Below are 72,089 nucleotides of genomic sequence, written 5' to 3'. Positions count from 1 at the left end.
AATCCTTGCTAAGACAGTCCAGGAAGATGCCTCATGTCTGTTTGTAGATAATAATATATTTTTAGTGCTTTCTAGTCCTCCACTGAGACTTCTTAGTCAGGTTTAATTTTAAGGTACAAATAGAATAGAATTCCTTGGGTTGAGTACACAGAACCAAGACAATTTGTTATACCCTAATTGTTTAGTGACATAAGCCAAATCGATGGACCTGGCAGAGACATTATCCTGAATGCCACCAATCCGTACCAATCAACAATGTCCACATGTCCTAAAATTCAGTCTAGTTTTGGAGAGTCTCTCTCAATTTTTGGAAATGCTGCAAGCCTGCAGAGGGAACTGTCAACTCTCAGGGAAGGTCAGAAGCCTTAGAGAGTGTCTGAGGCAAGTAATATATCTCTTGACTACCGGAAAGGCACACAAATTGCTCAGATATTTCTGTAGCAGAAAGTTCTGAGGGAGAAATGCTTCCGCAGAGACTCACCTTTTCTAGACAGAATAAGAGTCCCAGCGTATGCTCATATTTAACGAATATTTTATGAGACTGTTATTTCTATGCACTTGATCTGATGTCAAGTTTCCTTTAAATTTCTTGCAGTTTCTCATTTTGTATTACCCTGAGTTCTGATGTCAAAAATAGAGTACCTTAGATGTGTAAGATGTGTCTTAGAAAGGCATGGTCATAAAGCTTGTTGAAAGTTTAGTGGCAGAGATGTGGGAAGTGGTGGAAACCTGAAATGGAATCAATGAGACCAGGAGTCTGAGAACCTCTCACTACAGGGCCTGAGCTGTATTATTCTTCATACCGCCACTCTCAAAGCACAAGATAGCAATTAATACAGATTGACACTTTCAATATCCTTGTAAACTGGATAGATGGATGCACCATACCTAATTAATTTATCTGTCTCCCCCCTCAATAGCCTGGAAGCTCTTTGCGAGAATCTTTGTATATTCAGCATGGAGTAAAGGAGGGCTAGATTCAAACTGAGGGGCACTGAGAGGAAGCAATCCTGGGAGTTTGGCAGATGCTGTTATTGTTGAGATGGAAGGTTTGGATTTGACCTTCTGGGTATAGGGTGGTCAGGGTTAGAGAAAGACTGTCTCTTTGGGTAGATGCGGTGGAAACTAAATGGTGACTTAGTAACAAAGACAAATTCCAGTCATCTGATTCATCACTAAAGTTTTTATTTAATAAATTCTTGACTTGTACATGTGCAATTTAAGGAGTTGTCAGTCAACTGAAAATGGTAGCAGCTACCCAAGTCAAACTCTAATACCACCCACGCCCTACAACCTGCTGCCCCTGAGGTAGCCACTCTTCCGACTTGAATCACCATAATTTTGTAAGGATTATTGTTGAATTTAATATAAATGGAATTAATCATCATGCATTCATTTGCATCTGACTTCTTTTGCTCAACATACTATCTGCGAGATTCAAATAAGTCACTTTCTATAGAGGTAATTCATTCTTTTTCATTGGTGGGTTTATTGCTCACAGTTCTGGAGGCTAGGAAGTTTCTGATCATGGCACCAGTGGATTCGGTGTCTGCTTTGTTCTTCATGGATGACGACGCCTGTGTGTCCTCAAATGGAGGAAGAGACAGACAGGTGCCCCTAAGCATCTTTGATAAAGTCACTCATCCCATTCAGGAGGGTAGAACCCTCAGGACCTAATTACCTCCTAAAGGCTCCTCCTCTTAGTGCTATTACATTGAAGATTAGGTTCCGACATAGGAATTTTGGAGGGATTCAAACAAAACCTTCAGATCATAGCAGCAGGTAAACCAGGAATTCCAGAGTGCCCTATGAGGGGATATTTGGGCATCTAAGGAAATGAAAGCATCTTCTAGGAAACTGAGATCAAGACAAAAAGGCAGCCACAGGTGGAGATGTTGAAGAGGGGACAATTTGCTGTAACCCTGGGCTCCAACAGTGGATAACAGTACATTCATGCCTAAGGCCACACTTCAGAGGCCACCCACAATTCTAGGTTGCAAACCATTCTAGCCAGTCGGCATCAGAGACCAGCAAAGTTGTAGACAGCAACTCACTTCCTTCTGTGATTCTCTAAGATCACTTATGCTATACCTCTCCATTTATACCATCTAGATTCTTGCTATGCTCTGAATGTTTGTGTTCCCCCAACTAGTAAATACATCTGTTGAAACTAATCCCCAATGTGATGGTATTAAGAAGTGAAGACTTTGGGAGGTGACTAGGTATCATGAGGGTGGAGCCCTCATGAAAAGGATTAGTGTCCTCATAAAAGAAGCCTGGGTTAGCTTATTTGACCCTTATACCATGTGAGAATTTAGAAAGAAGGCATCATTTATGAGGAACAGGCCCTCCCCTCGCCAGACCCTGAATCTGCTGGTGCCTTGATTTTAGACTTCACAGCCTCCAGAACTTGGAGAAATAAATATTTGTTTTTGTTTATAAGCTACTGAGTCTATGGTATTTTGTTATTGTAGCCTGAATGGACTAAGACAGTGTCTGTTAAGACCATTTTATCTAGGGTGTGCTTTAAGTTCGTTGTTCCTTTGTTGACTTTCTGTCTTGATAATCTGTCTAGTGCTGTCAATATTGAAATCCTCCACTATTATTTTGTTGCTTTCTAGTTGTAATTGTGGTAGAAAAGTACAAATCTGGGATATCCAGCATTAGGTGCATATAAATTTAGGATTATAATATCTTCTTCTTGGACAGATCCTTTTACCATTATATGTGCTTTTTGTCTTTTACAAATATTATTGCTTTAAAGTATGACATTTCCTAGGGAAGCTGCTTTGTGAAACAGCCTGGCCAATTAATGCACTTATGTATAAATTGGTAGAAAAGAAATCTATATCTTTAAATTGGACTGGTATTCCAAAGTTAATGTGGCCCAGATCCTTGACCTTAAACTTGTCTAGCTCCAGATCATAAGAGAAAAGCTTTCAGTTTTTTTTTTTTTTTCCTATTCACTGTGATACTGGCTATAACTCTGTCATATATGGCTTTTATTATGTTGAGGTATGTTCTGCTTCAATACCCAGTTATTTGAGAATTTTTATCATGAAGGGATGCCTACTTATTTTTAACACTTGTAGATGGGAAATCTGATGTCCATACAAGTAAAGTGACATGTTCAAGATAAAACAGTCAATTGATCTTTACAGCCAGAACCTAAAATCAGGGACAGTCCAATTTAAATTATGGAATGGTCTCAGATTACTAGATTGAGTTTAATCTAGCTCCCCCACCTAGTCAGCATGTGGAGATGGTAAGGCCTCATTAGGGAAATCAGAGCAGTTTCAGGGAAATAAAGTATATATTTTTCTGACATAAGAATAGCTACACCTGCTCACTTTTTGTTTCCATTCGTGTCAAATAGCTTTTTCTAGTCCTTTGCCTTAAATGTATATGGAGTTTATGTGTTAGATGAATCTTTAAGACAGCGGATAATTAGTTTGTGTTTTTTTTTTTTTTTTTTTTTTTTTTTTTTTATCCATTCTGCCACTTTGTATCTTTTAAGTGGAGCACTTAGGCTGTTTACAGTCAACGTTAATATGAGATGTGGGGTGCTGTTCTATTTATCATGTTAGTTGTTATGTAAGTACTTTTTTCCCCCTTGTCTTATTGTTTTACAGGCCTTGTGAATTTTATGCTTTAAGGAGATTCTATTTTGGTGTATATCGAGGTTTTGTTTGAAGATTTAGAACTCCTTTTAGCCTTTCTTACAGTGCTGGTTTGGTAGTGGCAAATTCCCTCAGAATGTGTTTGCCTGAAGAAGATTTTATCTCTCCTTCATGTGTAAAGGTTAGGTTTTCTGGATACAAAATTCTTGACTGACATTTATTCTATTTAAGGAGTCTAAAGAGGACCACAGTTCCTTCTGTCTTGTAAGGTATCTGTTGAGAAGTCTTCTGTTAATCTGATAGGTTTTCCTTTATAGGTTACTTGATGCTTTTGTCTCACAGCCCTTAGAATTCTTTCTTTCATCTTGACTTTACATAGACAGATGACTATTTGCCTTGGTGATGATCTTTTTGCATTGAATTTCCCAGGATTTCTTTGAGCTTCTTGTATCTGGAAATCTAAATCTCTAGCAACGCTGGGGAAGTTTTCCTCAATTATTTTCTCAAATAAGTTTTCCAAACTTTTAGCCTTCTCTTCTCCCTTAGGAACACCAATTACTTTTAGGTTTGGCAATCTTACATAATCCCATATTTCCCAGAGACTTTGCTCATTTCTTTTGATTCTTTGTTCTTTATGTTTATCTGATTGGGTTAATTCAAAAGCCTTGTCTTCAAGCTCTGAAATTCTTTCTTCTACTTGTTTGAGTCTATTATTGAAACTTTCCACTGCATTTTGTATTTCCCTAAATGTGTCTTTACAGGAGTTCTGATTGTTTTTTCTTTATGATATCTATCTCTCTGGAAAATTTTTCATTCATATCCTCTCTTGCTCTTTTTAAATTTATTTGTATATCGAGGTTTTGTTTGAAGATTTAGAACTCCTTTTAGGCTTTCTTAGAGTGTTGGTTTTCTCCTTTCTGTGATATCTCTTTGAGTAGTTTAATAGTCAACCTCCTGAATTCTTTATTTGGTATTTCAAAGATATCTTCTTGGTTTGGATCCATTGCTAGGGAACTAGTATGATCTTTCGGGGGTGTCATAAAACCTTGTTTTGTCATATTACCAGAATTACTTTTCTGATTTCTCCTTATTTGGATAGACTATTTCTTAAAATTGGTCTTGAATTTATTTTTGATTTGACTGTGTTTTAAAAATGTTTTTCCCTCTTATGGATGTGACTTTAATGTTTATAGTTTATTATTGCCTAATTTGACTTTTGGTGCTTTTAGAGGTGAAGGCTCTGTATGAATTCCTTGTTTATAGCAAGTCTTTGTGCGCTGGCTTTCTTAGATGCTGACTATAGCAGTTACATACTTGATGTGTGGGCAAGTTCACTGTCTCCTATCTGATTGAAATGGCAAGGATCATTGAAACATATCTCATTCACCTATGTTGTGTACTTCTTTATGTAATTGTTTCCCAATATTTTATTTACTAAGTTGATGGCTCAGGCTTCAGATCAGTATAGGAGATATCCCTGGGTAAGCAACAGTTGTAATAAAAGCAGGTGGGTAGATACAATACCCAATGGTAGACACAAGTCTCAGCCTTGATGAACATGCCTGGGGGAGCTGTCAGTTAGATGCACTGAGGTGGGTGTCATCAGGGTGAAGGATGGGAGCTACCTCAGCCCCCGTGCCTGGCCAGCAGGAAAGGTATCCACCTCCCAGCCTCACTCTTGTCCCAGTGTTCTGTTTATTCAGATCAGAGAGGCACCTCTTTTCATCTGAAAAATGATTGATCTTCTGAGTAGAAAGGAATTGTGACTCTGCCTCTCATACAAGCATGAACCTGGGCAGGCCTCCTCCTATGGTGATGCAATCAGCCTAAATTTTTCCAGGAAAGCTGTCTATAGGTGTATCCATGCTGAGCTCCCATGGGAAAAGCCCCAGTTGTGTCTGCAGTGGTGGGCAAGAGGGGAAAAAGGACCCCTTCTCCAAGACCATTTATAAGCAGAAAGGCTGCCTGACGGTTGGGGTAGAGGTGCAGACTGCGTGCTACACCCAATACTACAATTGTGTCTCTGCTGTAAGAAACTTCCCACCAGTGAATAGATCTAGGACTCAATGCCTGCTGTCCAGATTCTTTTCTTCCATGGTTTGTTCCCTTGATGTTGTGCTCTTTCCCTTCCCCTAGAAGTAGGAGTTTCTGAGAGCCAGACTACACTGATTGCTATTGCTCTTCCGGGTCTAGCCATAAAGTGGGGCTGCCACAATCTGGGCTGGTGCTGGGGAATGTCTGCAAGGGATCCTGTGATGTGACCTGTCTTCAAGTTGCCCAGCAGTGAGTACTTGCGTAGTTCTCATGACTGATGTAGACTCTGTGAGAATCCTCGGTTGTAGATAAGCTTAGTGTGGTGGCTTTTCTTGAATGCTGGTGATAATTGTAGTGAACTTGCCACACGGGCAGATTCAGGACCCTGGTTTACTAGGATGTTACAAGCAGTACTGATAGCTGAGGTCATGCAGCCATTTTCTTTTTCCTGAGTGCAGTGTTCCTCTACCTAGAGATCTGTAATGAACTGTGTTGGTTGGCCTGCAGCCAGAAGGCGGTGCTTGCAAAAGAGCACCGGCTGTGGTAGTGTTAATAGCAGTGGGATTTGAGCTTGCCCTAAGTTGCCCAGGGGGAGTATTCTGGTTTCTCTGAAAATGGGCTGTGCTATAAAGCTCCTAGGTTTCTGACCTTTGTGTTAAGCTACTAGGGAAGGTAGAGAGACACAGCCAGGTGGGGCAGGGTAAGGTGGGTCTGCTCTTTGACTCTTGTTGAGAGGGGCAAGCTGTGGACCTTGGGACAGGAGTGGTTTCCAGGCTGCTGAGGTCATGTTCTGGAGGGGGGTACAACTGCCTCTGCTGCACAGGAGTTTGCACAGGGAGTGGGAAGTAGCAAGTGGCAATGAGCCTCACCCAGCTCCCATGCAGTTGGCAGGGCAGATAGCACTCCTGCATTGCTCTGCTAACAGCACTGGATTAAGATCCAGGCAGTCTGCACATAGAATTCAGACCTGCCCCGTGCCATAAGCTTTCCCAGCATAGACAACAGCCACGACTTTCAGGCCATGGCCTTCCCCATCTGCCTGCAAGGCCGCAAGGCCGGGTCCCCAGCTCCTGTGCATGTGTCTGCCACACACTTCCTACCTGCACCCCCCTTCGCATCCTCCACCCCAGTTCTGGTCAAAGGAGTTTATCTCCACTTGAAGTTATATCACGAAATTCAGTTGGGAGCTTCTTTCACCCTATGACCCCTGCCTGCGCTAGCTGGCTGACTTCCCCAAGGTCCCCTGTGAGATATAATAAGAAATGACTTCACTTGGTCCACCCTGGTGACTGAGAATGCCTGCAAGGCACTTCCCACTGCTGCTTCTACTTTTATATTTTTCGTTGCTCCCTGAGTCAGTTCCAGTTCTGGGTAGGGTTAAGGCCTTCTCCCATGGCCTGGATTTTCAGATTCCCCAGTGGGGATGTGTATTCTGGAGGCAGACTCTTCCCCTCTTATACTCTGGGCACTTACAGTTTTTTGCCTGTCTCACAGAGTAAGCTGCAGGCTGCCACTTCTTTCAAAGGGTCTGTGAATTCTTTCAGTTTTCCTGTTAAGTTCCTGTGTTGCTTCTTGGAAAAAAGTTCACAGGGTGAATCTCTGCACAGTATCCTGTCCTTCTAAGTTGGAGAGGTATGCCAATACTGCTTCCAATTCACCATCTTGAAAGAAAAATACGTGGGTGATTTTTAATTACTCATAATTTAGAGGCTAAAGGATATCTTCTTGAACTTTAGAAAAGTCAATCAAAGCATTAGAATAGAAGCTAGAAAGGTTATCCAAACTCTACATTCTCAGAAACTAGTGTCTAATAACAACAGTGTAGGTTACCCAGAACTACTTCTTGCAAAATCTTTTGAAGTCCAGAGTCCAAGCTATGTCCCAAGAGAAAATGATGGTGTTTCTCAGCTTCATATTTTCTTTTTACATGACTGAAATGCTCTAAACACTGGTCTCCTTTGGGGAAAAATCTTTCTGTTTATCTCAATCCTCATCCCACAGAAGTTCTATCAAGTATAGGTGGGCTCTGGCAATATTTCTCATCTTGAAAAAATACAGAACCATCCATTTTGGAAGCTTATTCTTAACTCTCCTGTATATTCTCAGCTTGAGTTTATTTTAATTTTTTACCATGTAATAGTTTTTTTATATTTGAAAATATATGAAATATAGCTGTAAGCAGAGCTACAAATCCTAACTGAATTGGATTACCATTATTTTAAGAAACTTTAAGTTTCTAGTCTATTCCTCTGATTTTCTAGATGAGACAAGTATAGGAAAATTATTTGCTTAGATTACAGAAGTAATTGACAACAAGTTCTAGACTCTCATCTTAACAATTCTGCAGCTCTAGAGCAATCTGATGTTAGGAAATGGGAGGAAAAGGACTCATTGCTAAATCTCTGCACTGTCATCTCCAGCTGACCAGAACCAGAAATGGCATGGGCCACAGCAAATCTGAAAAGAGAGTGATTAATTGAAAGATTATGAATGGATGAATAATCTCTTCATTCCCCTTTCCTACCTTTATACAGTTTGTGGCCAGGCATTTGCCTCCAAGCAAGTCTTTTGACAGAAACTTTCCTAAAACCTTGGAACTAATGGTAAAGGAAGAACTAAGGCAGGTAGTTTAGGGATTATATCTCCACATAAAGCTCTCTTCATTTTGGAATTGGGAACCAATCAGTTCTCTGATTATTCACCCTAAAACCTACCAGTCCCAAATCCACCCACATGCAAGCCCAGTCAACCCTCACATTTTCTCATTATGTTATTTAAAGGAACAACTAAGATTTTCTGTATATTTGAAGAAAGCCTGCAGCATGGCCAAGAAAGGTACTTACTCAGAAAGAAACAGAGAGAATTTAGAGATCATGAAAGAGCCTAAAAAAGCAAACTAATTAGCATCCTAGAGAATATGTTTTGAAAATATGTCCACAGAATTTTTGATACTCTTCCCATTAATTTCTCTCACTTTGAATGTGTCCTGGACTTAGTGAATTATCTCCAGTGAGCAAATAGAAAATGGCAGAAGTAACAGGATGTCCCTCGGAATATTAGATTGTAAAAATGCTAAGAGACTAGAGCTTCAATCTTGGGTTCTATTTCTCTCTCCTTTCCTCCTTTTCCTCTCTCCTTCTTAATGCTGACTCTTCTAGGGGAAGCCACCTGCCACATCTTGAGGCATCCTTGGAAAGGAAAAAGCCAGCATCTATGTGTTGAGAAGGGCTCCATGTGGAGAGGACTGGGACTTGTCAGCAGTCACATGAGTGAGCTTGGAAGCACAGCTTCTGAATCTTGCCAATAATCATGTGTGAGCTTGGAACTGATTTTCAATGAGATGACTGCAGCTTTGGTGGACATCTTAATTGCATTTTTGTGAGAGACCCTGAGCCAGAACCACCCAGCTAAGTGGCTCCTGGATGTCTGGCACATGAACATTTGGAGATAATAAATGTTTGTTGTTTTAAACCACTAGGTTTGGGATATTAATATATATTTGTAGTGTTAAATCGAGTTTGTCTTAAAGCTGCCTCCTTACATACTTAAGTTCAGCCCAAAGATTTCCCTGTACATCATGAACTATAACAAGTGGAGTTGTAAACTGACCATAGCCCACCCCTGTACCAATGACTGAGTTTTGGCCAATCAAACGTAGCCAACTGTTTGAACCATGTTCGAGTAAGGTAAATGCCAAGCTGTAACCAATCCAGTTGTTTCTGTACCTCACTTCCATTTTCTGTGCATCACTTTACTTTTGTTGTCAGTAAATCTTCTTTCACCATGTGGCTGCACTGGAGACTCTGTGAATCTGCTGTGATTCTGGGGGCTGTCCCATTGTGAATCATTCATTACTCAATTAAACTCCTTTAAATTTAATTTGACTGAAGTTTTTCTCTTAACAGTAGAAAACAAATGCGGAGTGGTTCAAGATGAAATTGCATAATTACACGAAAAGAGGATACTGCAAACAATTAGGGAATACAAAAGAAGAACTCTTGGAAATTAGAAAATGATTGTCATGTTTAGAATTCAGTGGAAGGATTGGACATAGAAAAACTGTAGAAAGGTGAATTATGAAAGAAGTATGAAGCTCAGAGGCTCAAATCAGGAGGTCTAGCATCTAGCTAGTAGAAAAAGGATCTTTTCAGAAACAGCAGACAAAATAAAGAGGAAGAAGTGAGCTTAAAAATCAAACAAGAATCTCATAGCTGAATGGAGAGGTGAGTTTGAAAATTGCAAGAGCCTACCAAGTGCAAATCAGAAAGAATGACAAAAAGATCTACTGTGAATTTCAGAGCCTCTGATAACTTCCTTTGATCTCTGATAGCAAACAAACAAACAAACAAAAAAACAAAAACAAGAATGAAAAGCAGGCTATATATAAAGAATGAAAACAGTTTTTTATATCCACAACACTGGATAGTAGAAATCAGGAGAATAATGCTTTGTGTATACTTTGTGAAAATTATTTCACCACAGGTTTCTATACCCAACCTGTTTTACCTGAAATTACCTGTAGTTTTGGGAGAAACCCCAGAATAACATTGGCGTGAATAAGTCCAAAGTTTCTTTCTTATGCAAAAGTTCTGGTAAGCATTCCAGAGCTACTGTGGCATTCAGCTTAGAGACCCAAGCTTAATTATGTTATGAAGATAGTGACATTCATGTTCCAGGCCCCATCTAAAGTATTGACACAGAAGAGTTTAAATGGATCGCATGAGGTGTCTCTTATGGATAATTGTGGGAAGCTACCACTTTATACTGCTTCTCATATTTTATTGGCCACACATACTTACTTACAAGGGAAGCTGGGCAATGTCTTTATTTTGGACAGACCTGTGACCAGCTAAGCATTTTATTACTATTGAAGAAGGGAGAATAGATACTAGGAGACTGCTAATAGTCTCTACCATCCCAGTCAAGGTTTTAATTAAGTGTGAGGGAAGAACGTAGGCATTTCTCATATATGCATGGACTCAGAAAAATTCACTTCACCTGCCCTCTTTCTTAGGAAAATTATTTAGGGTTTTAAGCCATAAAATCAAGAAGGTAAACAAAGAAAGGGAATGAGTACACAAAAACAATGTCTCTAATTCTTGAGAAGAATGAATTGTAGTCCCAAGATTTGAGATGTGCAGTAGGCCTTCAGAGCATCAGTCCAGACAGAATCAGGAAAATAGAGCGCTTTGGGAGGAAGGGCTTCACAGAAAATAAGGATTTCTCAGAATAGAGGGAGATGATGCAAGAATATGAGTATGTGATTAAGGCAAAAACAAAAATCAAAAAGACAAAAAGCAAAACAACAACAAACCAGAATAGAAATAGAAAACTCCAAACTTCAGAATAAAGAAAAGTTGTGTAAGAAGCATGTTCTGAATATAAAACAAGCAATTCAGGAGATTAGAGGGATTCAAGAAAAAAGATAAATAAATTCCAAACCAATAGAAAGAATGAGTAACAAATTGGAAGGCATTAGGGATGTGGTGAAGAAGGTATTGTATGTAACTTCCTCTCCCAACAAGAAATAAGGAAAGGAAGTCTCAAGGTCCCAAAAATATACAAACAAAAAATGTAAAGACATGTTAGTCCAATATGAAACTAGCTAACCTATGACACGACTTTGGATGTAAGAAAGGAAAATCTGTGTAAATGTTCTTTGTTTGTTTAAAAATGGACTTCTACTGTTTGTTAGAATTGATGAACTTACATATTATCATCACCCAAAGTCCATGGTTTTTATTAGGGTTCACTTTTGATATGACTACTTGAGTATCACAATGGATAAGAGGTTGGAATCACAGAGAAGAAGATGGAATCATAGCTAATGACTTGACTCTGCACCTTATGATACTGACTTATAATAACACAAATGCTGCTAATTAATCTTTGAGTGTCACCCTTGTGTCAAAGCACAGAGAAATGATGTTAACAAAATTGAATATCAATAGTGTCAACCTATATAATGTATAAATAAAATTATAGTGGTTAGAAGTTGGCAGGTGGCAAGGGGAAGGAAGTGAGGCAGGAGACTTTCAAAGTTGGAAGTCAAGGGAATTTCTATCATTAATTAAAAAAATGGAATTTTACATCCACAATCAAATGATACAAAACATTAAATGTTGTGAATTAGATAATATTGGTCCTAAGTATCTGAAATATAAATGATATTATGATAAAAAATACTTCAAGTTGTACCTTTTTATAGATCAGATTTTGGGGAATATGTTGGTGGAGGTATGGTCTTCTGGCTTTCCATTGGAAAAGTAATTGTGTGAGCTTGAGCAGAAGAGGACAGCTAACTTGAGTCTAAGTTCTGCTTCATTCTAAGATTCAGGCGTATCTTTTGTAATAAGGAGGCTGATTCCATTTTTGATGTTTGGTTGCTGATGAGTTTCAAATCCCAGTATGCCCCATTTCCCTCATAAGAAAGCCTGAGTGCTCCCTCTTTTGGTGCCAGTGAGAAGTTAAAACCACACAAACTTAAGCCAGTCTCCTTTTCCTGTTTTCCCAAGCCGTTTCCAGAACACCTTAGGCATCTACTCTGCTCTATTTAAAGTAGTATGAGTAATAAACCTTTTCATACCCTCTTGGGGTGTGTGTGTGCGTGTGTGTGTGTGTTTGTGTTTGTGTGTGGCTTCCTCAGTCTCAACATTAAAGCCAAATTTTAGGATGATGGGAGGCCCATTTTGCTTCTAGAGGTGGCCGTAGCACCTGTACTGTCTGGAGTGTGATTATGGGGGATTCACAAGGAAGTATTTATAGGAAGCTTGAGAGGCTCTCTGGGAGAAAACTCCCCTTTGGACAAGTAAGATTTGAGGGAAGGTAGTTGGTTCGAAAGCAATAGACCAGCGGCTCAAGAGAACGGTGTCTACCATTCCATCCTCTGACACAGCTCCTATAAATTAATACCTTATTCTTCTGGAAATATGGGGTATCCAGAAATCTAATATGTTAAAAAGAGATCTATAAAAAGTCAATGTTTTGCTTTAATGAAGGACATTGGGAGGGATTCATTCAGCTTGGTTATGGTGATAATAGCAGTATTTCTTTATACCCAACAGTGACATCAACAGTGGTAGTCAGGATGTTACTGCCTTCAGTACATAACATCAAGCAGCAGGGCTCTTGGTACAAACGTTAGCACCAGTAACCTTTATGATTCACCTCTGTGTAGTACCAAAAGCACCTAGTGAGAGCATAATGTTTGCTGTGGATTTAGACCTTCTGAATTAGAATCTTGGCTCCACCACTTTTTATTCTGGGTAAGATTACTTCTTATAGCTTCAATTTCCTTATATGGAAATAGGAGAAAATAGTAGTGTCTATTTCAGAGGGTTGTTTTAAACACTAAATAAGCTCTAAATTTATAATCAAATGTAAATCAGTTAGGACAGTGTTTGGCACATAGTACATACTTATTAACTGTTGGTTATTATTCTTATTATTAATGTTATTATAACTTTTGGTGTTGTCAGACCAGAAGCATTACTTATTAATGCTGGAGAACCAAATGGAAAAAGTGGCCTTTTCATAGTCGAAGTATTTGTAAGAGAGTGAGAGTCTTCCTTAGGAACACTGTAATTGTTTGGTAGGAAAGAGAAGTGGTCCAGAACCAGAGAAAGAACATTCTGAGACTGTCACTTTGCCCTGTAGGCAGAAGAGATCGGAGAAGTACTGGTCACAGTAAATGCGTTGATGAGGTCACTAGCCTTGGGGGTATTTTCCTTTGGCAACTTGAAAGGTAGAGGAAGTTACCTTTTTGTGTGTTTGTCCAAGGGTTGTTGTATTTAGTTGATGTCAAATGGAACCTAATAGACCTAATGGTTTCGAATAGCATTGGTTTGGTTCTTTATTAAATTGAAGTGCCAATCTTCAGAGGTTCAACATTTGATAAGTGTCTCCTTTTTCTTTCTGGGCAGCTTTTTCTTTTTGTTCTCTGAATCTATGGTCCTGCATTTCACTCTTTCTAGGCAGCATGTCTGCTCAAGTGGAGGTACCCCACTTTATTCCTTTTTGTAACTTCAGAATCTAGCCCAGTGCCACACTTTTGACATTTAATTAATTGTTTGTTAGATAAATGAATGAATCCACAGAGTATTAGATTATTTATGTATTTATTTAGTGACGGAGTCTCGCTCTGTCACCCAGGCTGGAGTGCAATGGTGTGATCTTGGCTCACTGCAACCTCTGCCTCCTGGGTTCACGTGATTCTCCTGCTCAGTCTCCCAAGTAGCTGGCATTACAGACACCTGCCACCACACCCAGCTAATTTTTGTGTTTTTAGTAGAGATGGGGTTTCACCATATTTGCCAGGCTGGTCTCAAACTCCTGAACTCCAGCTATCCACCTGCCTCAGCCTCCCAAAGTGCTAGGATTACAGGCATGAGCCACCACACCCGGCCAAAATTGGATTTAGATCAACAGACAATGCCATGGAAAATATGGAAAAAATAGAAATCATTCAATGTGTTCAGTGTTTAGTGATTGCATACGTAGACACCCATATATTGATTGTTATGTTATTCTCATCAAATTCATCATTTCAAATGAGAACATTAACTTGTTGTAGTGGTTTTATTTCACTAGATCTGTGAATGTGGGCAGGGACCAACAGGCCATTCATTGGCTATGAATGTTCTATTTCTCCCACATGATGTGGAAAATGCATTTTTGAGAAGGAATGAAAAACATTTCCCTACCTGCATAGACTTCTTGTTTCAACCTCTGGTAGAGATTGACTCACTAGTTTGGACATGAGTGTTTACCCTCATCATTCTCTCAAACGTGATCAAGAAAATGCAAGGCAACTTTCATCACTCTTCCCTTTCTAGGTGTGTAACTGGTGCTGGAGGATGCAGTGCTTTTCCTCAAACTGCTCTCTTTCTTTTTGAGTTCAGAGGAAGTCCACTGTGGGCTCACTCTACTGATGCACCAGAAAATGCCAGAAGGGCATCTAGGGCAGTGTTTCTCTCTGGTCTCACTCCGGAGACTGGTACATATCTACATTTCCAACCAAGGCTCAAAGGGGAATGGGAGAGAGAAGACCCAAGCAGCTCCAACTTAGGCGATGGGTGGAAGCAAACAAGAAGAGAGAAACGTGAATGTGTTGCAGTTGAGCAGCACTGATCTGATCCAGAGAATCCCCATCTTCGAGATCGCAGTTAATTGAATATTAACGACAGTATAAGGACCTCCTGCTTCTGTTTAAGTAAGCATTGTAGGTTATCTGCTTCTCAAATTACTTTGGAAACAAACTCAAGGAGAAAGCATCATCATAGCTTGGGTCTAACATAGTGCATTAGCTTTGCTATTGCCCTGCTGATTTAATTGGCCCAGTAAGCATGCTTGAGGTGTTTGGGGTTGTAATTAAAGTTGTGGCGCCTGGAAAATCCTCCTTCTGTTATTATATTTTTTTCTAAAATAAACTATCCTAGCTCACCGAATTTGTGGGGCTAATTAGAGCCTAATTAAAGTTACTTGTTTCTATTTTAAAATCCGCCCACTGAGAGAGCCGCAAGGCAGGAGGGAACATATTTTTAAAGTGACAGTTCTAAAAATGCTTCTTACCCTAGTCCCTGAGCTGCACTGTTCTAATTCATGCATTGATTTATTTCCAATGAGAATAACAGCCTGCCTCCATCTTCATTGAAACTTTGCTCCTCAGGCCCCATCCCATTTAGCTGTGTGAAAGGATTTGCTTAATGGACAAAAGACCTTTCTTTGTCATGCATCTTTCTGTTGGAGGAACTGACCATTGCATACAGAGGAGAAGGAATCCAGAAAAGGGCTCATGAAAATATCTGAAGCACAAAGACCAGGAATCAGTACAGTGCTGGATCTGAAGAGGAAAAGAGCATAGCGTTTGTTGAGGACTTACCATGTGCTAGATGTGTTTCTGAACAGCTATAGATAAGGAAATAGGAAGCAAGAAAGGGTGAAATTAGCTGCCTAAGGCCCTACAGCTAATAGTGGTGGATCCCGAATCCAAAACAAGGTCTGATTCAAACTCTTACCACGTTTCCGTGATCCCTCCTGAGAAGCTGCATTTTCCCCAGCCGGGCTTTGGCTGTTACCAAGGCGGTAACCCACTCTCTGCCTCCACGGTTCTTCTTTTGTAAAATGGAGATAATAGTGCTGATTTCCCTGACTTAGGAGGTTAAACTTTACAATGGTGCAAAAGCGATATTCATTCAGTAGAAAATATACTTGAAATTTAGAATTTTGATCTTTTCCTGGGCCAGTGATATGCAATGTGATATTCTCCCAAGATTTGGGCAGAGGCAGCAAGCCACTGCTCCCAGTCAGCCATGCAGTCACAAAAGTAAACAACCCACACTCTCCAGTGTACTGGTTGCCAGCATTTTTTTGCTATTGTATTTTGTAGTTTTGCATTTCATCATATCTACAAAATGCCCATTGTCAACTTACTATACTTTCAACTTATGCCGCGTTGATCGGGACATGTCCTTATCAAAAGCAAGGGAGCATCTGTACCTAGGTTTCCACTTATCTGAGTTGTGAAGAATATCAAGATACTGAATTTGAAAGTTCTTTATAAAACGTAACACTCACAGATTAGTCTTAGCAGAGCTGTGAATATTTTAAGACCTCTTAATTATTAACCTCTTTAGGGGTATTACTTTAATAATCTTTATGGCCAGAGGCAACTAAAATACATGTCTTAGCCTATTTCCTTTGGTACAGGTACTTCTGCCAAAAGACGGATCTTCCTTCAAGATAACCGATCCTCTTTACATGAGAACACTGTTATATGTTACTAAAAGATGTTTAACACAGTAGTGGGCCAGCATGATTTGCAGCCTTTCTCTTCCGTAATTGTTCCCTGGCTCCACTTTTTCCTGTGACCACTAACACCTCAAGCCAAGGTGTTCTCTTGGTGGCTGGTGTGACTCCCCAGGCAACTTCACATGGTACACCACACTCTCTCTCACTCCCTCCAAAAGGAGAGGAAAAGGAGACAGAAGTCAGACAGGGCCTAGACTAGAGAGATGTAAGTGGAGTCCAGGGCATGCCATTTAAGGAAGCACCCATTCTCAGGATAATGCATATGCAGGATTGACCCACAAAAGTGAGTGCCTCCTTAAATTTTGTGCCTGGATGCATCCCTTGCTTTGCTCTAGTCCAGGGCCTGATCACTAGCGTCACAAATATCTTAGAAGGTTTGCAAACATTTACTGAGGGTCTGTTTCTCATTACGGACTCTGGTGGTTGTGGCTTTAATTAAGTCTGGATATTTGTTCCTTGTTGAGACTGTGCCAGTTTTTCATAGTGTATGCCATGCTAGTACAGGATATAGACTATAAGCAAAATAAAATTAGTTACAGTGTATTGATTGCCTACTGAAAACCAGGTCTGTGATTAGCAACTCTGCATACATCATTTCTACTAATCACAACTTTTTCCTACATAATGAAACTGAAGCTCAGAGAGGTTCAATTCTGTTTGGCAAACTCTGTATTTGTTGCAGAACTAGAAAAGATAGTTCGATTGGCTCTAGTAGGAGAGAGGTTGGCTAAATTCCCTTCATTTTCTCTGGCTTATTGTCTGTGGTCATTTGAATCATCATTTGGGAATGCTTTAAATAAAGAGGAAGATGAAGGACAGGGAAGGCTGTCTGATGCCTGATGAGGAATGATAATGAAGTTCTTGAGTGATTTTATACTTAACCAGAAGTACATTAAGCAGCTGTGTTAGGAATATGATATAAAACGTATTGGTATGACTACTCAACCTTTCTTTTCTAACTAGACTAAACAGTCACTATTTAAAGGCATTTTACCGGAGTTACAACATTGTATAGATAGTATCAGGTATCAAATTCCATAATCAATCCATTACAACCTGTTACATTATTGCCATGACTAGAATCCTAAGAAAATGTGACAAGGTTTTGATGGACAAGGGGGATGTTGAAATATATATAATTTTTAGGTGCTACCAAGAAAACACGTAAGACGCATAAGGTGAGGGCTCTGAAGACATATTATTTAAGCTTTGCCCTTGGCTGAGGTTAAGCTTTGGGCTTTATCAGCAATTAACTCCTGTATATTTCTTTCTTTCATTCATTCTGTGTTTCTACAGCAAAAAGAAATTGAATAGTCATGCAATGGTCATGGATGGAGCTTTTAGAGTTTCCTAACAGACTGTGGCATGTGGAGTTACAGTGCTAACAACCTGACTGCACACAACATTCCAGATAGTATTTCTCAGAAGTAAATTCATATAAGGATATTTGCCCTGACATCATGGGGCAAAAATAGAAATTGCATAATATTTAAATTGTTTCATTCAGAAAATAATATGGTAAACTTATGAAAAACATTTAAATGTATACAACCACCATCCTACAACTAGATAAAACCTTTATCTTTAGTATGATCTAGGCTTTGGTCATAGGCATTCTATTGTTTTATTTGTTTTTTGTTTTTTTGAAACGGAGTCTCACTCCGTCTCCAGGCTGGAGTGCAGTGGCGCGATCTTGCCTCACTGCAACCTCTGACTCCTGGGTTCAAGCGACTCTCCTGCCTCAACCTCCTGAGTAGCTGTGATTACAGGCACATGCCACCACGCCCAGCTAATTTTTGTATGTTTAGTAGAGATAGAGTTTCACCATGTTGGCCAGGATGGTCTTGGTCTCCTGACCTCATGATCCTCCTGCCTCAGCCTCCCAAAGTGCTGGGATTACAGGCGTCAGCCACCGTGTCTGGCGCTATTTTTTTTTAAGGCAAATTATATATTTCAGTGAAACAGATAAAGGGCAATGTTGGGTGTAGAACAAGATCAACAGTGACTGAGGAGCTTTGGGTTGAGTGGCAGTGGGCAGAGGAACTGATCTTTCTGATTTTTGCAGCACTGACTTCAGCAGTGATGCAAAGGCAATAGTTTTCAGAGGAGAGCAGAAGTTTGCACACACCTCCAGTGGACATTTCCCAGAATGAAATGAGCAAGAGTCATTCATATATATCTCTTACTGGGAAAGTGGGAAGCTCTGGAGTGGGAAATCTTTGTGTTAGATACCATCCAGTTCCTCAAGTCTGGTTGTCACAGCAACTGAGAGCATCTCTGGCAGGTGAAACTTCTTGTCTTCTCACCTTCTGTGCCAGTCACTGCACAGATTTAATTTAATTACCTATATGAACAGCCTTCCAGAGTCTGACTGCAAGCCTTGCTCATAAGGCAGCATTAGAGAAAATCTGGATTCACTAAAAATCTCTGAAAACCATTTTGTTTTTTTGTACAAAATATTGCTGCCTTGCCTTTGTGTAATTGTAAGAAAAGTGCTTTCTCTATTTATGTCAAATTGCCTAATTAATACTAATAAAATTGTGGCAGCTACATAGACTTTACAAAAATGTTGGGGTCACAAAACATAAAATATATAATTATATTTTCCCTATTTTATAGACATGTACATACAGGATTTACCAGTTTGTACATTATATTAGGGTGAGCTATAGTATTAGCCTAAGATCAAAGAGGGGGAGATTCCCTTTGTTATATTATTCTCATAATCTCTAATACCAGTAGAAAAGGAGCTATATGAGGTTGAGCTATATATAGTCCATAACATGCATACATACACACACTTGTATGCATTCTCTAGGAGAAGTGGCTAAGTAAGTATAAATTAGAACAAAAACTACCATGACGTTGAGATATTGGCTCCTTCCTGCTTCTTCCTGCATCTTGATATGAGCAGACTCAAGCATAGGTAAATTAAATATTGGTACAACTCATGGTGGATATTTTTGCCATTTGTTAATATATGCTAATTGCATTCTGGGAAATGTATGATGGGAAAAACATATGTGTTAAGATTTAGATCACCAGAGGGAAGACTTGCCCATGCCATAGCATGTATGGGCAACCTAATCAGCGGAACAAAATTTTACACATGTGTCAATTATAGTGAGGACAAAAAGGCCTGTTTAAAAAAACACTTTATTAAGATATGATTGACATGTAAGCAGCTGTACATATTTAATTTATACAACCCCATACGTTTGGGGACAAGTACAAACTCATGAAATCATCGCCACGATAAAGGCCATAGGTATATCCATCACCTCCCAAAGATTCCTCCCACCTCCTGTGTTATAATTATTTTTTGTGGTAAGAACACTTAACATCAGATATACTCACTTAGAAAATTCTAAGTATATAATAGAGTACTGGTAGCTATATACACTATGCTTCATAGTAGGTCTACAGAACTGATTCATCTCGTACAACTGAAACGTTGTACACTTTGATCATCATCTTCTGATTTCCCCCTCCCCTAGTCCCTGACAACCACTCTTCTATTCTTTGTTTCTATGAGTTGGATTAGTCTAGATTCCACATATAAGTGAGATCATGCAGTATTTGTATTTCTGTGCCTAGCTTATTTCACTTAACATTCTTTCTCAAGGTCCATCATATTGTGGCAAATGTCAAGATTACCTCTGCATTTTTAAGGCTGAAAAATATTCCATTTATGTATAGAACATATTTTAAACATCTATTCACCTGTCAAGAGATATTTAGGTTGTTTTCACATCTTGGCTATTGTGAATAATGCCATGGTGAACATGGGAATGCAGATATCTCTTTGAGATTTCTGTTTCAATTCCTTTGAATAAATATCTAGATGTGGGATAGTTGGGTCATAATTAGTTCTATTTTAAAGTTTTTGAGGCATCATCATACTGTTTTCCACAATGGCTGTACCAATTTACATTGCCAAGACCAGTGTACCAGGATCACATTTCTCTGAATTATCACCAACATTTATATTTTGTTGTTCTAATAATAGTTATCCTAACAGGTGTGAGGTGATGTCTCCTTGTGGTTTTAATTTGCATTTGCTTGATTGTTAGTGATATTGAGCATCGTTTTATATACCTTGGCCATTTGTATGTCTTCTTTGGAGAAATGTTTATTCAGAACTTTGCACATTTGCATTTTAAAAATTGTTATTCTTATTCTTATTCTTTTTCTTATGCCTTTGAGTTGTAGGAGTTCCTTGTATATTTTGGAAATTAACCCCTTATCAGATATATGGTGTTTTAGCTCAAGCTTCTATAACAAAATACCATAAACTGAGTAGCTTATAAACAATAAAAATTTATTTTTTAATTATCTGGGGGCTGGAAGATAAAGACCAGGGTGAAAACATGATTGAGGTCTTATGACGGCCCTCTTCTGGATTGTAGACTGTCTATTTCTCCTTGTATCCTCACATGGCAAAGAACATAGACAGGAAGCAAGCTTTCCTGTGACTCTTAAGGGCACTAATCCCATTCATGAGGGCTTTGCCCACATAATCTCATCTAATTCTAATTACTTTTCAAAGCCTCCATCTCCTAATACCATCACTTTGTGGGATAGGGCTTTAATATATGAATTTAGGAGGGATACAAACATTCAGTCTATATCATATGAGTTGCAAATAATTCTCCCATTACGTAGGTTGTCTTTTCATTTTGTGGATTGTTTATTTTGCTGTTCCTAAGCTTTTCGTCACTTATTGTCTTTCCATTTTTATATTTGCTTTTGTTGCTTGTACGTTTGGTGTCACTTTCAAAAAATCATTGCCAAGACCAATGTCAAAGAACTTTTCTACTATGTTTTCTTCTAAAAGTTTTATGGTTTCAGGTTTTACCTTTTTAAGTCTTCAAATTCATTTTGAGTTAATTTCTGTGTGTGTGTATGTGTGTTGTAAGATATGGGATCAATTTCATTATTTTGCCTGTGGATATCCAGTTTTCCCAGCACCATTTATTGAAGGGAGTATCATTTTCCCATTGTGTATTCTTGGCCACCTTGTCAAAGATTAGTTGACTGTATATAGGTGGTTTATTTCTGAGTTCTCGAATCTGTTCCATTGGTGTACGTGTCTATTTTCATTCATGTACCATGAATGATTACTATAACTTTGATTTTGATTACTATAACTTTGTTTTAGTTTTGATTGTTTTGATTACTATAACTTTGTGATATAATTTGAAAGGGGGAAGTATAATGCCTCCACCTTTGTCCTTTTTGTTGAAAATTGCTTTGGCTATTCTTGGTCCCTTGTTGTTTTATAAGATTTTAGGATTGCTTTTTTCCTATGTCTATGAAAAATGCCACTGGAATTTTGAAAGGGATTTTATTGAATCTGTAGATTGTTTTTGGTAATATAGACATTTAACAGTACTAATTATTCAAATCCATGAACACAGGAAATCTTTCCATCCATATGTGTCATTTTTAATTTCTTTTGTCAATATTTTATTGTTTTAAGCATATAGATCCCTTGTTAATTTTATTCCTAAGTATTCTTTTTGAGGCTATTGTACATGGGATTATTTACTTGATATCTTTTTTGGATAATTCATTGGTAATGTATGGAACACAACTAATTTTTCTTTGTTGAGTTCATATCCTTCAATCTTACTGAATTCATTTGCTAATTTTAACAGTGTTTTGGTGGAGTTTTTGGAGTTTTTCTTCTATAAGATCCTCTCATCTGTAAACGAAGACAATTTTACTTCTTCCTTCCCAATTTGGATCTCTTTTATTTCTTTTGCTTGCATAATTGTTCTGGCTATCACTTCCAGTATAATGTTAAATAAAGTGGTGACCATGAGCATCTGGGTCTTGTTCCTGATCTTAGAGGAAAAGCTTTTAGCTTTTCACCATTGAATATGACTTTAGATGTGGGCTTGTTATATACGGACTATATATCATGTTGAAGTAAGTCCCTGCTATAAAAAATTTGTTGAGAGTTGTTTTTATTAAAATATTTTAAATTTTACAAAATGCTTTTTCTGTATTGAGATGATCATTTATATTTATCTTTTTTCCATAAATGCGGTATATCACATTTATAGATTTGCATATGTTGAGCCATCTTTGCATCCCTGGGATAAATCCCACTTGATCATGATGTGTAATCCTTTTAAGGTGCTATTGAATTCGGTATACTAGTATTTTACTTAAGATTTTGTTATTGATGCATAATAGATGTACATAGTTTTGGGGTTCATATAATAATTTAATGCATTCATATATTTGAAAATATTAAGTAAATGTACTTGGGATACCCATCACCTTAAATATTTGTCTTTTTATGCTAGAACCATTTCAGTTCTTCTCTTATAGCTATTTGGAAATATATTATAGATTATTGTAAACTATAATTACCCTACTGAACTATGTAACGCTAGGACTTATTTTGCATCTATGTTCATCTGAGTTATTGGCCTGTAATTTTATTTTCTTATAGTGTCTTTGTCTGACTTTGGTAATAGAGTAATTCTGGCCTCATAATGGTGCCCTCTTGCATGGGGAAGGCATAGGGTTGTGTGCCTTCCATCAGCCCTGCTAAGCCAGGTTGGGGGCCGAGAGACTTTCTTTTGTTTTCTGTAGAGCAATGCCCTGAAGTGTTCAAGGTTGTACACCTTCTTCCAATCCAGCAGAGTTGAGCCAACTGCTGATATCTGTTTGCTGTGTATGGGGACTTCATGAACCTCCTGATGAGGTTTGCATATGCTATCTGTGAAGGAATGTGTGTGTGTGATCTGTGGTGGAATTCGGGGCATTGCCTATGGGGATGCTGGAGTGCTAGAGACATGTATCAGTTATTGGAGTAAATGTGCAGGTGTGGCACCCCACATGGCTCATGGGTGAGGCTCCTAGTGGAGCGTGCAAGCTGGTCAGTAGGATCTTTAGCTAGTTGTTGAGACCCATGTGCAGGGTTCTGTCATCCCCTGGCCCCTTTTCTCTGTTCCTAGCTGTCCCCAGATAATACAATCATGCCAATACCCTCAGTGTTTTGCGTACTGTGGGACAGTTTTGTGTCTCCTGGTCCACATCTGTGGCCAGGGGAGCTGGGCGCTCGCTATGCTCTCTTTTTTCTGCGTGGGAGACATCGTGGGCTGAGGGGTACCTCTCTTGTCACTGAGCTGGGCCACCTTGGGATGGGGTGATGCAGGTACAGTGAAACTGTTTTTCTAATACTCCTCAATGCAACTATTCTCAGATTTTTCATTCCAATGGTATGCTGGGACCTCTCAGCTGAACCTCAGGCTTCCATAAATGTATTCCTGTCTGTACGTAGTTCTGAAAATTGGTGTTCTGGTGGAGGTCTGGGGACTGGAACCTTGCTAATGTCCAAGAAGGCCTATTGTAAATAATTAACTGTTGTTAAACTCATGTAGAGATTATGGACTGGAAAAGGATAGAAATCCTCCAGAGGATTAGTTAGGATTATTATAACCACTCAAAGGATCCCTTTTTGCTTTTCTGGACATCACTAGCAATGTATTTAACACGCATTTACTGAGTACTTACTATCAGTGTAAGACACTAGAGTTATGGTAATTAGAGACAGTCAAACCCTTTGCTGAATTTATGGCCTAATAGTGGAGATAGACATCATTCAAATATTTTCACAGTTAAAATTTATAACAATGAAATGGTAGCACTGAGAAAATACAATTGGAAGCACAAAAAACGATAGCAGGCAGATAGTATCTTGTTTGGGAGCTTAAAAAGGCCTTTCTGAGACCATGACATTTAGATTGCAATTTGATACATGATTAGGTGAGAGATAGGCTAAGGGTGGTGTGGAGGAGGATTTCTCACAGAGAGTATAGCCCAGATCAGGAGCTTGAAACATTCCAGGAAGGAAGAGAATCCAGTGTAGTTGAGGTAGCTAAGGGAAGAATGGTACAATGTGAATACAGAATGGCAGCCAGGGGCCATATAATACAGGGTCTTACACACTTTGAGATTTTTTTCTTGGAGCAACTAGTAGCAATGGGAAGTCCTCAAAAAGTTTAAAGCAGGGGAGTGACATCAGATTTACAAATGAGAAGACTTACTCTGGCCACTATGTGGAGAATGGAGGAAAGACAAGAGTGCAAACAAAAGGATGGTAGTAGTGTAGATGAACAGACTTGCCATGTGCTTCAAGGGATAATCTACAGTACCTCATGAGTAATTGAAGGTGCAGAAAGAGACACAGAGAAGTCAGGGATGATTCCAAGGCTTCTTGCTGTAGCATTTGTGTGAATAGATGTGCTATTGACTGAAATAGAAGTGACCTTGAGGAAGAAGTTGTTAGTTCTATTTTGGACATTAATTTTAAGATACTCAAGAAACATCCAGATGGAGATATGTAAAACACAGTTGGAGTATGGTATTCAAGGGCAAGGTTTGGTCTTAAAGTTATGAAAATAGAAGAATCTCTTAAAAGGAGAGTTTAGTTAGGAAAAGTAGAAAGGGACAAGCAACAGAACATTGAACCAATAATGAAGAGAAAAACAGTGGTCATTAAGAGAGGGGGATAATCATGAGAGTATCAAATCATAAAAGCTTAGTGAGAAGGATGTTCCACACAGAAGGGAATGGATTAACTTTATCGAATAGTGCTAAGTCAAGTAAAATGATAAACATACAACATGAAAGTTACTGATATCCTTAGTGAAAGCAGATTTTATGGAGTGATGGGACAGAACAGAGTGGAGTATGTTGAGGAAAAAAATGTGAGGTGAGAATATAAACATAGCATGAGTAGAAATTTGGGAAACTGCTATGAAGGGAAGCAAAGATTTTGGTTAGAAGCTGGAGGGAGATACTGTATCAAGGAAAGATGTTTAAGATGAAACGGATAATTAAAGTATGTTTGTATGTTATTGAGAATCATTCTCAAAAAGAGATATGGATGATATAGATGAGGGAAGGTATATTTGTTTAGCAGTTCTTGCCTCAATTTATTTTTCCTCTTGCATTTTACTATAAGAAGCCAGAAGAAACTAGCCTGCACCTTTAACATTTTGCTTGGAAATGTCTTCAGCTAAATATTCAAGTTGACCATTTTACAACTTCTATTTTCCACAAGACTGTAGTACATAATTCAGCTAAGCTTTCCACCACTGTATAAAAAGATTTCCACTTTCTCCAGTTACCGATAATGTCTTCCTCAGTTTCTTCTGAGCCCTCCCTAAAGTCCATATTTCTACTAATAATCTGTTCAAGGTGATTTAGGATTTCTCAGTTAGGTTTTTTTTTTTTTTTTTTAACATTCTTCATGACTTTTCAGCTGTCTAATTCCAAAGCTGCTCCCACAAGATAGGTGTTTGTTACAACAGCACCTCACTTTCAGGTATCAAAATCTGTATTCGTTTTCTATTAATACTCAATAAATGATCACAAACTTAGCAGCTTAAAAAAGCACAGTTTGTCATTTTGTAGTTTCTGTGGGTCAGGAATCCAGACGTAGGTTTGATGGATTCCCTGCTTCCGGTTTCAACAACCTAAAATCCAGGTGTTGGCCTGGAGCTGCAATGTTGTCTGCATCATAACTCCCTTAGGTTGCTAGCAGAAATCAGGTCTTAGCAATTGTAGAACTGAGGTCCTCATTTTCATACTGGGTGTCAACAAGGGGTAATTCTTAGCTTCTAGAGACTACTCTCAGATGCTAGTCATTTGGATCTTGCACAACATAGAAACTTACATCTTCAAGGTTAAGTGGAGGATATCTCTCCAGTCTGCTACAATAGAGTCTTGTATCTTATAAGATAATCAGAAGGAGTGGCTATCCCTTCACTCTTTACCATATTCACAGATGTTACCCCCATACTCAAGGGGTGGAAATTATGCAAAGGATGTAAACCAAGTGGGCAGGAATCTTGGGGACCATTTAACATTCTGTCTACCACAGAAAGAAAGAGAAAGTTCTTGTAAAGGAGAAACATGATATGCAGAAGGATTAGCTTTTGACAAAAGTATGGATGTTTATTCTTTTGCAATAGAAGGAAAGGAAGGATACGTGGTTATGTAGACAATGAAGATATTAGGTTAGGGAATGATGAGGTGAAGATACAGGAGTTCTCATGTGTGGCTTATATATCCTCTCTAAAGTAACAGAACTAGTCACCACTGGGAGAACAGGCCTTTTCTGACTTGTTAGAGAGCTTCAGGAATGGCCAGAGGACAGACAACCTCACTTGGGAATGGGAACCTTAGGATACTTGCTTGGTTGTGCATTTCTTTCACTTACATTGGATACTAAAAATTGGATCTTGGTTCTCCTGATATTCCAGTTTTCTACCCATTAAAGCATTTCCCCAAATAAGACTGTGGTGTCAAATTCTGCTTTCATTTTGGGTTCTGCTTCCACCTAAATTCTCCTGCCTGCTATGGATTTTTGTAGTCTAACCCTGATCCACCAATGTAGACTTGGTACATTGCCTATTACTTCTGCTCTGGCCACTGGATTTAAAGTATGTGAAATACCTGGCTTACTTCACCTAGCATCCAGCATCTTATGCCATTTTCTTCACTGTTTCATTTGCCAAGTTATTTTTTATATCTCCTCCTCAGCCCTCTGATTTATCATTATTTTGGAGTGGGGGGGGGACTCATGCCCTCTGCCTTGATATCTGACTCCCAATTTTATTTGTATGGATTCTATAAGGAAATTTCCAGGTAGCATGTCTCTAAGGTCTCTCAGACCTTCCAAACACATCTGCCCTGGTATGTGACCATATTTTGGTCACTTTTGTTTTTCATCTTAATACATCAGGTTTCTTCAGTGTTAATCCTATGTGCTTAATCCAGGTCTTTAAACAGTATCTATTCACTGATGAATGTATGTATACATTCATCAATTCAACAAATACTTAGCGAATACGTTTTATGTCCTAGGTGTGAGATATAGCAGTAAAAATATCTCCGTCCCCATAGAGCCGATACTCAAATAGGGAGAAATATAATAAGTAAATGAACAAGTAAATAATGTAACATCATGTAGTGATAAGTGCTTTGGAAAATAATATAATGGAAAAGGGGATAGGGAGTGTTAGATCTGTGTTGTTATTTCACATAGAAAGGTTTCAGTAATTACAGAAAGCCTCACTGATAAGGTGTCAATTTACCAGAGACCTGAAGCACATAAGAAATTGGACCATGTAGATATGTGGAGGACTGTTCCAAGCAAAGAAAGATTAAGTGTGAATACTATGAGCATGACTATGTTTGCCATGATTGAGGAACAGGAGACAAGGGCCTGGAGTAAAGTGAGTGGGAAAAAGTATTAAGAACTGAGGGTCTTAGGGCCATATAGGTCAATTTATGAATCTTGTATTTCACTCAGAGGGAGGGCAAACTATAAAGGGGCAAGGGTTGAAACAGGGAGACCAGTTAGAAAGCATATTTAACTATCTGAGTGAGAGTGATGTTGACTCCAACCACAGTAATTGCAGTGAAAATACTGCCTGTAACTTATTAATGTCCACCTCAAACTGTCCTAAGCTGTCCTCTCTGAGACCCTCCCTATATTATTTACATATATTAGATATATACATATGCATTTTTGTCTATGTGCGTGTTATTATGTGGAGAAAGAATAAGTCAGAATATAAAGGCTTCTACCCATTGACTCCAAAGTTGGCACTCAGCATCTAACAAAAATATTCATGTCTGCACCCTGTAGCCAGGCAATAGATAAAAGCTTTGAGGCAGTTACCACATGACAGTTGGACATGACACATGAGAGAATAGAGCAAGTTCTTTCCACCGAGCAATTTGGCATGCAGGCATAGAGGATGAGTAGATATGACTTCAGCCATTGTTGGGCTTTGGGGGAATTTTAAGAATCTAAATATATGCTTTTTGTTTGTGAATTTAGTAAACACGAATTGGGTTATTGTTTCTCTTAAGGAACAAGTTGACCTAAGTAAAATTGTATTTTGGGCAAAAAGCCTGAATTTTATGGATGAGCTCTGTAGGCAGTTTATCTAGGTTTCTTTGATTCAACATTTTTATGTTGCCAAAATAGCTATGGGAAATCTTTTTTTTTTCTTCAAAAGTGTGAAACCCATTACGAAAATCCCTCTTTGATGTTTAAATTACTGTATGTCAAAGGTGGAGATCAAACCGTAGCTCTTTCATTTTTTAGTGGGAAAGTGAGAAATGGGGAAATGCTGAGACCTTTCTTTTGATCAGGCCGTCCATTTAAATATACTCCGCCAAGCTCTGACTTGCCCTCAAGAAAGGCTGTGAGAAGAATTGATCATTCCACAACAGCTATTCAATACATTTCATCTGTTCCTCTTTGAGTCAATCTATGTAGCTGGGAAGAAAAACAATTAAAAAAATATATATTTACAAAAAACAACTCTGGGCAAGTGTGACACAGACTCTTACGTTTTAGAAAATGTAAAAATACGATTGTAAAAACAAAAAATAAGAGAGCTCGGGGTCATCATGATTTTACTAATTGTTTTATTAACTTTTAATTTATTTATTTTTACTTATTTTTCATTTGTATTTTAAGTTCTGGGGGACATGTGCATGTTTTTCATATAGGTAAATTCATGTCATGGGAGTTTGTGGTACAGATGATTTTGTCACCCAGCTATTAAGGCTAGTACACGTTAGTTATTTTTCCTGACTCTCTTCCTCCTCCCACCCTCCACTCTCTGGTGTACCCCAGGTTCTGTTGTTCTCCTCTATGTGTCCGTATGTGCTCACCATTTAGCTCCCACTTATAAGTGAGAACAGGTGATATTTGGTTTTCTGTTCCTGCATTAGTTTGTTAAGGTTAATGGTCTCTGGCTCCATCCAAGTCCTTGCAAAAAAGCATGATCTCATCCTTTTTTATGGCTATAGTGTATTCTATGGAGTGTATGTACCTCATTTTCTTTATCCAGTCTACCATGGATAGGCATTTCGTTGAATCCATGTCTTTGCTATTGTGAGTGGTGCTGCAATGAACATACACATGCATGTGCCCTTATAATAGAAAGATTTATATTCCTTTGGGTATATACCCAGTAATGGGATTGCTGAAATGAATGGTATCTCTGGTTCAGGGTCTTTGAGGAATCACCACACTGTGTTTCACAATGGTTGAACTAACTTACACACCAACAGTGTATAGCTGTTGCCTTTTCTCCTCACCCTCGCCAGCATCTGTTATTTTGTGACTTTTTAATTATAGTCATTCTAACTGGTGTGAGATAGTATCCCATTGTGGTTTTGATTTGCATGTAGGGACATGATCAGTGATATTGAGCTTTTTCCATATGCTTTGTTGGCCACATATATGTCCTCTTTTGAAAAGTGTCCATATGTCTTGCCCACTTTTTAATGGTTTTTTTTTTTTGTAAATTTAAGTTTCTATAGATGCTAAATATTAGACCTTTGTTAGATGCATAGTTTGCAAAAATTTTCTCCCATTCTTTAGGTTCTCTGTTCACTCTGTTGATAGATTCCTTTGTTGTGCAGAATATCTTTAGCTTTATTAGATCCCATTTATCATTTTTGCTTTTGTTGTGATTGCTTTTGTTATCTTCATCATGAAATCTTTGCTTGTTCCTATGTTTAGAACGGTATTGCCTAGGTGGCCTTCAGGGTTTTTCATAGTTTTGGGTTTTACATTAAAGTCTTTAATTCATCTTGAGTTGATTTCTGTATGTGGTGTAAAGAAAGGGTCCAGTTTGAATCTTCAGCACGTGGCAGGCTCATTATCCCAGCACCATTTATTGAATGGGAATACCTTTCCTCATTGCTTGTTTTGTTAACTTTGTCAAAGATCAAATGGTTGTAAGTGTGTGGTCTTATTTCTGAGCTCTCTGTTCTGTTCCACTGGTCTGTTTTTGTACCAGTACTACCTATTTTGTTACTGTAGCCTGTAGTATAGTTGGGTAGCATGGTGCCTTCAGCTGTTTTTGTTTTTGCTTAGGATTGCCTTGGCTATTTCGGCTCTTTTTTTGGTACATATAAATTTTAAAATAGTTTCTTCTAGTTCTGTGAAGAATGTCATTGGAAATTTGATAAGAATAGCATTGAGTCTATGAATTGCTTTGGGCAGTATGGCCATTTTAGTAATGTTGATTCTTTCTATCCATGAACATGGAATGTTTTTCCATTTGTTTGTATTATCTCTGATTTCTTTGAGCAGTGTTTTGCATTCTGCTTGAAAACTGACACAAGATAAGGATGCCCTCTCTTACAACTCCTATTCAATACAGTATTAGAAGTCCTGGCTAGGGCAATCAGGAACAAGAAAGAAATAAAGGGTATCCAACTACAAAGAAAGAAAGTCAAACTATCTCTGTTTTGCAGACAACATGATTTTATATCTAGAAAGCCATATAGTCACATCCAAAAAGCTTCTTAAGCTGATGAACAATTTCAGTGAAGTCCCAGAATATAAAATCAGCATACAAAAATCCATAGCATTCCTATACATCAACAACCATCAAGTCAGAATTGCAATCCCATTCACAATTGCCAATAAAAGAATTAAATGCCTGTGAATACAACTAGGGAGGTGAAAGATGTCTATAATTGCTTCTTTGTAAAACATATATTAAAAATAATTTGTTTAACTGATAGTGGTTTTAAATGAGGTTTTAATTTTGGGACATAAGTCTGAAGAATTTGATCAAATAAACAAATATCTCATTGTGCTAACTCACCGTTATGCCGCTACATTCATGTTAAAGGTAGGTTACCTTTAAGTATGTCAGTTCTACATGTCATATGTAAACCAAGCTTCTGTTACTGTGGTAGCAAAGTTCACTACAAGAACATGGCTAAAAACATCATGTTTAATTTAACAGGCACTTAATCAGTTCCCACCATGTCTCTTCTATTATGTTAGGCATAATAGAATGCACAAAAGTGGTGAACATACTTATACACATGACATAATTAACAATATGAAACTATGCCAGATAAGTTCTAAATTATATATAGTCAGTGATATGGTTTGGCTCTGTGTCCAAATCTCATGTCAAACTGTAATTCCCAATGCTGGGTGAGGGAACTGGTAGGAGGTGATTGGATCATGGGAGTGGATTTCCCCCTTGCTGGTCCTGTGATAGTGAGTAAGTTCTCATGAGATTTGGTTGTTTAAAAGTGTGCAGTACCTCCCCATTCTCTCTTTCTCTCCTGTTGTCATGTGAAGATATGACAGTTCCCTTGCTTCCCTTTTGCCTTCCACCATGATTGTAAGTCTCCTGAAGCCTCCCCAGTCATGCCTCCTGTGAAGCCTGAGGAACTGTGAGTCAATTTAACTTCTTTTCTGTATCAACTATCCAGTCTCAGGTAGTTATTTATAGCAATGTGAGAACAGACTAATATAGGTATAAGGTGAGAGCAGACTAATACAAGTACAAAGATGTGAAAATATTAAATGCGTTGGGCATTCAGGAAAGAAAGGGAAATAGGTTTTGACTGGATTGCTTAGGAGTTTTTACCTATATTTGACAACTCAGTGCTGAGTAACAGTGCACATGTTGTTTTTCAGGCAGGACTCATGGTGCTAGGGATCCAGCTATGATTAAGACCTTATCTCAGCTGTCTAGGACAGCAGTGTTTACTAGAAATATAATGTTAGCTATATACGCAATTGTATATTGTTTATTAGCCACATTAAAAGTAAAAAGCAATAGATGACCTTATTAAAACATTTTATTTAGCAGAGTATACCCAATATATTATCATTTAACATCCCATAAGACAAATGTGATACGTTGCATTATTTTTTCCTTTTCCATTTTTGAAATTCATTGTAGATTTTACACCTACTGCATATCTCAAGTTGAACCAACCATTTTTGAAATTCATTGTAGATTTTACACCTACTGCATATCTCAAGTTGAACCAACCACGATTCAAATGCACAATAGCTACTGTCAAAGGGAAGTAGAAGACAAAAATACCTTAGGAAATGACACTTGTGTAATAACCACTATCTAATTGTACTAAAACTATGCAATTAGTTTTAGGGTCACAGATGATAGGAGGAAGATAAATTATTTCTACAATTGACCACTTTTACTTTATGGATAAATTATTCTAAACAGTGATGTCTATTTATTGCCTCAGTTTTCCTCCTTCCCATTTATAGCTTTCTTCCTACAACTTGACTTCTCTTTGCCTATCAACCCACCAAAACTCTTCGCCAAAAGCTGACCTCCCACCCCTCAAATTGCTCTATAGCAAGGACTCTTAACCTTGAATCCACGTACCAATCACCTGGAGATCTTGTTAAAGTGCAGATTCTAATTCAGTTGGTCTGGGGTGGAGCTTGAGATTCTGAGTTTTTTAATGAGCTCCCTTGAGATGCTGGTGTTACATTAGCAGGAACCACATTTTGAGTAGCAAAGGTCTATGTCAATCATGGTTTAGTTAGAAATACAGAACCACTCTAGGTATTTTAGCAGGGGGACATAATCCAAGGAATTTTATGCTCAAAAAATTATAGGAATGGAGCAAAGATCAGGAAAGATGAGGACATAAGGAAGTATAACAATAGTAAGAAACTGTCAACCGTGTTCTTAGCAGCCTGCAGCGTCAAAAAGAGATTGCTCAGAGGTACCACAAGCCTCACATCTGTCATTAGATCCTGCTTTTTCTTGTATTTTTGCCTTCAAAATATCATAGAACATTGATGACAAGGAAGTCTGGGAAATGTAGTTTCCAGTCTTGCAACCCCTGAGAAAAAAAGTGATGAGGGGTAGTGTTGAGTATCAACAACAACATCTGACCCACATTTCCCTTGAGGTTCAAACCTCAACTCATTCACTCCCATTCTTTCTGCTTGTGCCTTCTCACTCCTTTTACACTCACACAGACACACACACAAAAACACACACTCAGTTATGTTCTCTTATATATCTAAATAAGAACATTTAGAATCCTTTCAACAACATGCAAATGGTCACTAAATCCTGGCAAATTTTCAACTTTGCCTTCAGAATTTTCCCTTCTTTCCATTCATGTTGTCATTTTGTTCAGCTCTTACTGCTTTATATTTGGACAATAACAATAGACTTTTTAGCTGCCTGTCTTCATTGGCTTGCTTCTGGTCTGCTAATCTCTATCTCTCATCTTTCCTGACATGGTTTGAATCTGTATCCCCACCCAAATCTCATGTTTAATTGTAATCCCCAATGTTGGAGATGTGACCTGGTGAGAGGTGATTGGATCATGAGGCCGGTTTCTTATGAATGGTTTGGCACCATCATAAGTACTGTTCTCATGATAGTGAGTGAGTGAGTTATCATGAGTTTTGTTTTTTTTTTTTTTTTTTTCTTGTTTGTTTGTTTTTAAGTGCATAGCACTTACCTGCTTTTTCATTTGCTTCTACTCCGGTGAAGCGAAGTGCTGTGTCCACCTTCACCTTCTGCCATGATTCTAAGTTTCCTGAGGCCTCCCCAGAAACAGAAGCTGCCATTATTCCTGTACAATCCACAAAACTGTGAGCCAATTAAACGTCTTTTCTTATAAATTACTCAGTCCCAGGTATTTCTTAATAGCAGTGTGAGAACAGACTAATACATTCCTTTTTTCCCATGTACTGATACTAGGATCAAAAGGAGCTGTCAATATCTGAATTAATTCTGTTAGTGAGATTAGCTAATTTATTCACTGATGTTATTAGGAACATTGTTTAAAATAAGTGTACAGAATGAGAGCTCTTAAAGACCCTCTGGGATACAAGAGGGTGCAGTGGGGCCAACGTGGGCCTGGGGGCAAAAAACCTGAGTTCTTTTTCTCCTCTGCTCTCGCTTGCTATGTGGATTTGGACAAGTTTCTTCCCTTCTCTAAGACTCCTTTCGTCCTGATGTAAAGTTAGGTGAGTAGGCTAAACTATAATTTCCCAGCCTTTTTTTTTCCCCCTCTCTGTTGACATATAACTTCGAAAACACGTATTGTATCATGTTTGGTTTGGGGACTAAATGCATGTTACAGTAACTAAATTAGAAACATCACCTCATCTGATTAGGAAACATAATAGGTAGTTTTATTTCATTTTTCTTATAATAATGAATTCAGCATTTGCCTTCATATAATGTGTACTTTGAAAGAATGTGTTATGGAAAACAGTACCATATCCAGTTGCTTTACCAAATTGTCACCAGAGAGCTATAGTAGCTCCTTTGCCTGGAAGAACAAATTCTTCTGCAAAATAACGGGCTTCCTCTGCTTTCTCCCATTTTTGCAATTTGCTAGACCAATGAATTAAATGATTTTAAAATGTCTGGATTACTGGTTGATAAATATAGATGTTTCAAAAGCTTGTTCTCTGTGGTTAACAATCAATTGTTTATTTTTACAGTGTGGATCAGTGGCTAAATAATGACACAAAAGAAGGAATTTCAGGCAACTATTTGAAAGAATTTCTCCACAAATGATGCTTTCTGCCTGTGTGTAGCTTTTATTACTGATAAAGGAATAGACAAATTATATATTCATTACATTGCCTCTTTCTAAGATTGGCTTTTGAAGTCCTAGCGATAGGGTCATGTATTATATAAAAATGTTAATGAGTGAAAAGTCACGTATCACCGAAGGCAAATTAGAAAAATTATCATTTCTATACTCTTCTGTCACATGCTGTATATCATCATCAGTATTCCCTACGTTTTCTGTCTTTAACTTGGTCTATTAAAGGTGGAATTAACCATATGTGATGTAATGGTCTGAGTGTTTATGTACTCCCAAAATTTATATGTTGAAACCTAATACTCAATGTGAGAGTATTTGGAGGAGGGGCTGTTGGAACATAGTGTTCTTATAAAAGAGGTTCAAAGGAGCTTTTTCGCTCCTTCCACTATGTGAGGACATAGTCTATGAGGAAGTGGGCCCTCACCAGACACCAAATTGTCCAGCACTTTGATCTTGAACTTTTCAGCCTCCAGATCTATGAGAAAGAAATTTCGGTTGTTTATAAGCTGCCCAGCCTCTGGTTTTTATTACAGAAACTTGAATAAAATAAGGCACATGATAAGGATAAATGAAGTTTCTATTACGTACCAATCAAAATCCTGAAGTCAGCTGATGGTTATAAAATTGCACTGGGAGCAATCTCATCTATCTGACCAACCACTATATACCCATTTGATATATATTATTTAAAGGAAACCAAACATCAAAGTAATTATTTTACAGCCAGTGGGTTTTTAAAAATAGAAATTGAAACAGACACAATAACCACCATTACTACATGTATCTTCATGACACATTTGCAGGTCTCTGAGGATTTACGTGAAACACTTGGGTGCATGATCTCTAAGGGCTCTTTTGGCTTTTTTTTTTTTTTATCTCTTCCAACTTTAACTCTTTTTTTTTTTTTTTTTGGAGACAGAGTCTCGCTCTGTTGCCCAGGCTGGAATGCAATGGTGTGATCTTGGCTCACTATAACCTCTGCCTCCCCGATTCAAGTGATTCTCCAGACTCAGCCTCCCAAGTAGGTGGGACTACAGGCGCCCGCCACCATGCCTGGCTAATTTTTTGTACTTTTAGTAGAGACAGGGTTTCACTGTGTTAGCCAGGATGGTCTCGATCTCCTGACTTCGTGATCCACCTGCCTCAGCCTCCCAAAGTGCTGGGATTACAGATATGAGCCACCTCAACCAGCCCCAACTTTAACTTTTTATGTGTCTATGGGTTAAATTGCTAAAGGGCTCCATGAGCTGGAGAGGTGCAAATTACTGTACCACATAGGAATTTTGGTAGTTATCATTGTTATGATGATCAAGTCTAAATATTTTGGAATCCTTAATTTCAGTTGTCTTGAGAAATAGTATGCATTTGCCATAATGCAGTGGCTTGCTGACATTTTCTCTCTCGTATTGGTTGAGTTATTACATTGTGTTGAGAAATTCTAAGAGGGCAAGAGAGGAGTCATTTTGAAAGAAAGCAGGGAGGACATGCTAAATAAAGGAGAAAACACCATTTGACATTTCTAAAGGTAAATTAAGTGTTATAAAATGTCAACAGGAAGTAATACTTTATCTCAAGCTTATTATATTTCTGTTTTTGATTCAAGGGTGCCTTTTTCCTCACCTTGGTATTGTGAAAAGCTATTGTATTGGACATTTCACAAGAAATGTCAATTCAGTGGTTATTTTCATTTATACGTTTTAACATAGCTTGTTAAATGCGTAAGAAAGTCTTGACTATTTAGCCCAAAATAAACCAGGCCAGACTGAAACAAATAGCAAATAAACAAGCAAAGATAAAAACATTTTTGCCTTCTGGTCCTTACCAATCTGTCTGACTTTGTTCTGTGTTTTCTTAGTTTATGTATTTGTCTACCTGGTGTTCATTAATCACAGGGCCAAACTAATGGCCAAAGTGGTTTACATCTCCCTTGCTATCCAGCTTTCATGGGTATATGAAAATCATATTACAAGTCCTCCAAACAATCCCAAGTCCATATCCTCAACCACTTCCTTTATGTAACTTTCACATGCTAAGTAAATATTTATCTTGCCGTGAATCACCCAGAACCAAGTAACAGATAAGTAGATGCCATCCTTATAGCCTAGAACCCACTGACATTATTAAAACTGGAAAACCCCGAGCTCTTTCCCCAGGCTGGAAAGCACAGTAAAGACTCTTGGCCATGCTTTCTCTTCAGTCCTGCTTCTGCCTCCTGACCAAACCTGTGTTTCCCTATGTGGCATGCCTGTGTTCCCAGCATGATATTGTAAGCTATTTCTCTCAAGAACTGTAAGTAATAAAAATCTTCTTTCAGTGGCATTGGTCTCTCCATGTTGTCAGTTAGCCACTTCCATAAATGAAAATCCCACTGGTACATTTTAACACAGGTTTGAAGCCACTCTTGTCAGGATTTCACCTCCAGCACTCCAACAGAAACTGTTCTTGTCGAGATCACCAATGACCTTCATGTTGCTAAACCCAGTGGTCAAATCTGTATCCCCAGCTTACTTGGCCATTTAGCAGCATCTGGCCCAATGGATTGCTTCTGTCTTCCTTGTAACACTGTATTCATTCATGAGGCTGAGATTGGGGGAAAAAATTCGGTGCTTTGCTTGACTCAGGCACAAAATTTAAGGGGCATGCCAGAAACCCAGTAATCAATATAAATAATACTTTGATGTAACATTTGAAAAAGTTAAAATCAATTAAAATATCTATGACAAACAAACCATCAAAATTTTAAATAAAAATGATGTTTAACAGTGCTGGGCTAAGCCATAATGGAGCTGTGGAGCCCGAGCCCCCTTACACATACTCCTGTATATGTGGGTGTGTCTGTGTGTGTATGTGTATGTATGTTCTTTTATATTTATATATTTTAATGTATTTGTATTAGTCCATTTTCATACTGCTGTGAAGAAATAACTGAGACTGGGTAATTTATAAAGAAAAGAGGTTTAATTGCCTCACAGTTCCACATGGCTGGGGAGGCCTCAGAAAACTTACAATCATGGCAGTAGGCACCTCTTCACAGGGTGTCCGGAGAGAGAATAAGAGCCCAGTGTAGGGGGAAATCTCTTATAAAACCATCAGATCTTATGAGTGAACTTATTCACTATCACTATCATGAGAACAGTGTGGGGAAAACCACCCCCATGATTCAATTATCTCCACCTGTCCCACCCTTGACATGTGGGATTAGTACAATTCAAGGTGAGATTTAGGTGGGGACACAGAGCCAAACCATATCATTTCACACCTGACCCCTCCCAAATCTCATGTCCTCACATTTCAAAATGAAATCATGCCCTTCTAACAGTCCCCAAAACACTTAACTCATTCCAGCATTAACCCAAAATCCAAGTCCAAAGTCTCATCTGAGATAAGGCAAGTCCCTTCCGCCTATCAGTCTGCAAAAGCAAAAGTAAGTTAGTTACTTTCTAGATAAAATGGAGGTACAGGCACTGGGAAAATACACCTGTTCCAAATGGGAGACATTAGCCAAAACAAAGGGGCTACAGGCCCCATGAAAGTCCAATAGGGCAGTCATTAAGCCTAAAAGTTCCAAAATGATCTCTTTCAACTCCATGTCTCACATCCAGGTCACACTGATGCAAGGGGTGGGTTCCCATGATCTTGGGCAGCTCCACCCCTGTGGCTTTGCAGGTTACAGCCCCACTGTTGGCTGCTTTCATGGGCTGGGGTTGAGTGTCTGTGGCTTTTCCAGGTGCAGGGTGCAAGCTCCATTTCCAGATGGCTACCATTCTGGGATATGGAGAATGGTGACCATTTTCTCACCGCTCCACTAGGCCGTGCCCCAGTGGTGACTTTATTTGGGGCTCTGACCCCATATTTTCCTTCCACATTGCCGTAGCAGAGGTTCTCCATGTAGGATCTACCCCTGCAGTAGACTTCTGCCTGGACATCCAGGCGTTTCCATACATCTTCTGGAATCCAGGTAGAGGTTCCCAAACCTCAATTCTTGTTTTCTTATACTTGCGGAACCAACACCACCTGGAAGCAGGCAAGGCTTGGGGCTTGCACCCTCTGAAGTCATAACACAAGCTGTACTTTGGCCCTTTTTAGCCATGGCTGGAGTGTCTGGGACAGAGGGCACCAAGTCCTGAAGATATACACAGCAGGTGGGCCCTGGACCTGGCAGGAAACCACTTTTCCCTCCTAGGCCTCTGGGACTATGATGAGAGGTGCTGCCACAAAGATCTCTGGCATGCCATGGAGACATTTTCCCCCATTATCTTGGTGATTAGCATTTGGCTCCTAGTTACTTATGCAAATTTCTGCAGCCAGCTTGAATTTCTCCCCAGAACAGGGGTTTTCTTCTTTATCACATTGTCAGGCTACTGATTTTCAAACTTTTATGTCCTGCTTCCTCTTGAACATTTTTCCACTTAGCAATGTCTTCTGCCAGATACCCTAAATCATCTCTCTCAAGTTCAAAGTTCCACATATCTCTAGAGCAGAAGCACAATGCTGCCAGTCTCTTTGATAAAGCATAGCAAGAGTGACCTGTACTCCAGTTCACTCATCTCCATCTGAGACCACTTCAGCCTGTACTTCATTGTCTCTATCACTATAAACATTTTGGTCAAAGCCATTCAACAAGTCTATAGGAAGTTCCAAACTTTCCTACATCTTTCTGACTTCTGAGCCCTCCAAACTCTTCCAACCTCTGCCTGTTACCCAGTTCCAAACTTGCACCCACATATTCAGGTAGCTTTACAGCAGTGCCCCACTGCTCAGTACCGATTTACTGTATTCGTCCGTTTCCATGCTGCTGTGAAGAAATACTCGAGACTGGGTAATTTATAAAGAAAAGAGATTTAATTGACTCACAGTTCTGCATGGCTGGGGAGGCCTCAGGAAACTTACAGTTATGTCAGAAGGCACCTATTCACAGGGAGGCAGGAGAATGAATAAGTGCTGAGGAAAGGGGCAACCCCCTTATAAAATCATCAGATCTTGTGAGAACTCACTATCACAAGAACAAGATGGGGGAAACTGTCCCCATGATTCAATTATCTGCACCTGGTTCTACCCTTGAAATGTGGGGATTATTACAATTCAAGGTGAGATTTGGGTGGGGACACAGCATCCAACTATGTCAGTATTTGTACCAGGACATTAAAGTATTTAAAACATATTGAAAACTTGAAAAGTAAGTCTAGTCAAAGTCATAACATTATATAAGGTTTAAATGTTTGTATCCAAATTGTTAAAATATTTTCACTTTCCTGGCCACAGTGGAAGTAAGCCCATACACATAACATTTAAAAATCAAAATTTTTAATCTACTTTAATATTCTGGGGTAAAAAAAAGACAATTTAAAAAGTACATGCAAAACATGTATATTCAGTGGAACACTTTTGCTTTTGCCTGAGCTTCCACAACTTGGCCCAGCATTGTTGACTTGTCTTTTAGGAACCCACACTCCCCAGGTCTTCCTCTTCCTTCACTGGCAATTGCTTCTCAGTTCTGCTTTATTGGCTTCTCCTCCTCTCCTTCATGTCTGAGGGTTCTAGTGCTCCACAACTCCATCTGGTCCTATGTATGCTCACTCCTAGTTATATCCATGGATTGAAATGCTTTCTGTGTTGATATCCCCAGTACAGACCTCTTTTATGTGACAGATTTCAGGTCTGAGAGAGAACATATTTATCCCCTTTCCCTATTACTCTGGGACTTAGAATCCTTGCCTGAATTATCTTTCCTTTTTTTTTTTTTTTTTTTTTTTTTTTTTATTATACTTTAAGTTCTAGGGTACATGTGCATAACGTGCAGGTTACATATGTATACATGTGCCATGTTGGTGTCACAGTTGCAAGTTGATATGATTGGCAAATTAAAACTTGGTTTGAATTCTCCAAAAATTAATTGTTCAGTGGAAAGCATCATCCAAGTCATCCTTATAGCCCTCTGTCTACCACTTGTCCCAACACCTCTTCCAGAATTACCCACCTCAACTCCAGAACCAGAGAATAAGCAGTGGAAACATGCAGGCAGAGGAGATAAGACAGAGAGAGGACCAGGGTGTGTGTATAAATATAAATATATACATATATGCTATCTATATATGCATATATATTATATATAAATATATGCATATCTAGCCATAATCATATATTCACATACATATAATACATAATATAGATGAGATAGATGAATATAAAATAATATAGGTTTCCAGTAAGACTTATGTCTGTATTTAGCTCTAAACTCCTGCACCCAACTCAAATTTCTGAGGCACACTAGCCACTTTGCCTCTATTCCCTATCCTACAGCTTTCCAAAATGTGCCAATGACTTTTTTTTTATCTATTCTTAAGGAAATACGCTCAGGTTTAATAAAACAAATAAAGAGGGACACAATCACGTCATCTAGATACTGCAGGTTATATAGTTGAAAGAGTGTTGAACTGGATTCTCTTTTCAACCTGAATCTTCCTGATACCACCATTTGGGCCTTAGCTTGGCATCTGTATTAGTCAATTTTTCATGCTGTTGATAAAGACATACCTGAAACTGGGAAATTTACAAAAGTAAGAGGTTTAATGCACTTAGAGTTCCACATGGCTAGGGAAGCCCCACAATCATGGTGGAAGGCAAGGAGGAGTAAGTCACATCTTGCATGGATGGCAGCAGGCAAAGAAAGAGAGCTTGTGCAGGGGAAATCCTCATTATAAAACCACCAGATCTCATGAGACTTACTCACTATCACAAGAACAGTATGGAGGAAACTGCCCCCATGATTCAATTATCTCCTCCTGGATTCCTCCCCCAACTCGTGGGAATTATGGGATTGCGATTTAAAATGAGCTTTCAGGGGAGAAACAGAGCCAAACCCTATCAGCATCCTCTGGTCACAGATGGAGAACTTCAACAAAAGAAGCAGTCATATTAGCTATGTACTACATTTAAATGAGCAAGGAAGTTTATCCTAGTCATTCCCATCAGTCTACCAGGCTTTAGTAAACCCTACGTCGAAGTGCTCAGTTTTTAACTGTATTATAGTCAAGAAAACCTTGTTCAACCATCAAAAATATTCAATATATCAAATTCTAGAAATCAGTTAAAAGAAATTATATTCCACTGAAATATTGACATATATCATTTTCTTTTCCTATTTTATTTATCTCACATCACTAAGTTTTTCCTAGATTGTCACTGTATTACCCCAAGGGAAACTGTATGATATTTGAATGCTGTTTGCAATACACTGTAGGAACTGGACACCAAAGGTGCAACTGTCACAGTAACTGGGTGCTGGAAAATCTGTCCACCCTGTAGGAGATGGGCACCAGGAAATCTGCCTGCAATTTGGGAGCTGAGTACTGGGTAAGGTGCCCACGCTGCAGGAGCTAGGTAGATGCTGAAGTAGAAGCTACCTTACTGCAAGATCCTACCAAGAGAGCACACAGGAACCAGAAAACAAAATTTCTTTCTCCAGTAATGTCTCCTCAGTGCCCTCTATTGACCAAACAATATCATGCCAGTTGAGAGGAAAAATATTTAAAGGGTCCAGACCCATTTTCACAGAGGAGACTGTAATAGTCAATTTGAAGCTGAAAGGCATTAAATCCATAGCCAGCACAGAATCTCAAATGTAGTATGTGCAAAATTTAACTCTTTATTCACCATCACCAACATCCAATCCCTTCCTACTCCTGGCTTCCACTTGTCTGTAAATGCTATCTCCATTCACTTAGCTCTCAAGCCATAAAAGTCAGTTATTTTGTATTCCTACGTTTTCCTCACTCTGTATATCCAATCCATCAACACATACTCTCAGGGATACCTCCTTAACATGGCTTGTATATCCACTTTCCTTCAATTTCACTACTCTCACTCTGGTCTAAATAATCGTGACTTCACTTTTGAAGGAGTTCTCTAACTCTACTCCATGCTTCCACTCTTGTTCTCCCTATCGATATAGTAGAGAAAGTCAGCTTTCATGAAATGTGAATCCAGTCCAGATTATGCCATTCCCCTATGTAGAACTCCAGTTGGCTTCCTGTGTCTTTCAGAATACATTGAACCTTACCAGGGCCTACAACATCTTACATGATCTGACACAGTACTCTCTGCGTTCTCTTTTCCTATTCATATCTCTCTTCCTCACTCTGCCTCAGCCTCATTGGCCTCTTTCATGTTCTTAAAGAAACCTAGACTCCTTCCTATATAAGGGTTTTTGCACTTACTGCCTCCTCTGTCTTGGGACAATAATCCCATATAATGTCACGTGGCTTACTTCTTTTGTCGTCTGCATTTCTGCTCAAAGATCATCTCTTCAGCTAATCTAAAGTAAATCCCATTTAGTCATTAATTATCGTCTTATCTTGCTTTATTTTTATTCATACCACATATTGTAATCTAACCTGCTGTATAGATAAAACATTATTATATATGTATACTATGTATATGCATATTAATGTGTATACATATACACACATACACATATGTATTTACTTATTTCCTTGTTTATTGCTTTTCTCTCATCACTAGATAATAAGACACATGAGAGAAGAAACCCTATCTGTCTTGTTTTCAGATATATCGTAATATCTACTATGTGTCTGGCACATAGTAGTCACTCAATAAATATTGAGTAAATGAGTGAATTAAACTGTAATTTATGCATTTCCTTTTATGTACTTTACATATTTATGCTTTATTATTGATGAGAAAGGGGGCATTTCATTAAAATCTTGCATGATGGTGAAATATTTTGTCTAACAACTTTAATCAATAAATCATCAAAGCTGGCATACACACTCATAAATGTAATATTAAAACACAGTGAAATAATGTAATATGTTATCCAGGTGATAGTACATGCTTAAATTCTTTCTACTATATCACCTGTAAGTGGTTGTCTGATGTATTCTTGACTACTTTTATTAATATTTCTATTAATAGAGGAACTCACTACCATACAAGTTAGCGTACTTTACTGATGAGAAGTTAAGGAATGGAAAGTTGTTTCTAATACAACTTTCTTCAGCTCTCACCAGATTTGGGAATCGGAAGACCATAGTTGGAAATCTACCTTTACCATCCAGTACTTCTGTGACCTGGAACAAGTTATTTAACATTTCTGAGTCTCAGGTTTTTATCTGTAAAATGGGGATAATTATCCTTACCACCCAGAATCACTGGGTAGGCTAAATGAGAGAAAATATCCAAACATCTACCATGGTGCCAGGAGCTCAGGAGGTGTTAAATAAATGTCATTTGAATTGCTCTTTCTTTCATTCCAAATTTTATCTGTTTATGGCAGTTGTGTTACTATAGGTCCACTATGTACACACCACGTTATCCCTCATGATGAAAGCATATGTTACTATTTCCGTGGCTGTAGCCAATTACGTTTCTAAAATAACTTTAGATGAAGCAGGTAAGCATATCAGGCTAAATAAAAGTGTGATTTCAATATATTTTATTATGCCCTCTCAGATGATTAAAGCAAACATACTAAAAATGTATTTCCCCATAGTCTATCAGGTAGCCAATGTGGTTCCTTTTATTTAAACTTAGGTGAGCAAGAAGCATTACATTGACTCATCTGACTAGATTTTCTGGTGTGTTCTCTCTATGTATAAAAATGAAGGGAATTTTTCTTCCCCTTCTTGGAGGGTTCTGAGTCCTAAATCCTCAGACACCATTCATTTATCCTTAGACTTTGTGTCAGGCGACTCTGCTACAAGGCATGTCAGCAGTCTTCTCTTTCCTTCCACAACGTATGTCAGGAGACACAGCTCATAGACCTTGCTATGGGACGAATCCTTTAGAATTGGTAGCATGTCATATCCCCAGAATTGGGGAAACCTGAAGTCACCAAACCAGACCTAAAAGATCTCAGTAACTTCTGCTAGACTCCTGATGTGAATTTGTTCCCTGTTCTAGTGCAGAGGAGAAGGTAGTCTTTCTGAAACTATCATTTCCAGATACCTTATAGCTTTTAAGTGTATTATTGTTGCTCTAAATTTAAGTATACAATTTTGTGATCCAGAAATGCCACTTCTACATATATACTCAAGAGAATTTTAAACACGTGTTTACACAAAAATGTGAACATGAATGTTCATAGCTTCATTATTTACAGTAGTCAAAAAGCGGAAGCGACCCAAATGTGAAGCTACTAATTAATGAAATAAACAAACTATGGCATGGCAATACAATGGAATATCATTTGGCCATAATAAGGACTGAAATACCGCTACAACAGAAAGTACTTGCTACAATATGTATTAATATCGAAAATGTTACACTAAATAAATGAAGCCCATAACAAAAGATTAGGGAGGGGAATGGAAAGTGACTGCTGATGGATTTATTTTTGAAATGATGCATATATTATCAAATTGATTGTGGTGATGGTCACACAACTTGATGCATATACAGTAAACCATTGAATTGTATACTTTAAATAGGAGAATTGTATGGTATGTGATTTATATCTCAATAAGGCTGTTTCAGAATATTCTATTACTGACTCCTTGGATGCAAGGTCCAAGAATCCTTTGGACTCCTTAGTACAGTTTGAAAAGTCACATTGACTGACATCTACCTTTTCAGTGAATTTAATAGGACTTTAAATAGAATGAAAGCTCAGCCTACAGTGTTATTGACTTGTGTATCTGAAAATGTCCAAAAAGTTCACTACAAATCCCAAATCGGATGTCATATGGATTTTTGCCTCATTCTGCCACTAGTTCTATTTTTTTTCTTCTTCTTCTTTTTTTAAAATTATACTTTAAGTTCTAGGGTACATGTGCACAGCATGCAGTTTTGTCATATATGTATACATGTGCCGTGTGTGTGTGCTGCACCCATTAACTCGTCATTTACAATAGGTATTTATCCTAATGCTATCCCTCCCCCCTCTCCCCACTCCACGACAGGCCCCAGTATGTGATGTTCCCCACCTTGTGTCCAAGTGTTCTCATTGTTCAATTCCCACCTATGAGTGAGAACATGCAGTGTTTGGTTTTCTCTCCTTGTGATAGTTGGCTCAGAATGATAGTTTCCAGCATAATCCATGTCCCTACAAAGTAAATGAACTCATCCATTTTTATGGCTGCATAGTATTCCATGGTGTATATGTGCCACATTTTCTTCATACAGTCTGTCATTGATGGATATTTGGGTTGGTTCCAAGTCTTCGCTATTGTGAATAGTGCCGCAATAAACATACGTGTGCAGGTGTCTTTGTAGCAGCATGATTTATAATCCTTTGGGTGTATACCCAGTAATGGGATGGCTGGGTCAAATGGTATTTCTAGTTCTAGATCCTTGAGGAATCATCACACTGTCTTCCACAATGGTTGAACTAGTTTACAGTCCCACCAACAGCGTAAAAGTGCTCCTATTTCCCCACATCCTCTCCAGCACCTGTTGTTTCCTGATGTTTTAATGATCGCCATTCTAACTGGTGTAAGATGGTATCTCATTGTGGTTTTGATTTGCATTTCTCTGATGGCCAGTGATGATGAGCATTTTTTCATGTGTCTGTTGGCTGTATAAATGTCTTCTTTTGAGAAGTGTCTGTTCATATCCTTCACCCACTTTTTGATGGGGTTGTTTGATTTTTTCCTGTAAATTTGTTTAAGTTCTTTGTAGATTCTGGATATTAGCCCTTTGTCAGATGGGTAGGTTGCAAAAATTTTCTCCCATTCTGTAGGTGGCCTATTCACTCTGATGGTAGTTTCTTTTGTTGTGCAGAAGCTCTTTAGTTTAATTAGATCCCATTTGTCGATTTGGGCTTTTGTTCCCATTGCTTTTGGTGTTTTAGTCATGAAGTCCTTGCCCATGCCTATGTCCTGAATGGCATTGCCTAGGTTTTCTTCTAGGGTTTTTATGGTTTTAGGTCTAACATTTATGTCTTTAATCCATCTTGAAGTAATTTTTGTATAAGGTGTGAGGAAGGGATCCAGTTTTAGCTTTCTACATATAGCTAGCCAGTTTTCCCAGCACCATTTATTAAATAGGGAATCCTTTTTCCATTTCCTGCTTTTGTCAGGTTTGTCAAAGATCAGATGGTTGTAGATGTGTGGTATTATTTCTGAGGGCTCTGTTCTGTTCCATTGGTCTATATCTCTGTTTGGGTACCAGTACCATGCTGTTTTGGTTACTGCAGCCTTGTAGTATAGTTTGAAGTCAGGTAGCGTGATGCCTCCAGCTTTGTTCTTTTTGCTTAGGATTGTCTTGGCAATGCGGGCTCTTTTTTTTTGTTCCACATGAACTTTCAAGTAGTTTTTTTCCAATTCTGTGAAGAAGGCCATTGGTAGCTTGATGGGGATGGCATTGAATCTATAAATAACCTTGGGCAGTATGGCCATTTTCACGATATTGATTCTTCCTATCCATGAGCATGGTATGTTCTTCCATTTGTTTGTGTCCTCTTTTATTTCACTGAGCAGTGGTTTGTAGTTCTCCTTGAAGAGGTCCTTCACATTCCTTGTAAGTTGGATTCCTAGGTATTTTATTCACTTTGAAGCGATTGTGAATGGGAGTTCACTTATGGTTTGACTCTGTTTGTCTGTTATTGGTGTATAGGAATCCTTGTGATTTTTGCACATTGATTTTGTATCCTGAGACTTTGCTGAAGTTGCTTATCAGCTTAAGCAGATTTTGGACTGAGACGATGGGATTTTCTAAATATACAATCATGTCATCTGCAAACAGGGACAATTTGACTTCCTCTTTTCCTAATTGAATACCCTTCATTTCTTTCTCTTGCCTAATTGCCCTAGCCAGAATTTCCAACACTATGTTGAATAGGAGTGGTGAGAGAGGGCATCCCTGTCTTGTGCCAGTTTTCAAAGGGAATGCTTCCAGTTTTTGCACATTCAGTATGATATTGGCTGTGGGTTTGTCATAAATAGCTCTTATTATTTTGAGATACATCCCATCAATACTTAGTTTATTGAGAGATTTTAGCATGAAGGGCTGTTGAATTTTGTCAAAGGCCTTTTCTGCATCTATTGAGATAATCCTGTGGTTTCTGTCTTTGGTTCTGTTTATACGATGGACTACATTTATTGATTTGCATATGTTGGACAAGTCTTGCATTCCAGGGATGAAGCCAACTTGATCATGGTCAATAAGCTTTTTGATGTGCTACTGGATTCAGTGTGCCAGTATTTTATTGAGGATTTTCGCATCCATGTTCATCAGGGATATTGGTCTAAAATTCTCTTTTTTTTGTTGTGTCTCTGCCAGGCTTTGGTATCAGGATGATGCTGGCCTCATAAAATGAGTTAGGGAGGATTCTCTCTTTTTCTATTGATTGGAATAGTTTCAGAAGGAATGGTACCAGCCCCTCCTCGTACCTCCTCCTTTGAACATCCTCCTTTACCTCAGAGAAGTTTGTTATTACCAATCTTCTGAAGCCTGTTTCTGTCAACTCGTCAAAGTCATTCTCCAGCTTTGTTCCATTGCTGGCGAGAAGCTGTGATACTTTGAAAGAGAACAGGCGCTCTGGTTTTTAGAATATTCAACTTTTCTGCTCTGGTTTCTCCCCATCTTTGTGGTTTAATCTACCTTTGGTCTTTGATGATGGTGACATACAGATGGGGTTTTGGTGTGGATGTCCTTTTTGTTGATGTTGCTGCTATTCCTTTCTGCATGTTGTTTTTCCTTCTAACAGTGAGGACCCTCAGCTGAAGATCTGTTGGAGTTTGCTGGAGGTCCACTCCAGACCCTGTTTGCCTGAGTATCACCAGTGGAGGCTGCAGAACAAGAAATATTGCGGAACAGCAAATGTTGCTGCCTGTTTCTTCCTCTGGAAGCCTCATCTCAGCAGGGCACCCAGCTGTATGAGCTGTCAGTCAGCCACTACTGGGAGATATCTCCCAGTTAGGCTACATGAGGGTCAGGGACCCACTTGAGGAGGCAGTCTTGTCTGTTCTTGGATCTCAAACTCCATGTTGGGAGAACCACTGCTGTCTTCAAAGCTGTCAGACAGGGACGTTTAAGTCTGCAGAAGTTTCTGCTACCTTTTGTTCAGCTATGCCCTGGTCCCAGAGGTGGAGTCTACAGAGGCAGGCAGGCCTCCTTAAGCTGCGGTGGGCTCCACCCAGTTCGAGCTTTCTGGCCCCTTTGTTTACCTACTCAAACCTCGGCAATGCGGAAGCCCCTCCCCCAGTCTCACTGCCACCTGGCAGTTTGATCTTGGACTGCTGTGCTAGCAGTGAGCAAGGCTCCATGGGCGTGGGACCTGCCAAACCAGGTGTGGGATATGATGTGGTTTTGTGCCGTTTGTTAAGACCATTGGAAAAGCACATTATTAGGGCAGGAGTGTCCCGATTTTCCAGGTACCATCTGTCAAGGCTTGCCTTGGCTAGGAAAAGGAATTCCCTGACCCCTTGCACTTCCTGGGTGAGGCGGTGCCCCGCCCTGCTTCGGCTCACACTCCATGGGCTGTACCCATTTTCCGACCAGTCCCAGTGAGATGAACCAGGTACCTCAGTTGGAAATGCAGAAATCACCTGTCTTCTTCGTCGCTCACGCTGGGAGCTGTAGACTGAAGCTGTGCCTATTTGGCCATCTTGAACTGAGCGTGCTCTATTTTTCTTAAGAGACATGAAGTCTTGGGGAAAATGCTGAAGTGGAATCAAAAGATTTGAATTTGAAATATGGTACTGGCTGGGTACAGTGGCTCACGCCTGTAGTCCCAGCACTTTGGGAGGCCAAGGCAGGCGGATCACGAGATCAGGAGTTCGAGACCATTGTGGCCAACATGGTGAAACCCCATCTTTTCTAAAAATACAAAAATTAGCTGGGTGTGTTGGTGCATGCCTGTAATCCGAGCTACTCAGGAGGCTGAGGCAGGAGAATCGCTTGAACCCACGAGGTGGAGATTGCAGTGAGCCGAGAATGCACCACTGCACTCCAGCCTGGTGACAGAGCGAGACTCCGTCTCAAAAAAATAAAAAAAAAAAAAAAAGAAAGAAAGAAAGAAAAGAAAAGAAATATAGTCCTGCCACTTCCTAGCTCTGCAAACTTGGGCTAATTGCTTAACCTCTCTGAGTCTTACTTTCTTATTTTTGAGGCAGCAAATGTAGGTCTATAGCAAAACATAATGTATATTAAAGTGATTTAGAAATTATGCACTTGTAAAAATATGGTGAGGTATCATTTGATTAAACACACACACATACACACAGAGAAATACACTCAAGACCACTGTTTTCTGTCATCTTTTAGTAAAGTATTTATCTAAATTGTGCTTTTCCAAAACAATCTGCTCTGTACACAAACCCTTAGTTGCCACAGAAACACCAACCAATTAGTAAGCCAGGTTGGTTTATTTGATCAATGTAATTGGTAAATCTTTTTTCCCTACTTTACATAATAGGAAGTAGAACTGTGGCAAGATTAGAGTTTCCTTGTGTGGCAGCCATGGAGGTGTGCAGCTCAGATTTTTCTTCAAGAGAAAACCTTCTAGAGAGGTTATAGCCAGTTGACAAGTTCCAGTTGTGATGTCTTTGGTCCCTATTGCAGCATTTTTGCCCAAGGTATGTTCTCCTTAGGTAGCTCTAGGCAACGACTGGGTACGTATTGGGTTCTGGTTATTTCTATCCAGTGCTCCAGAGTCCTCTCTTGAACTGGAAGAGATGTTTAAAAGTCTATACAACAGTCTGAGGCTCTTCCTAGCCTATGATTCCCAACCCTTCCTTTTCCATGTGTCAGATCTATATTGTTCTCTGAAAGCTTTTACTGCCTACTCATACTGTCTTCCCTTTTACCTATCAGAGTGATTACTTCCATAAATCTTTTGTACTTCTAACCTTGTCTTGGTATCTTGGAACTGACATTCTTTGGTGGAGCCAAAACTTAAACAAAGGTCTTCTGACCCCAAGATCATTACAGAGCTGCCATATTTTTTATATATATATATAATATATCAATATATAATGTAATTATAATGTTAATATATAATAGATTATAGTAATATAATATAGCTGACATATAATATATAACGATGTAATATATATTATATACATATTATATAATATGTATATTGTATCATTATAATATGTTATATGCATATTATATAATATGTATATACATATATTACAATATTACAATTATGTATATACATATTATATAATTTGTATATATTATATAATGCACATACATAATATATACATTATATATTATATACTATATATAATTATATATTATATATCATAATTTATATATTATATGATATATATCATACATATACATATTATATAGTATATATTATGCATATATATATTATATAATATATATCTATTACATTGAGAGCTATTTTGCATAGCCCATTGGGACTAACTAGATGAAACTCACTAGATTAACTATTTTCTGGGTTCACCACAGCCCAGGCTGTGTATGGTTATATATGAATAGAGCCAGTTTTATAGAAAGCAGACTCTTGTGGCTGAATCCAATATATTTAAGAGTAGTCGTTCATTTGGGAAGAGGATTGAAATAAGTCAATAATTAATGCGCTAGTGAGTCCAACTCTGAATCTCGTTCACTGCTTTCCATAAAATATTTCCTGTGAGCTTTCAGTGGATATAAAGCAAAGGTCTTTTCTGCTCCCATACCCCTGCAGGAGTTACCTAAAACTAATTGCTTACTTCCTCAATGCCCAACTGAGATCAGCTATACTGAAAGAATAGGGGTTCGGAATTGGATTTGAGGTGACAGCAGGGAAGAGGTGATTTTTGGAGTGCACAGAATGAATCTGGGGAAGACTGGTCTATCAGCATTAGGTACTTTACCTAGGAGATGGGGAAATATGCAGAACTGTAGAACCAAAAGGCAATCTAGACCTACGTTGCCTGCTTTGCATTTTTACCTGGAGCCCCTATATAGCAAGATTCTTTGCGATGTCTCTTCCATCCACATCTTCAATTAAAACACACAGAAACAATTAGACTTTGTTGAGCACATACTATATCCCAAGCTCCATACTAGGAGTCTTTGGAGTTCCCAAACATAATGTGAAGAGACATATGTGAATATGACTTCTAATTGCAAGGCAGGATATAACCTGGACTCTAATAAAGGACTAAGATAAAAAAAAAATAAACAGAGAGATTGGTTCTCAAAATGACTCTTTAGTAAGGTTTATTAAAGGAATTGATCAAAGGGCTGGGTATACAAAAGGAGAAAAGTGAAGCAAAGCAGACATTCCGAACAGCAGTGATAGTGTAAAGACCGACACCAAGGTGCGTGATGACATTGCATTTGCAGGAAAGAAACAAAGCCCTTTGAGTTCTGTTGGTATCAAAAACAAGAAATAGTGGAACATGAGTGAGTGCTGTCACAGAGGTAGAAGAGGCCAGGTCACACACGGTCTTTGTGCTAAATTAAGGGAGCATGAATTCTGTCCATGGACAACCAGGAGTTGCTGAAAAGTGTAAGTGTGTGTCTTCAGTGGTGGGAGTGTTCATTATTTTTTACACTAATAAGTCTAACTTTGAAGCCTGCCATGTCCTGAATATAGCTACAAAAATATACACTTATGCACGCTATTGCATTTACATACTAAAAAACACTAGACAGTGGTGAAGCAGTTAAGCCTCTTTAGATTTTGGATTTTAGATTTAGCTTTTTCATCTGTAAAACGAATATGACCTCTAAGGTTCCTCTCACCTAATACTTGTATATTCTATTCTTAATAACTTGTCTAGACACAACTTAGATGATGATAGCCCTCGCATGAAAATGTATCTGAATTGGGTCTATACCATTAACGTGAAGTAGCGAAGCAATTAGCAATTTAACTGGACAGCGTAGTTGAGGTTCCAACGTAGATTTATTTAAATGGGGTGAACTATCTGGATAAGACTTGTCTACTGTCTGAAAGGCACACTACTTAGCTTATATTTTTTTAAACCAGTGCTTTGGTTTTGCTTTTGAAATCTGATGCTTATTTTGCATTGGTCCCTCTGCCTCCAGAAGCAGTGGCCTGTCAGGCTTATTGATATTTAAACATGTGGGAAATGCTCCCAGGTAACCCCCGTCATTAAATCTGAAGGCTTGTTGGGTCCAGGGAAGCAGCCCAGGCAGGCAGCTGCATAATTGAGTACTGTTCTGGGTCTTTCATTTTATTTTGCAGCATACTTTTAACCAAGTTCTTTCCAGTTAACCATCTCACTGGTTATTATGAGGAGTTGATTTCTTCAGCACATAATAGTTGCAAAATTATGACTCCACGGCTGTAGACATAAGTGTTGTCTTGCCTATTTGGCAAATCACACAACAAGGGAATTTAGGATTTGGGAGGCACTTAGAAGTCATCTCATCTAAAGCCCTGATTTTATAAATAAGGAAACCATTGGGCCAGTGTGCCTTCATAACATTCACAAGTATTGGTGCTCACTTCTTTTTTAGCCTAATTCCTCCTCCTCATCTACAAGAATATTGGACTTTACTTTTCATAAGAATGTGATTTCCTACCGGTTTAATGCTCTTGATGATAACTATGTAGTTTGCTAGAGAATGGAATCTTGTGTGGGTGTCTTGGCAAGTTATTCATTCAGCTATTCCTAAGGAGCCTCATTGCTCTTTAATAGTGATCTCTTTGAACATGAATGTAAATTTGTTCAGCAGTTATTCAACTTCTTTTATTGGGCTGTTATTGTTCTCTCCAAGATGAGTAAGACATGTTCTGTACTTTGAAGAGCTCGTTATTTGGGGAAGAGGGTGGACACTCTAAAATGTAACTGCAATTAGTGTGGCAAGTATTTCAATAGTGAAATAAATGTAGGGACAGAAATGAGGGAAGAATTAGTTCCACCTGATGAATGAGAGATTGACAGAGAGCAAGTGACATTGGAGTTAGCCCTGGGAGGAGAAGAGGGGTGTGGTAGGTACTTGAGTTTCTGAGGCTTGATGTGCGAGAAGACACTCTAGGCAGGGTAATGACTCAGTCACTCAAGCATACAAGAGCATGACACATTTAGAAAGTACAAGAGCTATAGCTGAAGGTGAAGCTGTGTGGCTTCAAAGAGGCCTGGGTGGCAGCCTGCAAAATTCAAGTTGGAACAGAATTATTGAGAACCTTGTATGGCAGCTGAAGGCATATGGGATTTGTCTTATATTTATTGTTCTATAGGTGGTAACCATTGACGATTTGTGAGTGAGACACAGTTTAGAAAAACACCTTTTCAGCTTCAGTGTACAGGATGGATTGAATGCAGGGAGATCCATGAAAAAGCAACCATAAATACATAGTTATCTCTGACTACAGGAATATAGCTTTACTTTTCTGTATGGGTCTGGCTTTAGTTGGCATTAAACCCTATCTAGAAGATACAGGATATCTATATTAGTCTGCTTGGGTTGCCATAACAAAACACCACATATTACGGGGGTGGCCTAAACAACAGACATTTATTTTCTCTCATTTCTGGAGACTAGAATTCCCAGGAGTCCTTGACTGATTCAGTTCCTAATAAGGCCTCTCTTCCTGGTTTATAGATGTTCTCACATGACCTCTTCTCTGGTGTGTGTGCAGAGAAGGCGAGACAGAGAGAGAGAAAGAGAGAACGAGAGACAGAAATCTCTAGTGTCCCTTCTTCTTTTTATAAAGACAGGAGTTCTATTGTATTAACACCCCAGTCTTCTGATCTCATTTAACGTAAACTATCTCCATAAAGATTCTATTTTCAAATACAGCCACATTGGGATTTGGGGCATCACATATGAACTTTTTTTGGGAGGGAGGGTGGGCACAATTCATTCCATAACAGCAGCTAACCACCCTTTTTGTCCTGCGTAGCAAGCAATCTACACACAGTTGTAGAAAGAGCCTTAATGACTAGACACTCTACAATAACTATCATTTCTGCAGATTACAAATGAAAGCCAAATATGCCATAGGAAGATTTCAGCTCTGTCCAGTGTCACTAACATGTTATCTTCTTGTTTTTCTTCTGGTAGAGGAATCAGAGATCCCTCCTGTGCCCAAGAGTTCAGAGCACTTCCATTACCTGTCATGCTAATATTTGATCCTGTACTTGGGAAATTTATTTATCCCTCAGCCATAGGTAACCATTACCTGGTCCTCTGAGCAACCTGTTCCTCTCAAATTTCACCATTGTCCTTCATGTTTTATTATCTTTTATCCTCTTCCCCCAACGACCTCTGGACTTCTCCATTTCGCCAGGTCATAGTTTTTTGCCTTTCCAATCTCCAGACCTTCCTAAATGTTCCAAACCAACTTCTTTCATCTGAATGGTACACAAAACAGCATCCTTCAGCCTCAGCTCTTTTTTGCAACCTGATATGGGATGTGAACTGTGAATGCCACATCATTTCCGGAACTTCACACACCTGAGGGACTAATTGATTAAATGTTTGGTGAATGGATGTTAGGAAACATGGCTAATGCCAGCAATGACTGGAACTAGAAATAGGAGTTGTTTATAGACTTTGTCAAGTAGAAGTACTAAAAAATTTCAGCAGAATTTTAGAGTTCTGGTTTTGCGTACCCCAAAATTGTCTTACGTATCATTTTAATACAAAATTATTCATTGGTCATTACTTATAGATAAGATGGTAATATATGTTGGACAAGCAGTAGTATTTTCACTTGGAAAATAAGATAAAAATATATATTTGTGTAAAAACATTGGGTATAAATGATAACATGCTATATCTCCAGCCCTATAACTAACAGTGGCCTGTATATTTGTAGAATTAATGCAAAGATGAGATAATATTTAACATAAATTAATTCAATAAAAATATATTGTGTACAACTTAGTGTTAATGATTCGCTAAGGCCCCACGGGTCTAGCAGGGGTAAAACCTGCTCTTGTGCCCATTTTCCTAGAATGCCCCTTGTCTACGCCAGGTACTCATGCTCTTTGACGCTACAGTTTTGTGAGGGATCCACAGAGGAAGCCAGAAAAATTAGCCTAATCCAGAGACAAACTTTGTAAAGAAGCATATAGTCCATATTTTAGACTTTTTGATCTCTCTAGTCTTTGTTGCAAACACTCAACTCTGCCTTTGTAGCATGAAAAAAAGCAATATACAATATATACATGAGTGGGTATGGCCATGTTCCAATAAAACTATACTTATTTATTTGATTAATTTATAATTTCAATTTTTCTTTTAGATTCAGAGGTTACATGTGCAGGTCTGTTACATGGGTATATTGTGCGATGCTGGGGTTTGGGTTATGACTTACCCCATCACGCAGCTAGTCAGCAGAGTACCCAATAGTTTTTCAATCCTTGCCCTCCTCCTTCCCTATCCCCTCTAACAGTCCCCACTGTTTATTGTTCCCATCGTTGTGTCCATGTATACTCAATGTCTAGCTCCCACTTATAAGTGAGAACATGTAGTATTTGGTTTTCTGTTTCTGCATTAATTCACTTAGGGTAATGGCCTCCAACTGCCTTCTTGTTGCTGCACAGCACATTATTTCATTCTTTTTTATGGCTGTGTAGTATTCCATGGTGTATGTGTACCACATTTTCTTAATCCATCCCCCACTGATGGATACCTAGGTGGATTCCATACTTTTACTGTAGTTACTAGTGCTGTGATGAACACATGCATGCATGTGGTATTTTGTAAAATGACTTATTTTCCTTTGGTTATATACCCAGTAATGAGATTGCTGAGCAATAAAGCTTTATTGACAAAGACATTTAGGCTAGATTAGGCCCATGGCCTGTTTGCCAGTCCCTGGAATTAATATGGGAGCTATTGGGGTGAAAGTCAGATCACCTTCATACACAAAAATCTGTAGAATTTGGGAACTGAATGGACTCTACAGACATTGCCCTTTGTTGTTCTCAAATAACAAAATCCTAACCCTGGTAAATCCAACCCTACTTACCCATTGCAATATGTAAACACAAATCGAGAAAAGCAAAGGATCATGCTGACAGATTTCCATTGAAATTCAAGTGAGTCCTTAGTGCTACCCAGAAATCCTACATTTTTACCTGACATACTCATTATCCCTCTCCCCCAGAAGTCTTTTCCATGTCTTATCTTTCTCACCTGGCCTCCAACACCTCTGTTGCAGCAATAAAGGTGTGCACCTGAATGTCCCTATGGAAAAAATTTGCAATTCAGCTGCAGGGAGTGCAACTGACAGCCTCCTACCATTAGCTCCTTGAGGAAATGCCTCAGCTTTCCAGGTAGGGCCACACTCTTCCTATGTAATCATTAGCCAATGACTGGAGACACTGGAGGTGCAAGGACCTGGCCATTTTGGCCAAGGTGGAATTCCTCTAAATTTTTCTCTTTGCCCTGGAGAACTGTTTTGGGTTGCCAATAATTTTTCAGGTCTTATCACTGCCTAAGGTTTTTCCTACCTGATGCTGTTTACTCCACACATCCTTTTCACTGTCCAAACATGCAGCCTCCTTTTAGACAGAAATATGATATGTAATGTGCAAAAACATTAAAAACTAACTTATTTTTTTCCTGGTCTCTGCATTTAAAAATGTATTTTGGCAAAGGATTAAAAAATAATGTTTTATCTATTTAAAGAAGAGCACTGAGTCATCGTGCAGCTAATGGTTGCTGATGACTAGCTAGATTCTCTGCAAACCTCCCATTGCACCCTAAGCATTGAGCCCTTCTCCCTGGAGACTAAGGCAGCAGCTCCAACACCAAAGAGCATCACTGACCAAAAGATATCAAGATGTGAAAAGGACTGACAGCCATTTCTCCACACTATTCAGAATAGTATTGGAGTCTGCACTTTCCTATGGGGCTCTCTGTCTCCCCAATGACTGTGCCTTGGAAATGTATTTATTGCATTTTACTCTTTAGACTTGAATTTATAATACAAGAAAACAATTTTGAAAGAGAAGCATAGGGCTCAAATCGTTATTTTGGCTTGCTGTTGTTTGCTCGGGTACAGCATCAACTGGCTGATTGTCATCTAATGTTTATACCTCTTGTGTGTATAGTGCTTTGCAGTTGAAACAATTTGCCCTCCACTATTGCATGTGAATCTTCTAACAATCTTGTGAGGGGAAAAGGACAGATATTATTTGTGTTTTACATATATGCACGATGAGGTTAATAGAGGTTGGGTATAATTATCTATCTCTTACAAATAAGGACAATGAAGTTCATAGAGGTTATGTGCCTCTTTCAGTGTCACAAAGCAAGAAAATGCAAAAGCTATCACTAAATCCTAAGATTTTCAAGTCTCACTGAGGCTCATTCTACTATATTACATGCCTTGAGAGATATTACTCTGACAAAATACTAGAAGACATCCATGATTTCAGTCCAAGCTTTTGTCAAATATGTCTTGTGCATAATAGCAAATATGGAATATTTGCTTCCTTATTTCATTTGCATGAGATGCAAAAGACAATAAAATGTTCAATAATGAAAACTGCTTTGAAGGATAATACTTGCATGTTCTGCTTAAGTATTAAAAGCTGACTGTTGTTTATATTCACTGGGAGCCTTTTTTTTATATTAAGAGATTTATTGGATGGAATTAACTACACAGTTGTGGGGCTCACTAGTCAAGCCAAAATCCATAGATGCAGTTTTCCAGAAAAGAAAGGCTAGAACTCTTACACCTGGGCTAAAGCTGCTGCCCACCATGGGAATTTCTTCCTCTGCGAAGCCTCAGCTCTGTTCTTTAGGCCTTTCGATAGATTAAATCAGGTGCACCCAGATAATCTAGTATATGGCCATATTTTTGTGAAAGACTAATTCAATTGTGACTCATAGTGAAAGTTTAGTGGACATAATGACTCGAAAATGAAAGAAACAAGTGAATTATGTGCCAGTGTCATTTGGCTATCAAGCTTGTGTGCTGAACTACAGGACTTAGATGCATCAGTAAGTCACTGACCATATTGTGACTGTTGAAAACATGTCAGATGATGTTTTTTTTGGCTCAAGGAAACAAATGAAATTGCTTAGTTATGCAAGTTTTTTTTCTTTTGTAGCTCTCCAGTTAAGCAGAATTCATTCATTAAAATTAAAAAGTTGAATTTAGAATAACTTAATGACACTGCTGAAATTTTTAACTGGGTATTTATACTTATAATATTAAAAAGAAATAGATATAAAGTTTATGAAAATGTGATTGAATATACTTTATTCAAGAGAAGAAATTTGAAAAGAAAATACCTGTATTTTAATTTGTTTTTACGAAAGCAATGTGTGGATACCATCTTGCCATAAAAATAAATTTGAATAATGCAGAATATAGGACAAAATGAAAACTGTGCCTTGAATTCTGCCTTTCTTTCCCAGAAACAACCACTGTAAACAGTTTTACGTGTATCTTTCTAGCCCTGTTTTGCACAAATATACCTTTTTATATAAATCGAACTTTGCAGTATGCTTTATTCAAACACTCTCTTATTTTCACTAAATGATATATATTAGATGTTGTTCTATGTCAGTGTATACATCATCCTGTTGAAATATATCATTTTAATGTATAGTATGGTTGTTACTGCAACTTATTTGCCCACTATCCAATTAATAGGCATTTAAGTTGTCTTTCAACAATGATACGGTGCACATTTTTGTACATGCCTCATTGTTCACATAAGGATAAATACTCAGAAACCAAACTGTGTGTTTGAAGAATCTCTGCATTTACAACTCATATCGATTGGGAGAAGAGGGAGAGCAAAATGGCCAAATAAAAGCCTCCACCAATCATCCTCCCCAGAGGAACACCAAACTGAACAACTATCCACACTAAAAAGTGCCCTTCTTAAAAACCAGAAAATTAGGTGAATGGTCACAGTACACAGTTTTCACATCATAGCAAGGAAAGAGGCACTGGAGAGGGTAGGAAAGACGGTCTTGAATTACCGAATCCACCCTTCTCCCATCCTGAGAGAGCAGCCACATGACATGAAGAGAGAATCGGTGCATTTGGGAGATGGAGAGCGCAGTGCTTGTGTGACTTTGCACTGAAACTCTGTGCTGCCCCATCACGGTGGAAAGCAACACCAGGCAGAGCTCAGCTGGTGCTCATGAAGGGAGCATCTGGACCAACCCTAGCCAGATGGGAATCACTCATTCCGGCAGTCAGAACCTGGGTTCTGTCAAGCCTTGCCAGTGTGAACTAAAGTGCTCTGTGGTTCTAAATAAACTCGAACCTCAGTCTAGGTCACAGGATTGTAATTCCTGGGTAAGTCATGGAGCTGTGCTGGGCTCAAAACCAGTGGAAGTGGGGTGCATTTAACCTAGTGAGACATCAGCTGGGGCAGCCAAAGGAGTGCTTCTCCACCCCTCCCCCAACTCCAAGCAGCATAACCCTGCTGAGGTGAGAGTCCCCTTCCTCTTGCTTGTGGAGAAGGGAGGGAAGAGTAAAGAGGACTTTGTTTTGCAACTTGTATATCAGCGTAGTCATAGTAGGACAGGGAACCAGGCAGAGTCCTGAGCCCTAGCTTTTAATTGACATTTCTAGATACACTCTGAGTCAGAAGGGAACCCACTGCATTGAAGGGAAGAACCCAGTACTGGCAGGATTCATCACCTGCTGAGACTCCTTATGCTTGAGAAAAGGAAAATAAAGAGTAAAGAGGACTTTGTTTTGCAGCTTAGGCATCAGCTTCACCATAGTAGAGTAGAGCACCAAGTGGGTTCTTGGGGTCACCCGTTCCAGGCCTATGGCCCTTAGAAGGCATTTCTGGACCTTCACTGGGGCAGAGGTGAGCACACTTCCCTGAAGTGAGAGTCCGAGGCCTGCCAGCATTCACCACAAGCTTACTGAAGAGCCCTTGGGAATTAAGTGAACATCAGTGGTAACCAGGCAGTACATCCCCATGGTTGTGGCAATGGGGAGAGACTCCTCTGTTTGTGGAAAGAGGGGGAAGAGAGGAAAAGGCTTTGTCTTGTGGTTTGGATGGCAGCTCAGTCACAGTGGAATAGAGTACCAGGTGGATACCTAAGGTTTCTACCTCCAAGCTTTGGCTCCCAGACAGCAACTTTGGACCCAGTCAGGGCCAGTGGGGACTTGTCACCCAAAGGGAAGGGTACTAGTCTGGCTGGCTTTGCTGCCTGCATGTTATTTGGCCATAAGGCCTTCAGCAAACACAAGCAGTAGCCGTGCAGTAGTTACCATAGGCCTTGGGTAGGACCAAGTGCTGTTCTGTCTTTAGGTCTGACCCAGCAAAGTCACAGTGGCGGTGGCCACAGGCCTGCTTCAGTCACCCCTCTGCCAAACTCTAGGGAACTCAGCAGAGAGAGAGAGAATCTGTTTGGGGGATAGTAAGGGAAGAAAACAAGAGTTTCTGCCTGGTAATCCAGAGAATTCTTATGGACCTTATCTAAGACCACCAAGGTGGTACCTCTATGGGTGTACGAGATTCTCTCTGCTGTTGGGCTTGGGGTGTCCTCTAATGAAGATATGGTTGCATTGACCAAAAACTTAGATCACAATACCCAAGTTTCTTGAAATATCTCAAAAGCCTTCACAAGAAGGTCATATACACAAAAGCCGACTGCAAAGACTACAATAAATATGTAGCTCTTCAATGCACAGACATTGATCAGTATCCACAAGCATCAAGACCATACAGGAAAACATGATCTTACAAAAACAAAAACAAAACAAGGTAACTAAATAATGCACCACGGACAAATCCTGGAGATACACAGATATGTGACCTTTCCGACAGGGAATTCAAAATAGCTGTCTTGAGGAAACTCAAATAAATTCAAGATAACACAGAGGAGGAATTCAGAATTCTATCAGATGTATTCAACAAAGATATTGAAATAATTGAAAAGAATCAAGCAGAAATTCTGGATTTGAAAAGTGCAAATGACATACTGAACAATGCATCTGAGTCTCTTAACAGTAGACTTGATCAAGCAGAAGAAAGAATTAGTGAGCTTGAAGACAGGCTATTTGAAAATACACAGTCAGAGGAGAGAAAATAAAAAAGAATAAAACAGTCCTACAAAATCTAAACAACAGTCTCAAAAAAGCAAATCTAAGAGTTATTGGCCTTGGAGGTGGTAGAGACAGAAATGGAGCAGAAAATTTATTTAAAAGGATAATAACAGAGTACTTTCCAAACCTATAGAGATGTATCAGTATCCAAATACAAGAAAGTTATAGAACACCAAGCAGATTTGACCCAAATAAAACTGCCTCGAAACATTTAATAATTACATCCCAAAGATCAAGGATAAAGAAAAGATTCTAAAAGCAGCAAGAGAAAAGAGACAAGTAATACACAATTGAGATTCAATACTTCTGGCAGCGGGCTTATCAGTGGAATCTTTACAGGTCAGGAGAGAGTGGCATGAAATATTTAAAATGCCAAAGGGAAAGATTTTTTTTATCCCAGAACAGTAAATCCAGTGAAAATATCCTTCAAACACGAAGGAGAAAGAAATACTTTCTCAGACAAACAAAAGCTGAGGGATTTCATCAACACCAGACCTGTCCTACAAAAAATGCAAAAGGGAGTACTTCAATCTGAAAGAAAAATATGTCAACAAACAATAAGAAATCACCTGAAGGTACAAAACTCACAGGTAATAGTAAGTAAATAGGAAAACAGACTATTATGACACGGTAATTGTAGTACCTAAACTACTCATATCTTGAGTAGAAAGATGGAACATTAACCTATCTAAAATAATTGCTACAACAACTTTTCAAGATACAGACAGTATAATAACTTATAAACAGAAACAACAAAATGTTAAAAAGTGATGGTATAAAGTTAAAGCGTAGAGTTCATAATGGTTTTCTCTTTGATAGTTATTTAGTTTGTTTTTGCAATCAGTGTTAGGATGTCATCAGTTTAGTATAATGGGTTATAAGATGTTATTTGTATCATGGTAACCTCAAATTGAAAAACCTACAACAGATATGCAAAACATAAAAAGTAACAAATTAAAACATATCACCTGAAAATAAGCCAACTTTATAAAAAGAAAGACAGGAGGAAAGGAAAGAAAAATTAAAGAGACCAGAAAGCATCAGAAAACTAATAAGAAAAAATGGCAGGAGTAAGTCCTTACTACCAATAATAATATTGAATGTAACCAGACTAAACTCTCTAATCAAAAGAAGTAGAGAGGCTGAATGGATAAAAAAGAAAAGACCTGACAATCTGTTTCCTACAAGAAAAAGGTTTCTCTTATAAGTATACATGTAGACTAAAAACAAAAGGATGGAAAAAAGTATTCATGCAAATGGATACCAAATCAAATCAGGAATAGTTATACTTATATCAGTAAAAACAGATTTTATGAAAAAAACTTTAAAAAAGGCACAAAGAAGATCATGCTATAATAATGTGTCAATTCAGCAAAAGGATATTACAACTGGAAATACATATGCACCCAACACTGGAGCACCCAGATAACTAAAACAAATATTATTAGAGCTAAAGAAAGAGATAAGCCTCAATAAAATAATAGCTGGAGACTTCCACATTCCAATTTTAGCATTAGACAGTTCATCCAGACAGAAAATAAACAAGGACATATCAGAATTAATCTATACTATAGGCCAAGTGGACCTTTTAGACATGTACAGGACATTTTATTCAATAGCTAGAGAATACACAATGTTCTTCTCAGCAAATGGATCATTCTCAAAGATAGACCATATATGACAGCACAAGATAAGTGTTAAAAAAATTAGAAAAAGAAATTGTTATCATTTCAAGTATCTTCTCTTACTACAGTGGAATAAAACTAGAAATCAATAACAACAGGAACTTTGGAAACAATATGAACACAAAGAAATTAAATAATATGCTCCTGAGTGACCAGTGAGTCAATGAAGAAATTAAGAACAAAATTGAAAAGTTTCTTGAAACAAATGAAAATGGAAACACAATATACAAAAACTTAGGGGAAGTAGTGAAAGCAGTATTAATGGGAAAGTTTGTAGCAATAAGCAACTGCATCAAAAAAGTTTTAAAAAGATCAAATGAATAATGTAATGATGCATCCTAAAGAATTAGAAACACAAAAGCAAACTAAATCCAAAATTAGAAGGTGAAAAGAATTAATATCTGAGCAAAAAGAAATAAATTAAAATAAAAATTCCATATAAAAGATCAACAAAACAAAAAGTTGGTTATTTGAAAAGATAAGCAAAATTGAAAAACCTTTAACCAGACTAAAAAAGGACCCAAACTAAGAGACTAAGAGAAGATCCAAATAAATAAAATCATAGATGAAAAGGGAGATGCTACAACTGCTATGTCAGAAGTTCAAAGGATCATTAGAGGCTACCTTGAGTAACTATATGCTAATACATTGGAAAAGCTATGCGAAATGAATAACTCCCTAGACACATACAACCTATCAAGATTGAAGCGTGAGGAAATCCAAAACCAGAACAGATCAATAACAAGTGATGAGGTTGAAGCCATAATAAAAAGTCTCCCAGCAAAGAAAAGCCCAGGACCTGATAGCTTCACTGCTGAATTTTACCACACATTTAAAGAAGCAATAATATCAATCTTACTCAAACTATTTTGGAACATTTAAAGAATAGTATCAATCCTAATCAAACTATTCTGAAAAGTAGATGAGGAGGCAATACTTCCAACTTCATTCTATGAGGTCAATATTACACTGATACTAAAACTAAACAAAGACACACAATAGAAGAAAACTACAGCCCAATATTCCTGACAAATATTGATGTAAAAATCATTTAAAAAAATTCTAGCCAACTGAATTCAACAACACATTAAAAGACCATTCATCATGACTAAATGGGATTTATCATGATGCAATGATGGTGTAACATATGCAGATCAATCAATGTGCCACACCATGTCACTAGAAAGGACAAAACCTATATGATCATTTAATTCGAAGCTGAAAATGATTTGGTAATGTTGCACATCTCTTCATGATAAAAACTGTCAAAAACCTGGCTATAGAAAGAACATATCTCAACACAATAAAAGACATATATGACAGACCCACATCTAGGATCATACTGAATGGGAAAAACTAAAAGCCTTTTCTTCAAGAGCTGGAACATGACAATAATGTCCTCTTTCACCACTATTATGCAAAGTAGTACTGGAAGACTTTGTTAGGGCAATCAGACAGGAGAAATAAATAAATAGCATGAAAATTGGAAAGAAAAAAGTCAAATCTTGTTTGCAGATGATATGGCCTTATATTTGAGAAAACCTAAAGACTTGATACGGTTTGGCTGTGTCCCCACCCAAAATTTTATCTTGAATTGTAATCCTCATAATCCCCACTTGTCAAGGGTGGGACCAGGTGGAGGTAATTGCATCATGGGGATGGTTTTCCCCAGGTGTTCTGGGATAGTGAGTGGATTTCATAATATCTGATGGTTTTATAAGCATCTGGCATTTCCTCTCCTTGCACTCACTCTGTCCTGCCACCCTGTGAAGAAGGTGCCTGCTTCTCCTTTGCCTTCTGCCATGATTATAAGTTTCCTGAGGCATCTCTAGAAATGTGGAACTGTTAGTAAATTAAACCTCTCTCTTTTATAAATTACCCAGTCTCAGGCAGTTCCTTATAGCAATGTAAGAACTGAAATACAAGGCTCCACAAGAAAACTATTAGAATTGATAAATTCAGCAAAGTTGTAGGATTCAAAATCAACATACAAAAATCAGTAGCATTTCTATATGCCATCAGCAAACTATCTGAAAAAAATCAAAGAAGTAATCCCATTTACAATAACTACAAATAAAATTAAATACCTAGGAATTTATTTAACCAAAACTGTGTAAGATCTCTACGAGGAAAGCTATAAAACATTGATGAAAACAATGGAAGAGTATCCCAAAAATCAAGAGGTATTTTATATTTGTGGATTTGAAGAAATCATATTGCTAAAATGTCCATAGTACCTAAAGCAATCTACAGATTCAATGCAAACCCTATCAAAACACCAATGCCATTCTTCACGAAAAAATAAAAAAAAACTATCTTAAAATTCACATAGAACAAAAAAAAAGACCCAAAATAGCCAAAGCTATTCTGGGTAAAAAGAACAGAACTGGAGAAAATAAAATTACCTGGCTTAAAATTATACTACAAGGCTATATTAACGAAAATTGCATTGTACTGGTATAAAAACAGAAATATATATCAATGGAACAGAATAGATAACCCCAAAATAAATCCATACACCTACAGGGAACTCATTTTCAACAAAGTTCGAAGAACATACATTGAGAAAAGGACTGTCTCTTCAGTAAATATTGTTGGCAAAACTGGGCATTCATATTGAGAAGAATGACACTAAGCCCCTATCTCTTGCCATATACACAAAGCAAATCATAATGGATTGAAAACTTAAATTTGTGACATCAAACTATGAAAATGCTAAAATAAAACATTAAAACTCTCCAGGACCCTGGGCTGGACAATGATTTCTTGAGTAATACCCCAGAGGTACAGGCAATCTAAGCAAAAATGGACAAATGGGATTATATCAAGGTAAAAAGCTTCTGCACAGCGAAGGAAGTAATCACCCAGGTGAAGAGACAATCTACACAATGGGAGAAAATATTTTCAAACTACTCATCAGTGATAATTAATATTAGATGTCAACCTGATTGGATTGAGGGATGCCTAGATGGGCAGTAAAGTGTTGTATGTGGGTATGTCTGTGAGGGTGTTGCTACAGGAGATTGATATTTGAGTTGGTGGACTGGGAGAGGAAGACCTAACCTCAATATGAGTGGGGATCATCCAATCAGTTGCCAGTGCAGTTAGAACAAAGCAGACCGAAGGAAGGTGGCATGAGCTTGCTTGCTGAGTCTTCTGGCTCTAATTTTCTTCTTCCCCTACCAGACACTTGCTTGCTTCTGTTCATCCTGCCCTTGGACATCAGACTCCGGTTTCTTCAGACTTGGATTCTGAGACTTGCACCAGCAGCTTCTTAGGGTCTCTCAAGCCCTTGGATGCAGATTGAATGTTGCAATGTTACCTTCCTTGGTTTTGAGGCTTTTGAACATGGACTGAGCAACTACTGTCTTTTCTCTTTCCCCAGATTGTAGACAGCCTGTCTCAGGACTTTGCTCTGTAATTGTGTGAGCCAATTCTCCCTAATAAACTCCCTTTTATAAAACACATATGTCCTATTGGTTCTGTCTCCCTGAAGAACTCTAATATACTATCTGACAAGGAATTCATAACCAGAACATAAAAGGAGCTCAAACAACTTTATAGAAAAAAAAAATCTAATAATTTGATTTTTCAAATGTGTAAAAGGTTGGGCATGATGGCTCACGCTTGTAATCCCAGCACTTTGGGAGGTCGAGGCGAGAGGATGACAAGGTCAAGAGATAGAGACCATCCTGGTCAATATGGTGAAACCCCGGCTCTACTAAAAATACAAAAATTAGCTGGGTGTGGTGGCGCGTGCCTGTAGTCTCAGCTACTCAGGAGGCTGAGGTAGGAGAATCACTTGAACCCATGTGGTGGAGGTTGCAGTGAGCCAAGATCGCACCACTGTCTGGTGACAGAGCAAGACTCCATCTTAAGAAAAAAAAAGTGCAAAAGATAGGTACAGACATTTCTCAAAAGAAGATATACAAATGGCAAACAGGTACATGAAAAGGTGCTCAACATCATTGATCACAGAGAAACGAAAATAAAAACTACAATGAGATATCAGTTCATTTGGTTTAAAGTGGCTTTTATGCATAAGAGAGTTAATAATAAATGCTGCAAGGATTCAGAGAAAAGGGAACCTTTGTACTCTGTTGGTGAGAATGTAAATGATTACAACCACTACGAAGAACACTTTGGAGGTTTCTCAAGACTAAAAATAGAGCTACCATATGACCTAAGAATCTCACTGCTGGGTATACACCCAAAAGAAAGGAAATTAGTGCATGGGAGAGATATCTATAGTACCATGTTTTCTGTAGCACTACTCACAATAGCCAAGATTTGGAAGCAGCCTAAGTGTCCATCGACAGATGAATGGATAAAGAAAATGTATATATACACAATGGAGTACTATTCATCCATAAGAAGAATGTGATCCTGTCATTTGCAACAACCTGGATGGCATTGGAGGTCACTGTGCTAAGTGAAATAAGCCAGGCGCAGAAAGACAAACTTTGAAAGTTCTCACGTTTTAATGGGAGCCAAAAATTAAAACGACTGAACTCAGGGAGACAGAGAGTAGAATGAGGTCAGAAGCTGGGAAGGGTAATGAACGGGGAATTATGTATGGTTAATGGGTACAAAAATATAGTCACATAGAATGAATAGCATCTAGTATTTGATAGCATAACAACCTGATGTAGTTAACAATAATTTATTAACCATTTTAAAATAACTAAAAGAGTATAAATGGATTGTTTGCAACACAAAGAAAAGAAATGTTTGATGTGATGGATACCCCATTTACATTGATGTAATTACTAAACATTGTATCCCTGTATCAAAATGTCTCATGTACCCCCAAAATATATACACTATGAACCCACAAAAAATTAAACATAAAAAATCAAATAAAAATACGTGTATTTGAATTGAAAGAATCAATATATCAATATAATAAAATGGCCATTTTTACGAAAGCAATGTACAGATTCAATGCTATTCCTATCAAGCTACCAACGTCATTTTTCACAGAGTCAAAAATAACTATTCCAAAATTCACAGAAACCAAAAAATAGTGTGAATACCCAAAGTAATCCTAAACAAAAAGAACAAAGCTGAACATATCACATTACCTGACTTCAAACTATAGTATAAGGCTGCAGTAACCAAAACAACATGGTGGTGGTACAAAAACAGATACATAGGCCAGTGGAACAGAATGGAGAACCTAGAAATAAAGCCACACAGTTACAGTCACCTATTCTTCGACAAAGTCAGCTATAATAAGCAATGGAAAAAGGACTCGCTGTTCCGTAAATGGTTCTGTAATAGCTAGCTTAGCCATACCGGAATAAACTGTACCCCCTACCTTTAACCATGTACAAAAATTAACTCAAGATGGATTAAAGGTTTAAATGTAAGACCCCCAAACTATAGGAATCCTAGAAGAAAACCTTGGGGCCAGGCATGGTGGCTCACACCTGTAAGCCCAACACTTTGGGAGACGGAGGCAGGTGGATCATGAGGTCAGGAGATTGAGACCATCCTGGTTAACACGGTGAAACTCCATTTCTACTACAAATACAAAAAATCAGCAGGGCATGGTGGCGGGCACCTGTAGTCCCAGCTACTCAGGAGGCTGAAGCAGGAGAATGGCGTGAACCTGGGAGGCAGAGCTTGCAGTGAGCCGAGATTGCGCCACTGCACTCCAGACTGGGAGAGAGAGCGAGACTCCGTCTCAAAAAATAAAACCCTGGAAACACCATTCTGGACATTGGTCTTGGGTCTTGGGAAATAATGTTTGACTAAGTTCTGAAAGGCAATTGCAAAAAAAAAAAAAAAAATTGAAAACTGGAACCTAATTACACTAAAGAGTTTGTGCACAACAACAGAAATTATCAACAGCATCAACAGACAACCTACAGAATGGGAGAAAGCATTTGCAAACTATGCTTCCAATAAAGATCTAATATCAATAATCTATAATTAACTTAAACAACAAGCAAAACACAAATAACCCATTAAAACATGGGCAAAACACATGAAAGGACATTTATCGAAAGAAGACATACAAGTGGCCAAGAAACAAGTGAAAAAATGCTCCACTTCACTAATCATCAAATCAATACAAATCAAAAGCACTGGTGTGAGATACCATCTCAGATACCAATTTACACCAATCTGATAGGCTGTTATTATAAAGTTGGAAAACAATAGATGCTGGCAAGGCTGCAGAGAAGAAGGAATGCTTATACACTGTTGGTAGAAATATGAATTAATTAAGCCACTGTGGAAAGCAGTTTGGATATTTTTCAAAGAACTTGAAACAGAACTACTGTTTGACCCAGCAATTCCATTACTGGGTATATACCCGAAAGAAAACAAATAATTCTAACCAAAAGACACATGCACTGGCAAGGTCATTGCAGTACTATTGACAATAGTAAGGATGTGGAATCAACCTAGGTGCCTATCAATGGTGGACTGGATAAAGAAAATATAGTATATATACACCATTAAATATTATGCAGCCATAAAAAGAACAGCATCATGTCCTTTGCAACAACATGGGTGTAGCTGGAGGCCATTATCCTAAGTGAATTAATGCAGGGACAGAAAATCAAATTCCACATGCTCTCATTTCTAAGTGGGAGCTAACCATTGGGTATTCATGGAGATAAAAATGATGACAATAAACACTGGGGACTACTTAGAGAGGGAAGGGAGGGAAGGTTGCAAGGATTGAAAAACTGTTGAGTACTATGCTCAGTACCTGGGTCATGGGATCATTTATACCCTAAATCTCAACATCACACAATAAAGTGATGTAACAAACCTGCACATATACCCCCGAATCTAAAACAAAAGTTGCAAAAAATAAAATTTAAATAGTCCCTACAAAATTTCCCTCCAAAGAGACTATCCATTTAGACTAAATGTTCACTCTCAGTAGTGTATCTTACTATAATTTAAATATTTTAGGCCCGGTATGGTGGCTCACACTTGTAATCTCAGCAATTTTGGAGGCCTAGACGGGCGGATTGCTTGAGTCTAGGAGTTTGACACCAGGTTCAGCAACATGGCAAAACTCCATCTCTACAAAAAATACAAAAATTAGTTGGGCGTGGTGGTGTGTGCCTATAATCCCAGTTACTCAGGAGGCTGAGGCAGGAGAATCGCTTGAACCCAAGAGGTGGGGGTTGCCGTGAGCTGAGATTGTGCCACTGCACTCCAGCCTGGGCAACAGAGCGAGAGTCCTTCTCAAAAAACAAAAAATAAACAAACAAAAAAATAAGCCAGGCATGGTGGTGTGTGACTGTAGTCCTAGATACCTGGGGGGCTGAGGTGGGAGGATCACTTGAATCCAGGAGAAGGAAGTTGCAGTGAGCTGAGATTTCAGCACTGCACTCCAGCCTGGGCAGCAGAGACACCCTGTCTCAAAAAAAATTTGTTTTTGATGATTTGATGGACAAAAAAATATTATTCTTGTTATTAATTATAATTTTCCTAATTAACAATTATACTGAGTAAAACTTCAGATATGTATTGTCCATATAACTCTTATGAAATATTCTTATGACTTTTACCTATTTTACTACTGAATTGATTGTCTTTGTATTTACGTTGTTAGAAGCTCTGTATGTATTCTGGATATTAATACTTTGGCTATAGTTTATGTTTACATATTTTCTCTCAGACTTCCACTTATATTTTACTTTATGGCATCTGTTGTTAATGTATGAGTGTTTACATACTCAAATCTGTTGATCTCTTCTTGTAGGCTTCAGTGTTTTTTGTCTTGTGGAAAAAGGCTTGTTCCACCTTAAAACAGTGAAAACATTTTTCAAATGTTTTCAGTATGCTTAGTAGTGTGTATTTTTCATATCCTGATCTTTAATTCATATGGAATTTAATTTTTGAATTATCTGAAGAAAGGATGTAATCACACACATAAATCCATACATATACATACATATATACACACACACGTGTGTGTATATAAATATATATATATATATAACAGAAAGATAATTGCCCTATGACCATATGATAAGTATTTTATTCATCACTGATTTATTATGCAGCGAATTCCTCTATATATCTGTGTTGGTTTTTAGACTTTATTTTCTGTTCTACTGATTTACTTTTCTATCCTTTGCCAGTGGTACACTCTCTTGATTATTATAATTTTACAGATAGATCAACTCTCCAACAACCATTATGTCACATGTAATGTCCTTTCTATTCTCATTAGTTTTTTTCAAACAAGTTTTTGAGTGAGCCTATGACGTTCTGCCACTAAATGCTAGGTTTTTAAAAATTAGGATTGCATTGAATTTATGGATTATCTCTTAATATAATAAATAAGTATTTCCCTTTCTCATCCCTATTGTTGAATATCTGTACATTTATTTGGTCTCACATTCTCCAGCCTTTCTCTAGTCTTTCATTTAGATTTCAGGAGGGTTTATCAATCTTATTGATTAAAAAACTGGCTTTTCCACAAGCAACAAAAACAAAAATAGATGAATTGGACTACATCAGAATGTAAAACTTCTGTGCATCAAAGGACACAATGAACAGAGTGAACAGACAAACTATGGAATGGGGGAAAAC

This window comes from Piliocolobus tephrosceles, chromosome 12 (assembly GCF_002776525.5).
Source record: "Piliocolobus tephrosceles isolate RC106 chromosome 12, ASM277652v3, whole genome shotgun sequence".
In the NCBI taxonomy this organism is placed as follows: Eukaryota; Metazoa; Chordata; class Mammalia; order Primates; family Cercopithecidae; genus Piliocolobus; species Piliocolobus tephrosceles.
Note: the sequence above shows the minus strand (reverse complement) of the source record.